We start from the raw sequence: 71590 nt of genomic DNA on the forward strand, positions 1-71590 counted from the left end.
GTTTAGCTCTGACCAAGGTATCCTGAAGGTTCTTATTTTTCCTGAAGGCCGCTATAATCCTAAACCCCTTCAAATGGTTGTTTTGTACTAAAAAATTGTTGAAATTGTTTTTGATAACCTTAACTAATTTAACTGCCGTGGGGGAATACGTGGTGATAAATGGGAGTAAGGGCTCAACCGTTAATGGTTTTGTGTTTGTAAAAGTCTTCAAACCTTTGCGTAAAAAAGAGCGGCAGTACCCCCTGGTGGACAGAGCCGTAAATAGCACCTTGGTGGCTTCTATGAAATAAGCTTCCTTGGTGCATATTCTCTGAAATCTCAAAAGTTGTGACTTAACCAAACCCGCATAAGTGTGTCTAGGGTGGAAACTGGTCTTATAAAGCAGGGCATGTGTGTCAGTTTCTTTAAAGAAGACCCTGATGTCTAGTTTAAGGGACTGGATGAAGTCGTGACCTTTAAAAGTACAAGTGTCAAGGAAATCAACAGAGGAGTGGCTGAAGGTAGACTTGATCTTAATGGATGCGTTATGGTTATTAAGAAAGCTACAGAAAGTATCAAAATCCTCTCTCGAGTGCGGCCAGATGCCCCAAATGTCATCCAAGTATCTATAATAATGAAGGGGTTTTTTCTCACAAGCTGATAGTGCTGAAGTTTCCCACTGGGCCATAAAAATGTTCGCATACGCAGGAGCAAATTTTTTACCCATAGCCGTCCCCTTGGTTTGAAGGAAGAACGTGCCATCAAATTCAAAATCATTTCTGGTTAAGTTTATGTGTAGTAATTTTAGGAGTTCCTTGTCTGGGCGCTTACTGTCAGGATACTCGTGGAAGATGTTTTTTACGGCCTGAATGCCCTCTGGGATATCAATGTTGGTGTAAAGGCTATCCACATCCATTGTGAACAGAAAGGAGTCCACAGGAATACTGAGCTGTCTGATTTTGGCCACGAAATCGTATGTGTCCTTGATATAACTGGCATGCCTAATCGAAAGAGGATTAAGGTAATAATCAATATATTCAGCTGTGAAATACGTTTCACTCCCACAATCTGAAACAATCGGGCGACCAGGGGGTATTTCACCAGGCTTGCTCCACTTGGAGGGATCCTTGTGGATTTTGGGCAACATATAAAACAATCTGGGCCTGGGTTCAGCCCCACCCAAAAGATAGGCCATTTGTTTGTGGTTAATGAATTTTTTAACCACTAGTGACTGAATAATCTCCTGTATCAAGGGAATAGTATCTTTATAGATGGGTTTTTTAAGCCTAGAATAATAGTTGGTGTCGTTCAATTGCCTATAAGCCTCCCACACATATTGAGTCCTGTCCATAACGACAGCAGCGCTACCCTTGTCCGCAGGCTTTATGACTATGTGTTTGTTTTTACGCAACGAGCTAAGGGCTTCAACCTCGAAACTCTCTAAGTTTGGTCTGACCCACCCAATCCGAAGGTCATCATGAAAGTGGCGTAGGTCAGCCTGTATTAGGTGGTTCACCTGGTGAGGCAGTACACCCTCAGGTGGAACCCAGGTGGACTTGGGGGTAAAAGGTGGGCATACAGATTCCTGTTTGTGTTCAAAGTGAACCGCTAATTTAACTCTCCTATGGTAGGCATGGATATCCAGCTGTGTCTGCTCACGTATTCCCCTGTTGTTGCCTACAGACGGGATGAAATTAAGACCCCTGTTTAGTAATAAAAGCTGTGCAGCAGTAATTTCAAAATGTTTACAAAGGATTATAACATTCTTAGACCCCGTTTTCAAAATAGTGTTCACGGGGCTACACACTTTAACCTCTGCACCCAATGATGCAGCATGTGCTTCGCTGTGTCGTAGGACCAGTGAACGTGGTCGCTGTCCGTGGTGAAGTCCCTACTCGGTAGCTCTGGAATAGAGTTGCAGTTATTGGTGATATATTTGTTAAGACGGCAGAGATTGGTCTGTTCCAGATGGGGCAAAGCCTTCGAAAAGTTAATCAGAGGTACATAGACATGGGCCATCGGAAAGGCTAGTTTAGCCATTTTAATGGCCTTCTGTAGCTGTTTGATAGTGGTCTCTTCGACCTTCTGTGCCCTGTTGTTAATGCCAAAGGCTAGAATTACCTTTTCTACCACAGCCGACACAGTTGTTTTGGCCATAATAGCCTCCGCGTGCCGAAAAGTAGCACCCGGGAAGGCATCCACTTGTAGGTCCGCCTCCGTAAAAGGTGGCATTCTGGTCAGAGTAGAATCACCCATAATAACCCACTTGTTTCGTGCTGTAAGGGACCAATCCTTCATTTTCTGGCTGGTGTTGACGTGGCGGGTGGGCCTGCGGGTTGGAGTGGAAGTGGAGGTCTCCAACGCAGGTTTCGTGAAGATGAGTTGACTCTGCGCCGTGGTACGAGTCGGGCCCATGAGTGCTGGGGCCAGGGGCACCTGAAGGTGCTGCAGGGAACCCCCTCGTGGGTCGTCTGTCGCCGCTGCGGTGGGGTCCAAGACCGGTGACATGTGGATCTCCTCAGTGGACAGGTCCAGCAGCAACGGTGGGGGAGTCACAGCAACACCAGCGTCGGCCGAAGGGGTTGACGTCCGAGCCGGGGTCCAGGGGGAGCCGGCAGAGATGAGAGGTGGCTGGGTGGTCGTCCGTGTCTTCTCGGTCCTTTGTGTGCGAGGGGCCAGCGGCGGCGGGTCACAGGTCACCGGGCGAGCAGTGGGTGCCTCAGGAGGGGTCGGGACCTGGAGTGAGGGCAGATGCGAAGAAGGGGGGGAGGAGGAGGGGGGAGAGGGGAGAGGAGAAAAGGCGGGAAAAGGGAGGAGGAGGGGGGGAGGAGAACAAGGGCGGGGAGGGAGAGGGGGAGAGGCTGGGGCCCTCAAGGCAGGAGACTGGTCCGGGCCGGCTGCAGAGCTGTGGGGATGGCCGCTCGAGTCCGAGAACCCCGTGGGTGTGGGGAGCAGCTGGTGTCTGGGCGGTGGGTGGAGTTGGACCTCAACCGTGGCGCTGGGGTTATCTGGGCGGGGGTCTGTGGCGGACGCAGACACGTGTGCCGAGGGTCGCTCTGCTACCACGGAGGCCCTGGTTGGCGTGGAGGGAGGGGCCGTCTCCCGTCGTGGAGTCACCTCAAAACAAAGTTTTTGTGTGAGCATAGCATGTACATCCTGCAATGTCTGTGGGTTGAGTCTTCTACCAAAATGGCGTCTAGCCCAGGAGGAAGCCACCGCAAAGGGCTGTTGCCAATCACCCGCAGGGAGTTGCAACAAAATCTGGATGTCATTGGCCAACGTATCATTATAGTGATCTCTAAGGATCAACATTGTTGTGTGCTCCCAATGTCTCGCATTACCCTCTATTAACGTCATCGTGGCCGGATGCGGGGCCGCCGGTTTAATAGCCAAAGCCAAATTGGCTGTGAGTTTCAAAATGGAGACGGGGGCCTGTTCTGCAGTGACATTAATTAAATGATGAAATACTTTAATTATTCTCAACAAAACACGCACTTTACCCGAAAAGTCTGGGTCCGGAGCAGAGGCAGTAGTACCAGGTGTCGTGTCCTGGGTAGGGAGAGGGGGTCCGTGGACACGGCGACGCCGCCCGGCGACGCCCTGTCTCCGTGCTGTGCGGTGGTAGCGGCGATCGTCGTTGTTGCGGGACCCGTCGTGTCGTGGTGGAGCGTATCTCGCAGTCCCACGACCGTACGGGCGGGGGTACTCGTTCGGGGCAGGCCCCCGTCCGTGAGGACCACGGTCGGAGCGGAGCGCATCCGCATAGCTGCGGCTAACCCACTGTGGTTGATAACCGCGAGGACCCTGGTCACGGTCACGGCGGTGAACCGAAGGATATGGACTAGGGGCCCTGGGGGGTCGATAGTCGCGGGGACCCTGGACGCGGTCCTGTTGGTGAAAAGAAGGAACAGGTCTAAGGCCCCTGGGGTCAGGTTCATTGTAATTCCTACCTCGGTTCCGTCCACGGGTCACCGTAATCCACTGGTCGTCCATCTCATAACGGTCTGTCGCCATTTTGGTTGTTGTGGGTCACTCGTGGTGGTCCATCCAGAAATAAACAAAACCGGAATGAACTAAAAACCCGTAAAAAACGTGTAAAAAATCGGAGTCGTGATGTTTTATCTATAAGAGATTTATTCAAATTAAAGCAGTACGTTTCGGTCTTAAAAGACCTTCCTCAGCTGCTAATAACAAGTAACCTTAAAACGACCGAGCAACGTGTGGCTTACGACAGGTGGAAGAGAGCGGAAGAGACAACGAACGCTTCAACATGGTACTATCCCGACCGGACATGACCCCTGACGCTACTTCCGGTTCCGGGTGAACCAATGAAACGGAAAAAAGGAAAAAAAATTATAAATAAATAAAATTTTCTAATAAATAAAAAATTGTAAATCAAAAATAAGAAACTAAAATACATTAAAGCAATTATATAAAATAATATATATATATATATATATACATATATAAACATAAAGATACAAGGTCAAATCCGTTATTACAAGGGACAGATGTCCAGCTGTTAATTCCACCACCTGAAAGTCGCCAAGGCACATATAACATCACGCTCAAGTAAACATCTGTGTATATATAAATGTGTAACAAAACATGTATCCTCATAATTATGTCAGTAAGACCATATCAGAAGGACTGTAACACGAGAACCATATTGAACATAATGAACATAATTACAACAAGAGAGTCCAAACAAAAAGTACGCCAATCAAAAATGGATGTACAGTGGTGGCCCTGCAAACGATATACCTGAACCCACATTATTGGGTTATTTTAGGTTGTAGGGAGGCGAAGGCGACCAAGAGCCCAACATAAGTGGCACTGGCGGGTTAGGTATGAGAAGCTGAGTGCCAACGCCGAAGGCGGTGGCACTAAATGCACGGGCCTAGATATGAAAGGCAACAAGGTCACCTCCACCCCAAAACCAAGCCAGAGGGCTATAAGGCATCAAATTAATACATCTATAGACACACAGCTCTTTTCCCTTTAAACCATAGAACAGCTGGGGTTTGTTTGGAGTGTTAAAGTCTTAAGGTTAGGAATAAGATTGGGGGGCGGGGTTGAGGTTAGGGTTAGGGCTAGGGTCAGGGTTGGGGTTAGGGTTAGGATAGGGGTTGGGGTCGGGGTTAGGGTTAGGGGTTAAGGTAGGGGTTGGGTTAAGGGCTAGGATCAGGGTTGGGGTTAGGATAGGGGTTGGGGTTGGGGTTAGGATTAGGGGTTAAGGTTAGGGTTAGGATTAGGGGTTAGGGTTAGGGTCGGGGTTAAGGATTAGGGTCAAGGTTAGGGTAAGGGTTAGGGTTAGGGACAACCGGGCCTAGGTATAAGAATCCTCATGATCGCCCTCCCCTCTCATTCAAGCCCAACGGCTGTAAAGTATCGAGTTTAACAATCCATTCCCTCTCAGTTCTTTTCCTCTGGGCGATAGACCACCTAGGGTTTGATTGGAGTATCGTGGCTACGAGGTTGTGCCAGCCATGTTGCAAAAAGTGGTCCACGAGAGGGGTATGAGGCCCCTTAGCCCTGCAGATATTATATCTGTGCTGTGTAAATCTGGTTAACAGCGTGTTACCCGTTTCCCCTACATATTGTACGCCACAGCTCTTGCACCAAATCAGATAAACACAGTTCTTGGATTTAGCGGATACACCCCTCTGTGTAGGGAAAATATTTTTGTTATGTTGGTTCCGCGCCCAGAATTGAGTCTGAAAGAAAACTCCATGTCCCGATGGCCTGGGAATCCTCAGTGGTTGGAGTTTAGCTCTGACCAAGGTATCCTGAAGGTTCTTATTTTTCCTGAAGGCCGCTATAATCCTAAACCCCTTCAAATGGTTGTTTTGTACTAAAAAATTGTTGAAATTGTTTTTGATAACCTTAACTAATTTAACTGCCGTGGGGGAATACGTGGTGATAAATGGGAGTAAGGGCTCAACCGTTAATGGTTTTGTGTTTGTAAAAGTCTTCAAACCTTTGCGTAAAAAAGAGCGGCAGTACCCCCTGGTGGACAGAGCCGTAAATAGCACCTTGGTGGCTTCTATGAAATAAGCTTCCTTGGTGCATATTCTCTGAAATCTCAAAAGTTGTGACTTAACCAAACCCGCATAAGTGTGTCTAGGGTGGAAACTGGTCTTATAAAGCAGGGCATGTGTGTCAGTTTCTTTAAAGAAGACCCTGATGTCTAGTTTAAGGGACTGGATGAAGTCGTGACCTTTAAAAGTACAAGTGTCAAGGAAATCAACAGAGGAGTGGCTGAAGGTAGACTTGATCTTAATGGATGCGTTATGGTTATTAAGAAAGCTACAGAAAGTATCAAAATCCTCTCTCGAGTGCGGCCAGATGCCCCAAATGTCATCCAAGTATCTATAATAATGAAGGGGTTTTTTCTCACAAGCTGATAGTGCTGAAGTTTCCCACTGGGCCATAAAAATGTTCGCATACGCAGGAGCAAATTTTTTACCCATAGCCGTCCCCTTGGTTTGAAGGAAGAACGTGCCATCAAATTCAAAATCATTTCTGGTTAAGTTTATGTGTAGTAATTTTAGGAGTTCCTTGTCTGGGCGCTTACTGTCAGGATACTCGTGGAAGATGTTTTTTACGGCCTGAATGCCCTCTGGGATATCAATGTTGGTGTAAAGGCTATCCACATCCATTGTGAACAGAAAGGAGTCCACAGGAATACTGAGCTGTCTGATTTTGGCCACGAAATCGTATGTGTCCTTGATATAACTGGCATGCCTAATCGAAAGAGGATTAAGGTAATAATCAATATATTCAGCTGTGAAATACGTTTCACTCCCACAATCTGAAACAATCGGGCGACCAGGGGGTATTTCACCAGGCTTGCTCCACTTGGAGGGATCCTTGTGGATTTTGGGCAACATATAAAACAATCTGGGCCTGGGTTCAGCCCCACCCAAAAGATAGGCCATTTGTTTGTGGTTAATGAATTTTTTAACCACTAGTGACTGAATAATCTCCTGTATCAAGGGAATAGTATCTTTATAGATGGGTTTTTTAAGCCTAGAATAATAGTTGGTGTCGTTCAATTGCCTATAAGCCTCCCACACATATTGAGTCCTGTCCATAACGACAGCAGCGCTACCCTTGTCCGCAGGCTTTATGACTATGTGTTTGTTTTTACGCAACGAGCTAAGGGCTTCAACCTCGAAACTCTCTAAGTTTGGTCTGACCCACCCAATCCGAAGGTCATCATGAAAGTGGCGTAGGTCAGCCTGTATTAGGTGGTTCACCTGGTGAGGCAGTACACCCTCAGGTGGAACCCAGGTGGACTTGGGGGTAAAAGGTGGGCATACAGATTCCTGTTTGTGTTCAAAGTGAACCGCTAATTTAACTCTCCTATGGTAGGCATGGATATCCAGCTGTGTCTGCTCACGTATTCCCCTGTTGTTGCCTACAGACGGGATGAAATTAAGACCCCTGTTTAGTAATAAAAGCTGTGCAGCAGTAATTTCAAAATGTTTACAAAGGATTATAACATTCTTAGACCCCGTTTTCAAAATAGTGTTCACGGGGCTACACACTTTAACCTCTGCACCCAATGATGCAGCATGTGCTTCGCTGTGTCGTAGGACCAGTGAACGTGGTCGCTGTCCGTGGTGAAGTCCCTACTCGGTAGCTCTGGAATAGAGTTGCAGTTATTGGTGATATATTTGTTAAGACGGCAGAGATTGGTCTGTTCCAGATGGGGCAAAGCCTTCGAAAAGTTAATCAGAGGTACATAGACATGGGCCATCGGAAAGGCTAGTTTAGCCATTTTAATGGCCTTCTGTAGCTGTTTGATAGTGGTCTCTTCGACCTTCTGTGCCCTGTTGTTAATGCCAAAGGCTAGAATTACCTTTTCTACCACAGCCGACACAGTTGTTTTGGCCATAATAGCCTCCGCGTGCCGAAAAGTAGCACCCGGGAAGGCATCCACTTGTAGGTCCGCCTCCGTAAAAGGTGGCATTCTGGTCAGAGTAGAATCACCCATAATAACCCACTTGTTTCGTGCTGTAAGGGACCAATCCTTCATTTTCTGGCTGGTGTTGACGTGGCGGGTGGGCCTGCGGGTTGGAGTGGAAGTGGAGGTCTCCAACGCAGGTTTCGTGAAGATGAGTTGACTCTGCGCCGTGGTACGAGTCGGGCCCATGAGTGCTGGGGCCAGGGGCACCTGAAGGTGCTGCAGGGAACCCCCTCGTGGGTCGTCTGTCGCCGCTGCGGTGGGGTCCAAGACCGGTGACATGTGGATCTCCTCAGTGGACAGGTCCAGCAGCAACGGTGGGGGAGTCACAGCAACACCAGCGTCGGCCGAAGGGGTTGACGTCCGAGCCGGGGTCCAGGGGGAGCCGGCAGAGATGAGAGGTGGCTGGGTGGTCGTCCGTGTCTTCTCGGTCCTTTGTGTGCGAGGGGCCAGCGGCGGCGGGTCACAGGTCACCGGGCGAGCAGTGGGTGCCTCAGGAGGGGTCGGGACCTGGAGTGAGGGCAGATGCGAAGAAGGGGGGGAGGAGGAGGGGGGAGAGGGGAGAGGAGAAAAGGCGGGAAAAGGGAGGAGGAGGGGGGGAGGAGAACAAGGGCGGGGAGGGAGAGGGGGAGAGGCTGGGGCCCTCAAGGCAGGAGACTGGTCCGGGCCGGCTGCAGAGCTGTGGGGATGGCCGCTCGAGTCCGAGAACCCCGTGGGTGTGGGGAGCAGCTGGTGTCTGGGCGGTGGGTGGAGTTGGACCTCAACCGTGGCGCTGGGGTTATCTGGGCGGGGGTCTGTGGCGGACGCAGACACGTGTGCCGAGGGTCGCTCTGCTACCACGGAGGCCCTGGTTGGCGTGGAGGGAGGGGCCGTCTCCCGTCGTGGAGTCACCTCAAAACAAAGTTTTTGTGTGAGCATAGCATGTACATCCTGCAATGTCTGTGGGTTGAGTCTTCTACCAAAATGGCGTCTAGCCCAGGAGGAAGCCACCGCAAAGGGCTGTTGCCAATCACCCGCAGGGAGTTGCAACAAAATCTGGATGTCATTGGCCAACGTATCATTATAGTGATCTCTAAGGATCAACATTGTTGTGTGCTCCCAATGTCTCGCATTACCCTCTATTAACGTCATCGTGGCCGGATGCGGGGCCGCCGGTTTAATAGCCAAAGCCAAATTGGCTGTGAGTTTCAAAATGGAGACGGGGGCCTGTTCTGCAGTGACATTAATTAAATGATGAAATACTTTAATTATTCTCAACAAAACACGCACTTTACCCGAAAAGTCTGGGTCCGGAGCAGAGGCAGTAGTACCAGGTGTCGTGTCCTGGGTAGGGAGAGGGGGTCCGTGGACACGGCGACGCCGCCCGGCGACGCCCTGTCTCCGTGCTGTGCGGTGGTAGCGGCGATCGTCGTTGTTGCGGGACCCGTCGTGTCGTGGTGGAGCGTATCTCGCAGTCCCACGACCGTACGGGCGGGGGTACTCGTTCGGGGCAGGCCCCCGTCCGTGAGGACCACGGTCGGAGCGGAGCGCATCCGCATAGCTGCGGCTAACCCACTGTGGTTGATAACCGCGAGGACCCTGGTCACGGTCACGGCGGTGAACCGAAGGATATGGACTAGGGGCCCTGGGGGGTCGATAGTCGCGGGGACCCTGGACGCGGTCCTGTTGGTGAAAAGAAGGAACAGGTCTAAGGCCCCTGGGGTCAGGTTCATTGTAATTCCTACCTCGGTTCCGTCCACGGGTCACCGTAATCCACTGGTCGTCCATCTCATAACGGTCTGTCGCCATTTTGGTTGTTGTGGGTCACTCGTGGTGGTCCATCCAGAAATAAACAAAACCGGAATGAACTAAAAACCCGTAAAAAACGTGTAAAAAATCGGAGTCGTGATGTTTTATCTATAAGAGATTTATTCAAATTAAAGCAGTACGTTTCGGTCTTAAAAGACCTTCCTCAGCTGCTAATAACAAGTAACCTTAAAACGACCGAGCAACGTGTGGCTTACGACAGGTGGAAGAGAGCGGAAGAGACAACGAACGCTTCAACATGGTACTATCCCGACCGGACATGACCCCTGACGCTACTTCCGGTTCCGGGTGAACCAATGAAACGGAAAAAAGGAAAAAAAATTATAAATAAATAAAATTTTCTAATAAATAAAAAATTGTAAATCAAAAATAAGAAACTAAAATACATTAAAGCAATTATATAAAATAATATATATATATATATATATACATATATAAACATAAAGATACAAGGTCAAATCCGTTATTACAAGGGACAGATGTCCAGCTGTTAATTCCACCACCTGAAAGTCGCCAAGGCACATATAACATCACGCTCAAGTAAACATCTGTGTATATATAAATGTGTAACAAAACATGTATCCTCATAATTATGTCAGTAAGACCATATCAGAAGGACTGTAACACGAGAACCATATTGAACATAATGAACATAATTACAACAAGAGAGTCCAAACAAAAAGTACGCCAATCAAAAATGGATGTACAGTGGTGGCCCTGCAAACGATATACCTGAACCCACATTATTGGGTTATTTTAGGTTGTAGGGAGGCGAAGGCGACCAAGAGCCCAACATAAGTGGCACTGGCGGGTTAGGTATGAGAAGCTGAGTGCCAACGCCGAAGGCGGTGGCACTAAATGCACGGGCCTAGATATGAAAGGCAACAAGGTCACCTCCACCCCAAAACCAAGCCAGAGGGCTATAAGGCATCAAATTAATACATCTATAGACACACAGCTCTTTTCCCTTTAAACCATAGAACAGCTGGGGTTTGTTTGGAGTGTTAAAGTCTTAAGGTTAGGAATAAGATTGGGGGGCGGGGTTGAGGTTAGGGTTAGGGCTAGGGTCAGGGTTGGGGTTAGGGTTAGGATAGGGGTTGGGGTCGGGGTTAGGGTTAGGGGTTAAGGTAGGGGTTGGGTTAAGGGCTAGGATCAGGGTTGGGGTTAGGATAGGGGTTGGGGTTGGGGTTAGGATTAGGGGTTAAGGTTAGGGTTAGGATTAGGGGTTAGGGTTAGGGTCGGGGTTAAGGATTAGGGTCAAGGTTAGGGTAAGGGTTAGGGTTAGGGACAACCGGGCCTAGGTATAAGAATCCTCATGATCGCCCTCCCCTCTCATTCAAGGGTTAGGGTTAGGGTTAGGGTTAGGGTTAGGGTTAGGGTTAGGTCAAAATTAAAGCTGGCGCCGCCAAAGGCGGCGACAGCGGGTGCACGGGCCATCATCAAACTAAACCCCGAGATCCCCGACCCACCCCCACATTCAATCCAACAGGTTAGGGGTTAGGGTTAGGGTTAGGAGACGTCCGGAGGAGAGCAGAGACGCCACGACGAGGAGCAGTCTGGGCAAACCCAAAGCCGGGTGTCGTGCCGGGAGACCGAGGAGACGTCGGGAGGAGAGCGGAGACGCCACGACGAGGAGCAGTCTGGGCAAACCCAAAGCCGGGTGTCGTGCCGGGAGACCGAGGAGACGTCGGGAGGAGAGCGGAGACGCCACGACGAGGAGCAGTCTGGGCAAACCCAAAGCCGGGTGTCGTGCCGGGAGACCGAGGAGACGTCGGGAGGAGAGCGGAGACGCCACGACGAGGAGCAGTCTGGGCAAACCCAAAGCCGGGTGTCGTGCCGGGAGACCGAGGAGACGTCGGGAGGAGAGCGGAGACGCCACGACGAGGAGCAGTCTGGGCAAACCCAAAGCCGGGTGTCGTGCCGGGAGACCGAGGAGCGGTCCGGACGACTGCGGCGAGGGTCCGGCGCTGAAACCGGGTGGAGGCTCGCGTCTTCATCCTCTTGTGTGCGGTGTTGACGTGACGCGTGGGCCTCCGGGTGGGCGTGTCCGGGGTGACGCCGTCGGCAGGAATCTCGGGCGCGAGTCTGGCGTGGGCCGAGCCAAGGGGGGTGGTGGTGGCGACGGCGGGGGGGGCAGCGGAGACGTCACGATGAGGAGCAGTCTGGGCAAACCCAACGCCGGGTGTCGTGCCGGGAGACCGAGGAGACGTCCGGAGGAGAGCGGAGACGCCACGACGAGGAGCAGTCTGGGCAAACCCAAAGCCGGGTGTCGTGCCGGGAGACCGAGGAGTGGTCCGGACGACTGCGGCGAGGGTCCGGCGCTGAAACCGGGTGGAGGCTCGCGCCTTCATCCTCTGCGCCAGCGGTGCGGCCGGATGGGGTCTCGAACCTGCAGTGGAAGGTCGAGGAGATGGAGGAGGGGGGGAGGGCAGGGTCGGAGGGAAGGGGAGGAGGGGAGGGGAGGTAGGGAGCCTGCGCGTGGGGCAGAAGGGAATAGACAGGGAGGAGGTGCAGAGAGAGACGGAGCGGGCTCGGGACGGGGAGCGCTCGAAACATCCATCGCTGTCCAGGGGTCCGGGGTCTGAATCGACCGGTGGAGACGGGGAGAGAGGCGGCTGGCCGAAGGCAGGCAGGGAGCCGACCATGGAGAGCCCGGAAAAAACCGGGGCGTCAAGCTCCCGTCGGAGCATCGAGCGGACGTCCTCCAGGGTCTCAGGACGGAGGTGGCGCCCGTACTGGCGGGTGGCCCAGGAGGACGCCACCTCAAAGTTCCGATGCCACGACGGGTCCGTGAGTTCGGCGAGAGCACTCACCCTGTTCATGATCGTGGCCTGGTAGTGGTCCCGCAGCACCATGGTCGTGGTGTGTCCCCAGTTCCGTGCGTTGGCGTCTATCCACGCCAGGGCCTCAGCATTGGGAACCGCAGGGCGGATAGACGTCCTCAAGACCTCGGTGAGCCTGGCGATGATCGGGAGGGGCTCAGGACCGGTGGCGTTGGCGAGATGGTGGGACGACTTGATCACCGCAAAGACCAGTCTATTTTTGAGTGAGAAGTCTGGGTCGTCTGATCGCGAAACGTCAGGAACACGAGGCGCAGCGTGTGTGGGTGGCAGGCGCGAAGGCCTAGCACGTGCGTTCGTGGCCTCATGCGGTCCGGGACGTCTGGGGGGACGGGGTCGGGTCCGGGGTCTGGGATCAGGACGGGGAGGCGCCCGGTGTTGGGGCCGTGAAGCGTAGTTAGGGAAGTCTCGGTCATATGAGTTCTGGCGGAAGGCCTCGTGCTCGTCAACTAGGCCTCTGTGGCGTTCATCGCGACGCGTTGAAGGCGCGGGCCGGTAGGTATGAGACATGAGAGGAGGAGGGTAACGGGTTGGCCCGTGAGGGGACCGACCCCTAGCGGGACGTGTATAGTTATCCCACGCCCGTGGAGAAGAGTCACGGGGGGCCCAGTCGCGACCGTAAGGGTCCGCGACTGCCGCGTATGAACGCCTCATGGTAGGTTCTCGTCTAAATGATTGACTAACCAGTGGTGGAATGTTCCGGGGTCTGTTCTGGCGTCGTCCGCGCTGCACCAGTGTCCATTCGTCATAATGGTTCGGGGCAGGCATCCTCCACGGTAAGAATGTAAAAATTAAAATAAAATAAAATAAAATAAATCGATGATGGAAGGTTCAAAGCAAGAAAATGCGAAAAAATGCAAAGTGGTCCGATAAATTCCGTGGTTTATTTTAAACGGATAGATATCGTTGTAGTAGTACGACGTTTCGTCACAATGGGTGACTTCATCAGGTACAGGGTTACAATTCAAACCGTGAAATAGTCCAAGCACTTTTCAAAAAACCGAGCCGCGGTGACAGGAGACAGGTAGACGCACGCAGGGACAGAACAGTAGTGACAACAGGAAACACGAAAAGAAGTACATCCGAGAGCTCCGCGTGACCCTGAGCCAATCAGGGCCCCACACGGGGGCGGGACCGTGGGACGGTGGAATAAACAATTATGTTTTAAATCTCGGACTACTGGTAAGGGGACAGGGGGGTCAATGGGGCGTCATACCAGGCAATATAATTAAATTTTAAAACATCGTAAATAGTATTGCCGCGTCCCAAGACCAAGATGCAGCCCAGGGTGAGGGCACTAGAATGGCCAGCAGAGGACGCCAGATAAGCAAACGATGTACACGGTCGTTCCAATAGGACAAAAACATATACCTCCGAATAAAACGGTAAGTATAAGGGCAATCAGGAAACTATAAACAATAAATACATGTATGAAAAAAATAAAAGAATGGGTGGGAATTAAATAAGTCAAGATGGAGGGGCAGAGGAGGGGTCAGGTGAGTAGACCAGGATCGAATTAGGGAGGGGGGTGACGACCAGGGGAGGGTGGGACGGTTGTGGTTAGGGCCAGGAAGGTGTGGTTATGGTTAGGGCCAGGAAGGTGTGGTTATGGTAAGGGCCAGGAAGGTGTGGTTATGGTTAGGACCAGGAAGGTGTGGTTATGGTAAGGGCCAGGAAGGTGTGGTTATGGTCAGGGCCAGGAAGGTGTGGTTATGGTTAGGGCCAGGAAGGTGTGGTTATGGTTAGGGCCAGGAAGGTGTGGTTATGGTTAGGGCCAGGAAGGTGTGGTTATGGTCAGGGCCAGGAAGGTGTGGTTATGGTCAGGGCCAGGAAGGTGTGGTTATGGTTAGGGCCAGGAAGGTGTGGTTATGGTTAGGGCCAGGAAGGTGTGGTTATGGTTAGGGCCAGGAAGACGAGTGGTTATGGTTAGGGCCAGGAAGGCGAGTGGTTAGGATAAGGGCCAGGAGTGGGAGTGGTTAAGTAAGGGTCAGGGTTGGGGGCGGGGCCATGAGTAAAGGGCGGAGCACACATGAGAAAAAATTAAATAAATAAAAAATCAAAAAACACAGCAACAAGCACAGAGAAAACGCCAACGGCTCGGGGAGGGACACACGGGACCACTTGCATTATACATAATATATATGTGAAGTATATACATGAACCTTGAAATGTATAAGAGTAAAGGTAACAGGGGGCAAACACCAAACAAACACCGCAAGAACAACATCATGATCCAACAGGATGAAGATGGAGTTGAGGGTGGTATAGTCATTTTGTGTGATTGGCAGTCCGGTTGGATTTGCCTGCCCAGGTGTAGGAGGGGCAGGAAGGAGATCCGAGGAGTAGAAAGGAGGCACTGGCTGGTTAGGTCAAAATTAAAGCTGGCGCCGCCAAAGGCGGCGACAGCGGGTGCACGGGCCATCATCAAACTAAACCCCGAGATCCCCGACCCACCCCCACATTCAATCCAACAGGTTAGGGGTTAGGGTTAGGGTTAGGAGACGTCCGGAGGAGAGCAGAGACGCCACGACGAGGAGCAGTCTGGGCAAACCCAAAGCCGGGTGTCGTGCCGGGAGACCGAGGAGACGTCGGGAGGAGAGCGGAGACGCCACGACGAGGAGCAGTCTGGGCAAACCCAAAGCCGGGTGTCGTGCCGGGAGACCGAGGAGACGTCGGGAGGAGAGCGGAGACGCCACGACGAGGAGCAGTCTGGGCAAACCCAAAGCCGGGTGTCGTGCCGGGAGACCGAGGAGACGTCGGGAGGAGAGCGGAGACGCCACGACGAGGAGCAGTCTGGGCAAACCCAAAGCCGGGTGTCGTGCCGGGAGACCGAGGAGACGTCGGGAGGAGAGCGGAGACGCCACGACGAGGAGCAGTCTGGGCAAACCCAAAGCCGGGTGTCGTGCCGGGAGACCGAGGAGCGGTCCGGACGACTGCGGCGAGGGTCCGGCGCTGAAACCGGGTGGAGGCTCGCGTCTTCATCCTCTTGTGTGCGGTGTTGACGTGACGCGTGGGCCTCCGGGTGGGCGTGTCCGGGGTGACGCCGTCGGCAGGAATCTCGGGCGCGAGTCTGGCGTGGGCCGAGCCAAGGGGGGTGGTGGTGGCGACGGCGGGGGGGGCAGCGGAGACGTCACGATGAGGAGCAGTCTGGGCAAACCCAACGCCGGGTGTCGTGCCGGGAGACCGAGGAGACGTCCGGAGGAGAGCGGAGACGCCACGACGAGGAGCAGTCTGGGCAAACCCAAAGCCGGGTGTCGTGCCGGGAGACCGAGGAGTGGTCCGGACGACTGCGGCGAGGGTCCGGCGCTGAAACCGGGTGGAGGCTCGCGCCTTCATCCTCTGCGCCAGCGGTGCGGCCGGATGGGGTCTCGAACCTGCAGTGGAAGGTCGAGGAGATGGAGGAGGGGGGGAGGGCAGGGTCGGAGGGAAGGGGAGGAGGGGAGGGGAGGTAGGGAGCCTGCGCGTGGGGCAGAAGGGAATAGACAGGGAGGAGGTGCAGAGAGAGACGGAGCGGGCTCGGGACGGGGAGCGCTCGAAACATCCATCGCTGTCCAGGGGTCCGGGGTCTGAATCGACCGGTGGAGACGGGGAGAGAGGCGGCTGGCCGAAGGCAGGCAGGGAGCCGACCATGGAGAGCCCGGAAAAAACCGGGGCGTCAAGCTCCCGTCGGAGCATCGAGCGGACGTCCTCCAGGGTCTCAGGACGGAGGTGGCGCCCGTACTGGCGGGTGGCCCAGGAGGACGCCACCTCAAAGTTCCGATGCCACGACGGGTCCGTGAGTTCGGCGAGAGCACTCACCCTGTTCATGATCGTGGCCTGGTAGTGGTCCCGCAGCACCATGGTCGTGGTGTGTCCCCAGTTCCGTGCGTTGGCGTCTATCCACGCCAGGGCCTCAGCATTGGGAACCGCAGGGCGGATAGACGTCCTCAAGACCTCGGTGAGCCTGGCGATGATCGGGAGGGGCTCAGGACCGGTGGCGTTGGCGAGATGGTGGGACGACTTGATCACCGCAAAGACCAGTCTATTTTTGAGTGAGAAGTCTGGGTCGTCTGATCGCGAAACGTCAGGAACACGAGGCGCAGCGTGTGTGGGTGGCAGGCGCGAAGGCCTAGCACGTGCGTTCGTGGCCTCATGCGGTCCGGGACGTCTGGGGGGACGGGGTCGGGTCCGGGGTCTGGGATCAGGACGGGGAGGCGCCCGGTGTTGGGGCCGTGAAGCGTAGTTAGGGAAGTCTCGGTCATATGAGTTCTGGCGGAAGGCCTCGTGCTCGTCAACTAGGCCACTGTGGCGTTCATCGCGACGCGTTGAAGGCGCGGGCCGGTAGGTATGAGACATGAGAGGAGGAGGGTAACGGGTTGGCCCGTGAGGGGACCGACCCCTAGCGGGACGTGTATAGTTATCCCACGCCCGTGGAGAAGAGTCACGGGGGGCCCAGTCGCGACCGTAAGGGTCCGCGACTGCCGCGTATGAACGCCTCATGGTAGGTTCTCGTCTAAATGATTGACTAACCAGTGGTGGAATGTTCCGGGGTCTGTTCTGGCGTCGTCCGCGCTGCACCAGTGTCCATTCGTCATAATGGTTCGGGGCAGGCATCCTCCACGGTAAGAATGTAAAAATTAAAATAAAATAAAATAAAATAAATCGATGATGGAAGGTTCAAAGCAAGAAAATGCGAAAAAATGCAAAGTGGTCCGATAAATTCCGTGGTTTATTTTAAACGGATAGATATCGTTGTAGTAGTACGACGTTTCGTCACAATGGGTGACTTCATCAGGTACAGGGTTACAATTCAAACCGTGAAATAGTCCAAGCACTTTTCAAAAAACCGAGCCGCGGTGACAGGAGACAGGTAGACGCACGCAGGGACAGAACAGTAGTGACAACAGGAAACACGAAAAGAAGTACATCCGAGAGCTCCGCGTGACCCTGAGCCAATCAGGGCCCCACACGGGGGCGGGACCGTGGGACGGTGGAATAAACAATTATGTTTTAAATCTCGGACTACTGGTAAGGGGACAGGGGGGTCAATGGGGCGTCATACCAGGCAATATAATTAAATTTTAAAACATCGTAAATAGTATTGCCGCGTCCCAAGACCAAGATGCAGCCCAGGGTGAGGGCACTAGAATGGCCAGCAGAGGACGCCAGATAAGCAAACGATGTACACGGTCGTTCCAATAGGACAAAAACATATACCTCCGAATAAAACGGTAAGTATAAGGGCAATCAGGAAACTATAAACAATAAATACATGTATGAAAAAAATAAAAGAATGGGTGGGAATTAAATAAGTCAAGATGGAGGGGCAGAGGAGGGGTCAGGTGAGTAGACCAGGATCGAATTAGGGAGGGGGGTGACGACCAGGGGAGGGTGGGACGGTTGTGGTTAGGGCCAGGAAGGTGTGGTTATGGTTAGGGCCAGGAAGGTGTGGTTATGGTAAGGGCCAGGAAGGTGTGGTTATGGTTAGGACCAGGAAGGTGTGGTTATGGTAAGGGCCAGGAAGGTGTGGTTATGGTCAGGGCCAGGAAGGTGTGGTTATGGTTAGGGCCAGGAAGGTGTGGTTATGGTTAGGGCCAGGAAGGTGTGGTTATGGTTAGGGCCAGGAAGGTGTGGTTATGGTCAGGGCCAGGAAGGTGTGGTTATGGTCAGGGCCAGGAAGGTGTGGTTATGGTTAGGGCCAGGAAGGTGTGGTTATGGTTAGGGCCAGGAAGGTGTGGTTATGGTTAGGGCCAGGAAGACGAGTGGTTATGGTTAGGGCCAGGAAGGCGAGTGGTTAGGATAAGGGCCAGGAGTGGGAGTGGTTAAGTAAGGGTCAGGGTTGGGGGCGGGGCCATGAGTAAAGGGCGGAGCACACATGAGAAAAAATTAAATAAATAAAAAATCAAAAAACACAGCAACAAGCACAGAGAAAACGCCAACGGCTCGGGGAGGGACACACGGGACCACTTGCATTATACATAATATATATGTGAAGTATATACATGAACCTTGAAATGTATAAGAGTAAAGGTAACAGGGGGCAAACACCAAACAAACACCGCAAGAACAACATCATGATCCAACAGGATGAAGATGGAGTTGAGGGTGGTATAGTCATTTTGTGTGATTGGCAGTCCGGTTGGATTTGCCTGCCCAGGTGTAGGAGGGGCAGGAAGGAGATCCGAGGAGTAGAAAGGAGGCACTGGCTGGTTAGGTCAAAATTAAAGCTGGCGCCGCCAAAGGCGGCGACAGCGGGTGCACGGGCCATCATCAAACTAAACCCCGAGATCCCCGACCCACCCCCACATTCAATCCAACAGGTTAGGGGTTAGGGTTAGGGTTAGGAGACGTCCGGAGGAGAGCAGAGACGCCACGACGAGGAGCAGTCTGGGCAAACCCAAAGCCGGGTGTCGTGCCGGGAGACCGAGGAGACGTCGGGAGGAGAGCGGAGACGCCACGACGAGGAGCAGTCTGGGCAAACCCAAAGCCGGGTGTCGTGCCGGGAGACCGAGGAGACGTCGGGAGGAGAGCGGAGACGCCACGACGAGGAGCAGTCTGGGCAAACCCAAAGCCGGGTGTCGTGCCGGGAGACCGAGGAGACGTCGGGAGGAGAGCGGAGACGCCACGACGAGGAGCAGTCTGGGCAAACCCAAAGCCGGGTGTCGTGCCGGGAGACCGAGGAGACGTCGGGAGGAGAGCGGAGACGCCACGACGAGGAGCAGTCTGGGCAAACCCAAAGCCGGGTGTCGTGCCGGGAGACCGAGGAGCGGTCCGGACGACTGCGGCGAGGGTCCGGCGCTGAAACCGGGTGGAGGCTCGCGTCTTCATCCTCTTGTGTGCGGTGTTGACGTGACGCGTGGGCCTCCGGGTGGGCGTGTCCGGGGTGACGCCGTCGGCAGGAATCTCGGGCGCGAGTCTGGCGTGGGCCGAGCCAAGGGGGGTGGTGGTGGCGACGGCGGGGGGGGCAGCGGAGACGTCACGATGAGGAGCAGTCTGGGCAAACCCAACGCCGGGTGTCGTGCCGGGAGACCGAGGAGACGTCCGGAGGAGAGCGGAGACGCCACGACGAGGAGCAGTCTGGGCAAACCCAAAGCCGGGTGTCGTGCCGGGAGACCGAGGAGTGGTCCGGACGACTGCGGCGAGGGTCCGGCGCTGAAACCGGGTGGAGGCTCGCGCCTTCATCCTCTGCGCCAGCGGTGCGGCCGGATGGGGTCTCGAACCTGCAGTGGAAGGTCGAGGAGATGGAGGAGGGGGGGAGGGCAGGGTCGGAGGGAAGGGGAGGAGGGGAGGGGAGGTAGGGAGCCTGCGCGTGGGGCAGAAGGGAATAGACAGGGAGGAGGTGCAGAGAGAGACGGAGCGGGCTCGGGACGGGGAGCGCTCGAAACATCCATCGCTGTCCAGGGGTCCGGGGTCTGAATCGACCGGTGGAGACGGGGAGAGAGGCGGCTGGCCGAAGGCAGGCAGGGAGCCGACCATGGAGAGCCCGGAAAAAACCGGGGCGTCAAGCTCCCGTCGGAGCATCGAGCGGACGTCCTCCAGGGTCTCAGGACGGAGGTGGCGCCCGTACTGGCGGGTGGCCCAGGAGGACGCCACCTCAAAGTTCCGATGCCACGACGGGTCCGTGAGTTCGGCGAGAGCACTCACCCTGTTCATGATCGTGGCCTGGTAGTGGTCCCGCAGCACCATGGTCGTGGTGTGTCCCCAGTTCCGTGCGTTGGCGTCTATCCACGCCAGGGCCTCAGCATTGGGAACCGCAGGGCGGATAGACGTCCTCAAGACCTCGGTGAGCCTGGCGATGATCGGGAGGGGCTCAGGACCGGTGGCGTTGGCGAGATGGTGGGACGACTTGATCACCGCAAAGACCAGTCTATTTTTGAGTGAGAAGTCTGGGTCGTCTGATCGCGAAACGTCAGGAACACGAGGCGCAGCGTGTGTGGGTGGCAGGCGCGAAGGCCTAGCACGTGCGTTCGTGGCCTCATGCGGTCCGGGACGTCTGGGGGGACGGGGTCGGGTCCGGGGTCTGGGATCAGGACGGGGAGGCGCCCGGTGTTGGGGCCGTGAAGCGTAGTTAGGGAAGTCTCGGTCATATGAGTTCTGGCGGAAGGCCTCGTGCTCGTCAACTAGGCCTCTGTGGCGTTCATCGCGACGCGTTGAAGGCGCGGGCCGGTAGGTATGAGACATGAGAGGAGGAGGGTAACGGGTTGGCCCGTGAGGGGACCGACCCCTAGCGGGACGTGTATAGTTATCCCACGCCCGTGGAGAAGAGTCACGGGGGGCCCAGTCGCGACCGTAAGGGTCCGCGACTGCCGCGTATGAACGCCTCATGGTAGGTTCTCGTCTAAATGATTGACTAACCAGTGGTGGAATGTTCCGGGGTCTGTTCTGGCGTCGTCCGCGCTGCACCAGTGTCCATTCGTCATAATGGTTCGGGGCAGGCATCCTCCACGGTAAGAATGTAAAAATTAAAATAAAATAAAATAAAATAAATCGATGATGGAAGGTTCAAAGCAAGAAAATGCGAAAAAATGCAAAGTGGTCCGATAAATTCCGTGGTTTATTTTAAACGGATAGATATCGTTGTAGTAGTACGACGTTTCGTCACAATGGGTGACTTCATCAGGTACAGGGTTACAATTCAAACCGTGAAATAGTCCAAGCACTTTTCAAAAAACCGAGCCGCGGTGACAGGAGACAGGTAGACGCACGCAGGGACAGAACAGTAGTGACAACAGGAAACACGAAAAGAAGTACATCCGAGAGCTCCGCGTGACCCTGAGCCAATCAGGGCCCCACACGGGGGCGGGACCGTGGGACGGTGGAATAAACAATTATGTTTTAAATCTCGGACTACTGGTAAGGGGACAGGGGGGTCAATGGGGCGTCATACCAGGCAATATAATTAAATTTTAAAACATCGTAAATAGTATTGCCGCGTCCCAAGACCAAGATGCAGCCCAGGGTGAGGGCACTAGAATGGCCAGCAGAGGACGCCAGATAAGCAAACGATGTACACGGTCGTTCCAATAGGACAAAAACATATACCTCCGAATAAAACGGTAAGTATAAGGGCAATCAGGAAACTATAAACAATAAATACATGTATGAAAAAAATAAAAGAATGGGTGGGAATTAAATAAGTCAAGATGGAGGGGCAGAGGAGGGGTCAGGTGAGTAGACCAGGATCGAATTAGGGAGGGGGGTGACGACCAGGGGAGGGTGGGACGGTTGTGGTTAGGGCCAGGAAGGTGTGGTTATGGTTAGGGCCAGGAAGGTGTGGTTATGGTAAGGGCCAGGAAGGTGTGGTTATGGTTAGGACCAGGAAGGTGTGGTTATGGTAAGGGCCAGGAAGGTGTGGTTATGGTCAGGGCCAGGAAGGTGTGGTTATGGTTAGGGCCAGGAAGGTGTGGTTATGGTTAGGGCCAGGAAGGTGTGGTTATGGTTAGGGCCAGGAAGGTGTGGTTATGGTCAGGGCCAGGAAGGTGTGGTTATGGTCAGGGCCAGGAAGGTGTGGTTATGGTTAGGGCCAGGAAGGTGTGGTTATGGTTAGGGCCAGGAAGGTGTGGTTATGGTTAGGGCCAGGAAGACGAGTGGTTATGGTTAGGGCCAGGAAGGCGAGTGGTTAGGATAAGGGCCAGGAGTGGGAGTGGTTAAGTAAGGGTCAGGGTTGGGGGCGGGGCCATGAGTAAAGGGCGGAGCACACATGAGAAAAAATTAAATAAATAAAAAATCAAAAAACACAGCAACAAGCACAGAGAAAACGCCAACGGCTCGGGGAGGGACACACGGGACCACTTGCATTATACATAATATATATGTGAAGTATATACATGAACCTTGAAATGTATAAGAGTAAAGGTAACAGGGGGCAAACACCAAACAAACACCGCAAGAACAACATCATGATCCAACAGGATGAAGATGGAGTTGAGGGTGGTATAGTCATTTTGTGTGATTGGCAGTCCGGTTGGATTTGCCTGCCCAGGTGTAGGAGGGGCAGGAAGGAGATCCGAGGAGTAGAAAGGAGGCACTGGCTGGTTAGGTCAAAATTAAAGCTGGCGCCGCCAAAGGCGGCGACAGCGGGTGCACGGGCCATCATCAAACTAAACCCCGAGATCCCCGACCCACCCCCACATTCAATCCAACAGGTTAGGGGTTAGGGTTAGGGTTAGGAGACGTCCGGAGGAGAGCAGAGACGCCACGACGAGGAGCAGTCTGGGCAAACCCAAAGCCGGGTGTCGTGCCGGGAGACCGAGGAGACGTCGGGAGGAGAGCGGAGACGCCACGACGAGGAGCAGTCTGGGCAAACCCAAAGCCGGGTGTCGTGCCGGGAGACCGAGGAGACGTCGGGAGGAGAGCGGAGACGCCACGACGAGGAGCAGTCTGGGCAAACCCAAAGCCGGGTGTCGTGCCGGGAGACCGAGGAGACGTCGGGAGGAGAGCGGAGACGCCACGACGAGGAGCAGTCTGGGCAAACCCAAAGCCGGGTGTCGTGCCGGGAGACCGAGGAGACGTCGGGAGGAGAGCGGAGACGCCACGACGAGGAGCAGTCTGGGCAAACCCAAAGCCGGGTGTCGTGCCGGGAGACCGAGGAGCGGTCCGGACGACTGCGGCGAGGGTCCGGCGCTGAAACCGGGTGGAGGCTCGCGTCTTCATCCTCTTGTGTGCGGTGTTGACGTGACGCGTGGGCCTCCGGGTGGGCGTGTCCGGGGTGACGCCGTCGGCAGGAATCTCGGGCGCGAGTCTGGCGTGGGCCGAGCCAAGGGGGGTGGTGGTGGCGACGGCGGGGGGGGCAGCGGAGACGTCACGATGAGGAGCAGTCTGGGCAAACCCAACGCCGGGTGTCGTGCCGGGAGACCGAGGAGACGTCCGGAGGAGAGCGGAGACGCCACGACGAGGAGCAGTCTGGGCAAACCCAAAGCCGGGTGTCGTGCCGGGAGACCGAGGAGTGGTCCGGACGACTGCGGCGAGGGTCCGGCGCTGAAACCGGGTGGAGGCTCGCGCCTTCATCCTCTGCGCCAGCGGTGCGGCCGGATGGGGTCTCGAACCTGCAGTGGAAGGTCGAGGAGATGGAGGAGGGGGGGAGGGCAGGGTCGGAGGGAAGGGGAGGAGGGGAGGGGAGGTAGGGAGCCTGCGCGTGGGGCAGAAGGGAATAGACAGGGAGGAGGTGCAGAGAGAGACGGAGCGGGCTCGGGACGGGGAGCGCTCGAAACATCCATCGCTGTCCAGGGGTCCGGGGTCTGAATCGACCGGTGGAGACGGGGAGAGAGGCGGCTGGCCGAAGGCAGGCAGGGAGCCGACCATGGAGAGCCCGGAAAAAACCGGGGCGTCAAGCTCCCGTCGGAGCATCGAGCGGACGTCCTCCAGGGTCTCAGGACGGAGGTGGCGCCCGTACTGGCGGGTGGCCCAGGAGGACGCCACCTCAAAGTTCCGATGCCACGACGGGTCCGTGAGTTCGGCGAGAGCACTCACCCTGTTCATGATCGTGGCCTGGTAGTGGTCCCGCAGCACCATGGTCGTGGTGTGTCCCCAGTTCCGTGCGTTGGCGTCTATCCACGCCAGGGCCTCAGCATTGGGAACCGCAGGGCGGATAGACGTCCTCAAGACCTCGGTGAGCCTGGCGATGATCGGGAGGGGCTCAGGACCGGTGGCGTTGGCGAGATGGTGGGACGACTTGATCACCGCAAAGACCAGTCTATTTTTGAGTGAGAAGTCTGGGTCGTCTGATCGCGAAACGTCAGGAACACGAGGCGCAGCGTGTGTGGGTGGCAGGCGCGAAGGCCTAGCACGTGCGTTCGTGGCCTCATGCGGTCCGGGACGTCTGGGGGGACGGGGTCGGGTCCGGGGTCTGGGATCAGGACGGGGAGGCGCCCGGTGTTGGGGCCGTGAAGCGTAGTTAGGGAAGTCTCGGTCATATGAGTTCTGGCGGAAGGCCTCGTGCTCGTCAACTAGGCCTCTGTGGCGTTCATCGCGACGCGTTGAAGGCGCGGGCCGGTAGGTATGAGACATGAGAGGAGGAGGGTAACGGGTTGGCCCGTGAGGGGACCGACCCCTAGCGGGACGTGTATAGTTATCCCACGCCCGTGGAGAAGAGTCACGGGGGGCCCAGTCGCGACCGTAAGGGTCCGCGACTGCCGCGTATGAACGCCTCATGGTAGGTTCTCGTCTAAATGATTGACTAACCAGTGGTGGAATGTTCCGGGGTCTGTTCTGGCGTCGTCCGCGCTGCACCAGTGTCCATTCGTCATAATGGTTCGGGGCAGGCATCCTCCACGGTAAGAATGTAAAAATTAAAATAAAATAAAATAAAATAAATCGATGATGGAAGGTTCAAAGCAAGAAAATGCGAAAAAATGCAAAGTGGTCCGATAAATTCCGTGGTTTATTTTAAACGGATAGATATCGTTGTAGTAGTACGACGTTTCGTCACAATGGGTGACTTCATCAGGTACAGGGTTACAATTCAAACCGTGAAATAGTCCAAGCACTTTTCAAAAAACCGAGCCGCGGTGACAGGAGACAGGTAGACGCACGCAGGGACAGAACAGTAGTGACAACAGGAAACACGAAAAGAAGTACATCCGAGAGCTCCGCGTGACCCTGAGCCAATCAGGGCCCCACACGGGGGCGGGACCGTGGGACGGTGGAATAAACAATTATGTTTTAAATCTCGGACTACTGGTAAGGGGACAGGGGGGTCAATGGGGCGTCATACCAGGCAATATAATTAAATTTTAAAACATCGTAAATAGTATTGCCGCGTCCCAAGACCAAGATGCAGCCCAGGGTGAGGGCACTAGAATGGCCAGCAGAGGACGCCAGATAAGCAAACGATGTACACGGTCGTTCCAATAGGACAAAAACATATACCTCCGAATAAAACGGTAAGTATAAGGGCAATCAGGAAACTATAAACAATAAATACATGTATGAAAAAAATAAAAGAATGGGTGGGAATTAAATAAGTCAAGATGGAGGGGCAGAGGAGGGGTCAGGTGAGTAGACCAGGATCGAATTAGGGAGGGGGGTGACGACCAGGGGAGGGTGGGACGGTTGTGGTTAGGGCCAGGAAGGTGTGGTTATGGTTAGGGCCAGGAAGGTGTGGTTATGGTAAGGGCCAGGAAGGTGTGGTTATGGTTAGGACCAGGAAGGTGTGGTTATGGTAAGGGCCAGGAAGGTGTGGTTATGGTCAGGGCCAGGAAGGTGTGGTTATGGTTAGGGCCAGGAAGGTGTGGTTATGGTTAGGGCCAGGAAGGTGTGGTTATGGTTAGGGCCAGGAAGGTGTGGTTATGGTCAGGGCCAGGAAGGTGTGGTTATGGTCAGGGCCAGGAAGGTGTGGTTATGGTTAGGGCCAGGAAGGTGTGGTTATGGTTAGGGCCAGGAAGGTGTGGTTATGGTTAGGGCCAGGAAGACGAGTGGTTATGGTTAGGGCCAGGAAGGCGAGTGGTTAGGATAAGGGCCAGGAGTGGGAGTGGTTAAGTAAGGGTCAGGGTTGGGGGCGGGGCCATGAGTAAAGGGCGGAGCACACATGAGAAAAAATTAAATAAATAAAAAATCAAAAAACACAGCAACAAGCACAGAGAAAACGCCAACGGCTCGGGGAGGGACACACGGGACCACTTGCATTATACATAATATATATGTGAAGTATATACATGAACCTTGAAATGTATAAGAGTAAAGGTAACAGGGGGCAAACACCAAACAAACACCGCAAGAACAACATCATGATCCAACAGGATGAAGATGGAGTTGAGGGTGGTATAGTCATTTTGTGTGATTGGCAGTCCGGTTGGATTTGCCTGCCCAGGTGTAGGAGGGGCAGGAAGGAGATCCGAGGAGTAGAAAGGAGGCACTGGCTGGTTAGGTCAAAATTAAAGCTGGCGCCGCCAAAGGCGGCGACAGCGGGTGCACGGGCCATCATCAAACTAAACCCCGAGATCCCCGACCCACCCCCACATTCAATCCAACAGGTTAGGGGTTAGGGTTAGGGTTAGGAGACGTCCGGAGGAGAGCAGAGACGCCACGACGAGGAGCAGTCTGGGCAAACCCAAAGCCGGGTGTCGTGCCGGGAGACCGAGGAGACGTCGGGAGGAGAGCGGAGACGCCACGACGAGGAGCAGTCTGGGCAAACCCAAAGCCGGGTGTCGTGCCGGGAGACCGAGGAGACGTCGGGAGGAGAGCGGAGACGCCACGACGAGGAGCAGTCTGGGCAAACCCAAAGCCGGGTGTCGTGCCGGGAGACCGAGGAGACGTCGGGAGGAGAGCGGAGACGCCACGACGAGGAGCAGTCTGGGCAAACCCAAAGCCGGGTGTCGTGCCGGGAGACCGAGGAGACGTCGGGAGGAGAGCGGAGACGCCACGACGAGGAGCAGTCTGGGCAAACCCAAAGCCGGGTGTCGTGCCGGGAGACCGAGGAGCGGTCCGGACGACTGCGGCGAGGGTCCGGCGCTGAAACCGGGTGGAGGCTCGCGTCTTCATCCTCTTGTGTGCGGTGTTGACGTGACGCGTGGGCCTCCGGGTGGGCGTGTCCGGGGTGACGCCGTCGGCAGGAATCTCGGGCGCGAGTCTGGCGTGGGCCGAGCCAAGGGGGGTGGTGGTGGCGACGGCGGGGGGGGCAGCGGAGACGTCACGATGAGGAGCAGTCTGGGCAAACCCAACGCCGGGTGTCGTGCCGGGAGACCGAGGAGACGTCCGGAGGAGAGCGGAGACGCCACGACGAGGAGCAGTCTGGGCAAACCCAAAGCCGGGTGTCGTGCCGGGAGACCGAGGAGTGGTCCGGACGACTGCGGCGAGGGTCCGGCGCTGAAACCGGGTGGAGGCTCGCGCCTTCATCCTCTGCGCCAGCGGTGCGGCCGGATGGGGTCTCGAACCTGCAGTGGAAGGTCGAGGAGATGGAGGAGGGGGGGAGGGCAGGGTCGGAGGGAAGGGGAGGAGGGGAGGGGAGGTAGGGAGCCTGCGCGTGGGGCAGAAGGGAATAGACAGGGAGGAGGTGCAGAGAGAGACGGAGCGGGCTCGGGACGGGGAGCGCTCGAAACATCCATCGCTGTCCAGGGGTCCGGGGTCTGAATCGACCGGTGGAGACGGGGAGAGAGGCGGCTGGCCGAAGGCAGGCAGGGAGCCGACCATGGAGAGCCCGGAAAAAACCGGGGCGTCAAGCTCCCGTCGGAGCATCGAGCGGACGTCCTCCAGGGTCTCAGGACGGAGGTGGCGCCCGTACTGGCGGGTGGCCCAGGAGGACGCCACCTCAAAGTTCCGATGCCACGACGGGTCCGTGAGTTCGGCGAGAGCACTCACCCTGTTCATGATCGTGGCCTGGTAGTGGTCCCGCAGCACCATGGTCGTGGTGTGTCCCCAGTTCCGTGCGTTGGCGTCTATCCACGCCAGGGCCTCAGCATTGGGAACCGCAGGGCGGATAGACGTCCTCAAGACCTCGGTGAGCCTGGCGATGATCGGGAGGGGCTCAGGACCGGTGGCGTTGGCGAGATGGTGGGACGACTTGATCACCGCAAAGACCAGTCTATTTTTGAGTGAGAAGTCTGGGTCGTCTGATCGCGAAACGTCAGGAACACGAGGCGCAGCGTGTGTGGGTGGCAGGCGCGAAGGCCTAGCACGTGCGTTCGTGGCCTCATGCGGTCCGGGACGTCTGGGGGGACGGGGTCGGGTCCGGGGTCTGGGATCAGGACGGGGAGGCGCCCGGTGTTGGGGCCGTGAAGCGTAGTTAGGGAAGTCTCGGTCATATGAGTTCTGGCGGAAGGCCTCGTGCTCGTCAACTAGGCCACTGTGGCGTTCATCGCGACGCGTTGAAGGCGCGGGCCGGTAGGTATGAGACATGAGAGGAGGAGGGTAACGGGTTGGCCCGTGAGGGGACCGACCCCTAGCGGGACGTGTATAGTTATCCCACGCCCGTGGAGAAGAGTCACGGGGGGCCCAGTCGCGACCGTAAGGGTCCGCGACTGCCGCGTATGAACGCCTCATGGTAGGTTCTCGTCTAAATGATTGACTAACCAGTGGTGGAATGTTCCGGGGTCTGTTCTGGCGTCGTCCGCGCTGCACCAGTGTCCATTCGTCATAATGGTTCGGGGCAGGCATCCTCCACGGTAAGAATGTAAAAATTAAAATAAAATAAAATAAAATAAATCGATGATGGAAGGTTCAAAGCAAGAAAATGCGAAAAAATGCAAAGTGGTCCGATAAATTCCGTGGTTTATTTTAAACGGATAGATATCGTTGTAGTAGTACGACGTTTCGTCACAATGGGTGACTTCATCAGGTACAGGGTTACAATTCAAACCGTGAAATAGTCCAAGCACTTTTCAAAAAACCGAGCCGCGGTGACAGGAGACAGGTAGACGCACGCAGGGACAGAACAGTAGTGACAACAGGAAACACGAAAAGAAGTACATCCGAGAGCTCCGCGTGACCCTGAGCCAATCAGGGCCCCACACGGGGGCGGGACCGTGGGACGGTGGAATAAACAATTATGTTTTAAATCTCGGACTACTGGTAAGGGGACAGGGGGGTCAATGGGGCGTCATACCAGGCAATATAATTAAATTTTAAAACATCGTAAATAGTATTGCCGCGTCCCAAGACCAAGATGCAGCCCAGGGTGAGGGCACTAGAATGGCCAGCAGAGGACGCCAGATAAGCAAACGATGTACACGGTCGTTCCAATAGGACAAAAACATATACCTCCGAATAAAACGGTAAGTATAAGGGCAATCAGGAAACTATAAACAATAAATACATGTATGAAAAAAATAAAAGAATGGGTGGGAATTAAATAAGTCAAGATGGAGGGGCAGAGGAGGGGTCAGGTGAGTAGACCAGGATCGAATTAGGGAGGGGGGTGACGACCAGGGGAGGGTGGGACGGTTGTGGTTAGGGCCAGGAAGGTGTGGTTATGGTTAGGGCCAGGAAGGTGTGGTTATGGTAAGGGCCAGGAAGGTGTGGTTATGGTTAGGACCAGGAAGGTGTGGTTATGGTAAGGGCCAGGAAGGTGTGGTTATGGTCAGGGCCAGGAAGGTGTGGTTATGGTTAGGGCCAGGAAGGTGTGGTTATGGTTAGGGCCAGGAAGGTGTGGTTATGGTTAGGGCCAGGAAGGTGTGGTTATGGTCAGGGCCAGGAAGGTGTGGTTATGGTCAGGGCCAGGAAGGTGTGGTTATGGTTAGGGCCAGGAAGGTGTGGTTATGGTTAGGGCCAGGAAGGTGTGGTTATGGTTAGGGCCAGGAAGACGAGTGGTTATGGTTAGGGCCAGGAAGGCGAGTGGTTAGGATAAGGGCCAGGAGTGGGAGTGGTTAAGTAAGGGTCAGGGTTGGGGGCGGGGCCATGAGTAAAGGGCGGAGCACACATGAGAAAAAATTAAATAAATAAAAAATCAAAAAACACAGCAACAAGCACAGAGAAAACGCCAACGGCTCGGGGAGGGACACACGGGACCACTTGCATTATACATAATATATATGTGAAGTATATACATGAACCTTGAAATGTATAAGAGTAAAGGTAACAGGGGGCAAACACCAAACAAACACCGCAAGAACAACATCATGATCCAACAGGATGAAGATGGAGTTGAGGGTGGTATAGTCATTTTGTGTGATTGGCAGTCCGGTTGGATTTGCCTGCCCAGGTGTAGGAGGGGCAGGAAGGAGATCCGAGGAGTAGAAAGGAGGCACTGGCTGGTTAGGTCAAAATTAAAGCTGGCGCCGCCAAAGGCGGCGACAGCGGGTGCACGGGCCATCATCAAACTAAACCCCGAGATCCCCGACCCACCCCCACATTCAATCCAACAGGTTAGGGGTTAGGGTTAGGGTTAGGAGACGTCCGGAGGAGAGCAGAGACGCCACGACGAGGAGCAGTCTGGGCAAACCCAAAGCCGGGTGTCGTGCCGGGAGACCGAGGAGACGTCGGGAGGAGAGCGGAGACGCCACGACGAGGAGCAGTCTGGGCAAACCCAAAGCCGGGTGTCGTGCCGGGAGACCGAGGAGACGTCGGGAGGAGAGCGGAGACGCCACGACGAGGAGCAGTCTGGGCAAACCCAAAGCCGGGTGTCGTGCCGGGAGACCGAGGAGACGTCGGGAGGAGAGCGGAGACGCCACGACGAGGAGCAGTCTGGGCAAACCCAAAGCCGGGTGTCGTGCCGGGAGACCGAGGAGACGTCGGGAGGAGAGCGGAGACGCCACGACGAGGAGCAGTCTGGGCAAACCCAAAGCCGGGTGTCGTGCCGGGAGACCGAGGAGCGGTCCGGACGACTGCGGCGAGGGTCCGGCGCTGAAACCGGGTGGAGGCTCGCGTCTTCATCCTCTTGTGTGCGGTGTTGACGTGACGCGTGGGCCTCCGGGTGGGCGTGTCCGGGGTGACGCCGTCGGCAGGAATCTCGGGCGCGAGTCTGGCGTGGGCCGAGCCAAGGGGGGTGGTGGTGGCGACGGCGGGGGGGGCAGCGGAGACGTCACGATGAGGAGCAGTCTGGGCAAACCCAACGCCGGGTGTCGTGCCGGGAGACCGAGGAGACGTCCGGAGGAGAGCGGAGACGCCACGACGAGGAGCAGTCTGGGCAAACCCAAAGCCGGGTGTCGTGCCGGGAGACCGAGGAGTGGTCCGGACGACTGCGGCGAGGGTCCGGCGCTGAAACCGGGTGGAGGCTCGCGCCTTCATCCTCTGCGCCAGCGGTGCGGCCGGATGGGGTCTCGAACCTGCAGTGGAAGGTCGAGGAGATGGAGGAGGGGGGGAGGGCAGGGTCGGAGGGAAGGGGAGGAGGGGAGGGGAGGTAGGGAGCCTGCGCGTGGGGCAGAAGGGAATAGACAGGGAGGAGGTGCAGAGAGAGACGGAGCGGGCTCGGGACGGGGAGCGCTCGAAACATCCATCGCTGTCCAGGGGTCCGGGGTCTGAATCGACCGGTGGAGACGGGGAGAGAGGCGGCTGGCCGAAGGCAGGCAGGGAGCCGACCATGGAGAGCCCGGAAAAAACCGGGGCGTCAAGCTCCCGTCGGAGCATCGAGCGGACGTCCTCCAGGGTCTCAGGACGGAGGTGGCGCCCGTACTGGCGGGTGGCCCAGGAGGACGCCACCTCAAAGTTCCGATGCCACGACGGGTCCGTGAGTTCGGCGAGAGCACTCACCCTGTTCATGATCGTGGCCTGGTAGTGGTCCCGCAGCACCATGGTCGTGGTGTGTCCCCAGTTCCGTGCGTTGGCGTCTATCCACGCCAGGGCCTCAGCATTGGGAACCGCAGGGCGGATAGACGTCCTCAAGACCTCGGTGAGCCTGGCGATGATCGGGAGGGGCTCAGGACCGGTGGCGTTGGCGAGATGGTGGGACGACTTGATCACCGCAAAGACCAGTCTATTTTTGAGTGAGAAGTCTGGGTCGTCTGATCGCGAAACGTCAGGAACACGAGGCGCAGCGTGTGTGGGTGGCAGGCGCGAAGGCCTAGCACGTGCGTTCGTGGCCTCATGCGGTCCGGGACGTCTGGGGGGACGGGGTCGGGTCCGGGGTCTGGGATCAGGACGGGGAGGCGCCCGGTGTTGGGGCCGTGAAGCGTAGTTAGGGAAGTCTCGGTCATATGAGTTCTGGCGGAAGGCCTCGTGCTCGTCAACTAGGCCTCTGTGGCGTTCATCGCGACGCGTTGAAGGCGCGGGCCGGTAGGTATGAGACATGAGAGGAGGAGGGTAACGGGTTGGCCCGTGAGGGGACCGACCCCTAGCGGGACGTGTATAGTTATCCCACGCCCGTGGAGAAGAGTCACGGGGGGCCCAGTCGCGACCGTAAGGGTCCGCGACTGCCGCGTATGAACGCCTCATGGTAGGTTCTCGTCTAAATGATTGACTAACCAGTGGTGGAATGTTCCGGGGTCTGTTCTGGCGTCGTCCGCGCTGCACCAGTGTCCATTCGTCATAATGGTTCGGGGCAGGCATCCTCCACGGTAAGAATGTAAAAATTAAAATAAAATAAAATAAAATAAATCGATGATGGAAGGTTCAAAGCAAGAAAATGCGAAAAAATGCAAAGTGGTCCGATAAATTCCGTGGTTTATTTTAAACGGATAGATATCGTTGTAGTAGTACGACGTTTCGTCACAATGGGTGACTTCATCAGGTACAGGGTTACAATTCAAACCGTGAAATAGTCCAAGCACTTTTCAAAAAACCGAGCCGCGGTGACAGGAGACAGGTAGACGCACGCAGGGACAGAACAGTAGTGACAACAGGAAACACGAAAAGAAGTACATCCGAGAGCTCCGCGTGACCCTGAGCCAATCAGGGCCCCACACGGGGGCGGGACCGTGGGACGGTGGAATAAACAATTATGTTTTAAATCTCGGACTACTGGTAAGGGGACAGGGGGGTCAATGGGGCGTCATACCAGGCAATATAATTAAATTTTAAAACATCGTAAATAGTATTGCCGCGTCCCAAGACCAAGATGCAGCCCAGGGTGAGGGCACTAGAATGGCCAGCAGAGGACGCCAGATAAGCAAACGATGTACACGGTCGTTCCAATAGGACAAAAACATATACCTCCGAATAAAACGGTAAGTATAAGGGCAATCAGGAAACTATAAACAATAAATACATGTATGAAAAAAATAAAAGAATGGGTGGGAATTAAATAAGTCAAGATGGAGGGGCAGAGGAGGGGTCAGGTGAGTAGACCAGGATCGAATTAGGGAGGGGGGTGACGACCAGGGGAGGGTGGGACGGTTGTGGTTAGGGCCAGGAAGGTGTGGTTATGGTTAGGGCCAGGAAGGTGTGGTTATGGTAAGGGCCAGGAAGGTGTGGTTATGGTTAGGACCAGGAAGGTGTGGTTATGGTAAGGGCCAGGAAGGTGTGGTTATGGTCAGGGCCAGGAAGGTGTGGTTATGGTTAGGGCCAGGAAGGTGTGGTTATGGTTAGGGCCAGGAAGGTGTGGTTATGGTTAGGGCCAGGAAGGTGTGGTTATGGTCAGGGCCAGGAAGGTGTGGTTATGGTCAGGGTTAGGGTTAGGGTTAGGGTTAGGGTTAGGGTTAGGGTTAGGGTTAGGGTTAGGGTTAGGGTTAGGGTTAGGAATTGAAAAAAAAGGCAGACGCCGCCGCCGAAGGCGCCGACGTCAAGTGCACAGTCCGTCAACTGCTAACTACCCCGGGCCCCCAAGCCCACCCCCACGTTCAAACCCATGGGCTGTATGGTGTCCAAACGGCGCATCCAAAGGCGCTCCGCCCTGCGTCTCATCGAGACGGACCACCTGGGGTTGGACTCCAACACCGTGGCCGTCAAGGCAGACCAACCGTGCTCGATAAAGTGTTTTACCAGGGGGAGGTGCGTGTTCTTCAGCCTACAAATGTTAAAACGGTGTTGTGTAAACCTGGTCAGGAGATTGTTTTGTGTTTCCCCCACATATTGGGCGTCGCAGGTCTTACACCGGATGAGATAGACACAGTTTTTAGTGAGAGAGTCACACTGTCTCTGCGTGGGGAACACGTCACCGTTGTGTCGGTTACGCACCCAGGGCTGGTATTTATAGAAATCCCCGCGTCTATTGGATCTGGGGCGGGACAGTGGGCGGAGCTTGGCCCTAACCAGGATGTCCTGCAGGTTCTTGTTTTTGCGGTAGGCCGCGATAATGCCATAGTCCCGCAAGAGCCGAGTGCCGTCCAACAGACGGGAGAAATGAACTTTAATGGCCCTGACTAAGCGTACAGACGACGGAGAGTAGGTTGTGACGAAGGGAAGTCGCGAGCCTACGACGACCGGTTTAGTGTCCCCAAAGGTCCTGAAGGCCTTCCGTAGGAAGGACCTAGAGTACCCCCTGGTGGACAACGCGGCGAAAAGCACTTTGGTGGCTTTAATAAAGTCCTCTCGGTTAGTGCATATTCTGTGGAATCTAAGCAATTGCGATTTCAACAGGCCGGCGTACGTGTGCTTCGGATGGAAGCTGGATCGGTGTAGTAGAGCGTGGGTGTCGGTGGTCTTAAAGAAAACTTTAACGTCCAACTTATGTTGGGAGGAGAACGTGGGGCCCTTGAACGTCGTCGTGTCGAGGAAGTCGACCGAAGAAGCGTCAAGACAAGATTTGAGCGTGATGGACGGATTGTGGGCGTTCAACGTGATAAGGAACTGATTAAAATCTCCCTCCGAGTGGGGCCACACCCCCCAGATGTCATCCAAATATCTAAGGTAGTAGAGGGGCTTTTTGGAACAGGAGGCCAGGGCCGCGACCTCCCACTCTGCCATGAAAATGTTTGCGTAGGCCGGCGCGAATTTCTTACCCATGGCCGTGCCCTTGATTTGAAGGAAGAATTGCCCGTCGAATTCAAAATCGTTACGGGTAAGATTAATTTCTAAGAGCTGCAGAAGTTCCTTATCGGGCCTAGTGGCGTCCGGGAACGCGCGAAAAATATTTTTAACAGCCTGTAAGCCCTCGGAGATGTCAATGTTCGTGTAGAGGCTGTCGACGTCCATGGTGAACAAGAGGGAGTCGGCGGGAACGTGCATGTGATTAATTTTATTAACAAAATCGTAGGTGTCCTTAACATAACTGGCGTGTCTGGTCGAGAGCGGATTAAGGTGAAAGTCGATGAACTCTGCCGTGTAGTAGGTTTCGCTGCTGCAGTCCGACACGATCGGCCTACCGGGAGGGATCTCGTGAGGCCTGCTCCAAGACGCGGGGTCCTTATGGATTTTGGGCAGCATATAGAAGAGCCTGGGCCTGGGCGCAGCACCCCCCACGAGATAGTTGCGTTGCTTATGGTCGATAAATTTCTTACCCCACAGCGCCCACACGATATTAACGACGAGGGGGACAGTGTCCGGGTAGATGGGACGTGTTAATTTCGAATAGTAGGTGGGATTATTCAACTGTCTATGTCCCTCCCACAGATATTGTTCTCTGTCCATAAGAACTACAGCGCTGCCCTTATCCGCGGGTTTGATGACGACGGCGTCATTGTTTTTTAACGATAAGAGCGCGGCAAACTCCTCCGCATCGAGGTTATCCCTGACCCGGCCTATGCGGAACTCATCCTGAAAAAACCTAACGTCAGAGTCGACCAAAGTGGAAACCTCCGCAGGGAGACTGCCCTTGGGGGGAACCCACTGCGATCTAGGTGTGAAGGGGGGTCGCGACGAGTCCGGCTGGCCCTCGAAGTAAACCGCCAGTTTGACCCTGCGATGGTATTGCTGTATGTCGGATCGTATTTGATGTCGCATGTTATCAGCGCCGCCTCCCTTGGTGGGAATAAAGGCAAGGCCCCTCTCGAGGACGGAAAATTGCGCCGCAGACAGTGTGAAATTTTTACAGAGGTTAATGACGGATTTGCTCCCCTTTTGCGTATCGTCGTGCGCGGGGGTCACTAATTTAACGACTGTATCCAGTGCTCTAGGAAGAGCTTGGCGGTAGGATGGGACCAGTGGATACCGTCTCTATCGGTGCTAAAACATTTCCTAGAAAGCGCCGGGATAAAGTGGCAATGGGCGGTGATGTAATCATTAAGACGGCGCAGATTATCCTGCTCTCTATGGGGCAAGGACCTGGAGAAGTTAATTTCAGGGACCATGACCCTTGCTAGGGGAAAGCAGAGCTTAGCCATCCTAATGGCGTTCCGGAGCTGCCTAATAGTGCCCTGGTCCGACACGCAAGCCCTGTCGTTGAGGCCGAAGGCGAGAATTACCTTGCGGACATCGGGGGAGACGGCAGTCTTGGCCAAGATGGCCCCGGCGTGTCGAAACGTGGCCCCCGGGAAACTGTCGACCTGAAGGCCAGGCCGCTGGAAGGGAGGGAACCTGGCCAGGTTGGAGTCCCCCAAGATGAGGCACTCCTCCCTAGCACGGAGGCCCCACTCACTCAGCTTCTTTGTGGTGCTGACGTGCCTGGTGGTGCGGCGGGTGGGCGTGTCCGGAATGACGACCCCCGAAGAGCGAAGGCGCAGACAGCGCTGGACAGGGCCCAGGGGTGTGGAGAGAGGAGCGCCGCCCCGGTCGGCGGACGTGGAGGGCTCTCCGGCTGAGGGCGTCGTACCCAAGGGCGCGGGCGCGGGGGGAAGAGGAGTGGCTGCCTTCAGGCCCGTAGTGCGCGTGGAAGGGCACGATCCCCGCTGCCTTCTGGGCGGGTCCGGAGAGGGCCGCGAGCCTGGAGGAGGGAGAGGAAGGACAGGGGAGAGGAGAGAGGAGCCGGAGGGGAGGGGGAGGGGGGGAGGGCTGGAGAGGGGGGAGGAAGGAGGAGGAGGACAGGGAGAAAAAAGAGAGGCAGGAGGGGGAAGCACAGGAGAGAGGCCAGCGTCCGCGTCCCAGCGTGGATCCTCGAGGACCTCAGCAACACGATGAGCGCTGATGGAAGGCCCGGTCGGCGGTGCAGAGGAGGGCGGCTGCGTCGTCGGGCCTTCCGTTGACCCACAGCCGTCCAAACGGCGCCCCAGCAGGGCACGTGCGTCATCCAGGGTCGTCTGGCGTAACCTGGGGCCAAAGTGTCGCCTAGCCCAGGCAGCCGCGATATCAAAGTTCTGGCGCCAGTCGGGCTCCAGCAACCGTGTCAGGAGCTGGATTTTATCCGCAACCGTGTCCCGGTAGTGGTCCCTCAAGATGAGGGCCGTGGTGTGGGCCCAGTTCTTGGCGTTCCCCGCAATGAGGGACAGTGTAGCTGCGTTGGGGGCCGCCGGCTTGATGGTCATGATTAATGTTCTGGTTATTCTGGAGATGGTGACCGGGGGCTCAGGTCCAGTCACATTGTCGAGATGGTGAGAGGCCTTGATAATGCCAAACACTAACCTGTTTTTCAGGCTGAAGTCCGGGTCGGTGGACAGCGGGGCGTCGGGGACACGAGTCCGGACTCCCTCCCGCGGCGGCACTGCAAGTTGGGCCCTCGCGTCGTCATCGGTTCCGGAGCGGGGAATAGGCCCCCGGCCGAGGTCGCGGGCCCCGCGGTCACGGCGGTGACGTCCGGGGCGCCACGGCGGGCGGTACCGTTCCACCGGAACGGGGCGGAAGGTCGGGTCAAAGTCCCGGTCCCAAGGGCCGCCACGGCGGCGCTCGAACCCACGCGACGGCAGGTCGGAACCCGTGGCCCGATAGGGATCATTGCGGCGACGACGGGGTGCCCGAGGCAATGGGCTGCGCGGGACCCGGACGTGGTCGGGTAGACCGCGCCAGGCAACACGCGGCGATAGGTCGCGCGAGGCCCAGGCGCGGCAGTCTGTTCTAGTCACCGACGCATAGGTGCGTCTCATGTGGTGCGGCCGTAAAAGAGGTCGACTCACCGGTGCAAGGGCCTCGACCGGGTCCCGGGATCTCCTGCGACCCCTAACGCGGTGGACAACCGTCCAATGGCCGTCTCCGTGGCGGTCGGACATGGCAACAGGTCGGAAGGAATCACGGTTGATGGTTAAGAAAAAACGGTAACAAATGGTCAAAATAAAGTTTCTTTTATTTTAAAGAAACTATTCGCTACGTTTCGGTAATAAAAATACCTTCATCAGGCGAATAAACAGTGTGTAACATTCCCTTAGAGTTATGCGACCGAGCCGTGGTGTTAATGTCCGAAAAACATGCTGGTTGAAGAGAGCGCGAACCAAGGGGACATGAACCCTCAGTGACCTCAACCTCCTTCCTGTAAACGGGCCAATAAGAAGGCCTCATGTTAACTCGGCTTGAACAACCGTCAACAACAAACAAAATGGCCACCCGGAAGTGCACCAGCCAATCACACGACAGTACGGGTCCATGTGGGTTGTTCCATATATGGAAACGCGATCAAAACAAGAAACCAAATGGCCACCAGGAAGTGCATCAGCCAATCACACGACAGTGCGGGACCATGTGAGTTGTTCCATATATGGAAACGCGATCAAAACCCAAAAGGGTGTACAAAACCCCTAAACACACGGATAATAATACAATAGTAATAAGGAGGAGGGAAACAACATAGATAAAGAAAAAGAAAAAAGAAAAACAAAAGAAAATAAAAGAAATAAATAAAATAAAAAATAAAAAATAATAAATAATAAATAAATAATAAATAAAAAAATAAAAGAAAACAAATTGTTTATATAAATAAAACCCGAAGAAAAACCAACCACAAATAAAAAATATATATAAATAACGATACAAAACAGGGCTGGGAGAGGGAAGGAAGGTTAGGGCTATGGTTCGGGTAAGGGCCAGGGTAGGGTGTGGTTAAGGTTAGGGACCAGGGCAGAGAGTGGTTAAGGTAAGGGCCAGGGCCAGGGCGGGGGTAAGGGTGAGGAGGTTAAGGTTAGGGTTAAGGTTGGGGTTAGGGCCAGGGTAAGGTGTGGTTAAGGTTAGGGCCAGGGTAGGGAGTGGTTAAGGTAAGGGCCAGGGCCAGGGCGGGGGTTAGGGTGAAGGGGTTAAGGTTAGGGTTAAGGTTAGGGTGAATGGGGTTAAGGTTAGGGTTAAGGTTAGGGTTAGGGCCAGGGTAAGGTGTGGTTAAGGTAAGGGCCAGGGCAGGGAGTGGTTAAGGTTAGGGCCAGGGCTAGGGCGGGGGTAAGGGCGGGGCCAGGGTGGGGTGGGGGCGGGGATCCAGGAGGCAAACAACACATGAAAAATTACCTACGGCTCGGTCGGGGACACACATGACCATGAATATGTTACCAACAGTATATATACATAACCATCAAATGTACAAAAGAACGAAAGTGACCTGCAGGACCAACCTGTGCAAAAAACAGACGCAACAGCGTATACAGAGACACAGTGAAAATACACATGGATATAAACCGGAACCAACAACGTATCAAATGTTGACCTGAAGTGGTCCGGAGCACAGGAAGTTGCAGGTCCGTCGTCCCGAGGCACCATCGTGTTAGAGTCCAGGAGGGGAAGCCTCCAGCGAGGGAGGCGAGCAAGGAGACCAGGAGCGTCCACAGCGAGGCACGGGCGGGTTAGGAATTGAAAAAAAAGGCAGACGCCGCCGCCGAAGGCGCCGACGTCAAGTGCACAGTCCGTCAACTGCTAACTACCCCGGGCCCCCAAGCCCACCCCCACGTTCAAACCCATGGGCTGTATGGTGTCCAAACGGCGCATCCAAAGGCGCTCCGCCCTGCGTCTCATCGAGACGGACCACCTGGGGTTGGACTCCAACACCGTGGCCGTCAAGGCAGACCAACCGTGCTCGATAAAGTGTTTTACCAGGGGGAGGTGCGTGTTCTTCAGCCTACAAATGTTAAAACGGTGTTGTGTAAACCTGGTCAGGAGATTGTTTTGTGTTTCCCCCACATATTGGGCGTCGCAGGTCTTACACCGGATGAGATAGACACAGTTTTTAGTGAGAGAGTCACACTGTCTCTGCGTGGGGAACACGTCACCGTTGTGTCGGTTACGCACCCAGGGCTGGTATTTATAGAAATCCCCGCGTCTATTGGATCTGGGGCGGGACAGTGGGCGGAGCTTGGCCCTAACCAGGATGTCCTGCAGGTTCTTGTTTTTGCGGTAGGCCGCGATAATGCCATAGTCCCGCAAGAGCCGAGTGCCGTCCAACAGACGGGAGAAATGAACTTTAATGGCCCTGACTAAGCGTACAGACGACGGAGAGTAGGTTGTGACGAAGGGAAGTCGCGAGCCTACGACGACCGGTTTAGTGTCCCCAAAGGTCCTGAAGGCCTTCCGTAGGAAGGACCTAGAGTACCCCCTGGTGGACAACGCGGCGAAAAGCACTTTGGTGGCTTTAATAAAGTCCTCTCGGTTAGTGCATATTCTGTGGAATCTAAGCAATTGCGATTTCAACAGGCCGGCGTACGTGTGCTTCGGATGGAAGCTGGATCGGTGTAGTAGAGCGTGGGTGTCGGTGGTCTTAAAGAAAACTTTAACGTCCAACTTATGTTGGGAGGAGAACGTGGGGCCCTTGAACGTCGTCGTGTCGAGGAAGTCGACCGAAGAAGCGTCAAGACAAGATTTGAGCGTGATGGACGGATTGTGGGCGTTCAACGTGATAAGGAACTGATTAAAATCTCCCTCCGAGTGGGGCCACACCCCCCAGATGTCATCCAAATATCTAAGGTAGTAGAGGGGCTTTTTGGAACAGGAGGCCAGGGCCGCGACCTCCCACTCTGCCATGAAAATGTTTGCGTAGGCCGGCGCGAATTTCTTACCCATGGCCGTGCCCTTGATTTGAAGGAAGAATTGCCCGTCGAATTCAAAATCGTTACGGGTAAGATTAATTTCTAAGAGCTGCAGAAGTTCCTTATCGGGCCTAGTGGCGTCCGGGAACGCGCGAAAAATATTTTTAACAGCCTGTAAGCCCTCGGAGATGTCAATGTTCGTGTAGAGGCTGTCGACGTCCATGGTGAACAAGAGGGAGTCGGCGGGAACGTGCATGTGATTAATTTTATTAACAAAATCGTAGGTGTCCTTAACATAACTGGCGTGTCTGGTCGAGAGCGGATTAAGGTGAAAGTCGATGAACTCTGCCGTGTAGTAGGTTTCGCTGCTGCAGTCCGACACGATCGGCCTACCGGGAGGGATCTCGTGAGGCCTGCTCCAAGACGCGGGGTCCTTATGGATTTTGGGCAGCATATAGAAGAGCCTGGGCCTGGGCGCAGCACCCCCCACGAGATAGTTGCGTTGCTTATGGTCGATAAATTTCTTACCCCACAGCGCCCACACGATATTAACGACGAGGGGGACAGTGTCCGGGTAGATGGGACGTGTTAATTTCGAATAGTAGGTGGGATTATTCAACTGTCTATGTCCCTCCCACAGATATTGTTCTCTGTCCATAAGAACTACAGCGCTGCCCTTATCCGCGGGTTTGATGACGACGGCGTCATTGTTTTTTAACGATAAGAGCGCGGCAAACTCCTCCGCATCGAGGTTATCCCTGACCCGGCCTATGCGGAACTCATCCTGAAAAAACCTAACGTCAGAGTCGACCAAAGTGGAAACCTCCGCAGGGAGACTGCCCTTGGGGGGAACCCACTGCGATCTAGGTGTGAAGGGGGGTCGCGACGAGTCCGGCTGGCCCTCGAAGTAAACCGCCAGTTTGACCCTGCGATGGTATTGCTGTATGTCGGATCGTATTTGATGTCGCATGTTATCAGCGCCGCCTCCCTTGGTGGGAATAAAGGCAAGGCCCCTCTCGAGGACGGAAAATTGCGCCGCAGACAGTGTGAAATTTTTACAGAGGTTAATGACGGATTTGCTCCCCTTTTGCGTATCGTCGTGCGCGGGGGTCACTAATTTAACGACTGTATCCAGTGCTCTAGGAAGAGCTTGGCGGTAGGATGGGACCAGTGGATACCGTCTCTATCGGTGCTAAAACATTTCCTAGAAAGCGCCGGGATAAAGTGGCAATGGGCGGTGATGTAATCATTAAGACGGCGCAGATTATCCTGCTCTCTATGGGGCAAGGACCTGGAGAAGTTAATTTCAGGGACCATGACCCTTGCTAGGGGAAAGCAGAGCTTAGCCATCCTAATGGCGTTCCGGAGCTGCCTAATAGTGCCCTGGTCCGACACGCAAGCCCTGTCGTTGAGGCCGAAGGCGAGAATTACCTTGCGGACATCGGGGGAGACGGCAGTCTTGGCCAAGATGGCCCCGGCGTGTCGAAACGTGGCCCCCGGGAAACTGTCGACCTGAAGGCCAGGCCGCTGGAAGGGAGGGAACCTGGCCAGGTTGGAGTCCCCCAAGATGAGGCACTCCTCCCTAGCACGGAGGCCCCACTCACTCAGCTTCTTTGTGGTGCTGACGTGCCTGGTGGTGCGGCGGGTGGGCGTGTCCGGAATGACGACCCCCGAAGAGCGAAGGCGCAGACAGCGCTGGACAGGGCCCAGGGGTGTGGAGAGAGGAGCGCCGCCCCGGTCGGCGGACGTGGAGGGCTCTCCGGCTGAGGGCGTCGTACCCAAGGGCGCGGGCGCGGGGGGAAGAGGAGTGGCTGCCTTCAGGCCCGTAGTGCGCGTGGAAGGGCACGATCCCCGCTGCCTTCTGGGCGGGTCCGGAGAGGGCCGCGAGCCTGGAGGAGGGAGAGGAAGGACAGGGGAGAGGAGAGAGGAGCCGGAGGGGAGGGGGAGGGGGGGAGGGCTGGAGAGGGGGGAGGAAGGAGGAGGAGGACAGGGAGAAAAAAGAGAGGCAGGAGGGGGAAGCACAGGAGAGAGGCCAGCGTCCGCGTCCCAGCGTGGATCCTCGAGGACCTCAGCAACACGATGAGCGCTGATGGAAGGCCCGGTCGGCGGTGCAGAGGAGGGCGGCTGCGTCGTCGGGCCTTCCGTTGACCCACAGCCGTCCAAACGGCGCCCCAGCAGGGCACGTGCGTCATCCAGGGTCGTCTGGCGTAACCTGGGGCCAAAGTGTCGCCTAGCCCAGGCAGCCGCGATATCAAAGTTCTGGCGCCAGTCGGGCTCCAGCAACCGTGTCAGGAGCTGGATTTTATCCGCAACCGTGTCCCGGTAGTGGTCCCTCAAGATGAGGGCCGTGGTGTGGGCCCAGTTCTTGGCGTTCCCCGCAATGAGGGACAGTGTAGCTGCGTTGGGGGCCGCCGGCTTGATGGTCATGATTAATGTTCTGGTTATTCTGGAGATGGTGACCGGGGGCTCAGGTCCAGTCACATTGTCGAGATGGTGAGAGGCCTTGATAATGCCAAACACTAACCTGTTTTTCAGGCTGAAGTCCGGGTCGGTGGACAGCGGGGCGTCGGGGACACGAGTCCGGACTCCCTCCCGCGGCGGCACTGCAAGTTGGGCCCTCGCGTCGTCATCGGTTCCGGAGCGGGGAATAGGCCCCCGGCCGAGGTCGCGGGCCCCGCGGTCACGGCGGTGACGTCCGGGGCGCCACGGCGGGCGGTACCGTTCCACCGGAACGGGGCGGAAGGTCGGGTCAAAGTCCCGGTCCCAAGGGCCGCCACGGCGGCGCTCGAACCCACGCGACGGCAGGTCGGAACCCGTGGCCCGATAGGGATCATTGCGGCGACGACGGGGTGCCCGAGGCAATGGGCTGCGCGGGACCCGGACGTGGTCGGGTAGACCGCGCCAGGCAACACGCGGCGATAGGTCGCGCGAGGCCCAGGCGCGGCAGTCTGTTCTAGTCACCGACGCATAGGTGCGTCTCATGTGGTGCGGCCGTAAAAGAGGTCGACTCACCGGTGCAAGGGCCTCGACCGGGTCCCGGGATCTCCTGCGACCCCTAACGCGGTGGACAACCGTCCAATGGCCGTCTCCGTGGCGGTCGGACATGGCAACAGGTCGGAAGGAATCACGGTTGATGGTTAAGAAAAAACGGTAACAAATGGTCAAAATAAAGTTTCTTTTATTTTAAAGAAACTATTCGCTACGTTTCGGTAATAAAAATACCTTCATCAGGCGAATAAACAGTGTGTAACATTCCCTTAGAGTTATGCGACCGAGCCGTGGTGTTAATGTCCGAAAAACATGCTGGTTGAAGAGAGCGCGAACCAAGGGGACATGAACCCTCAGTGACCTCAACCTCCTTCCTGTAAACGGGCCAATAAGAAGGCCTCATGTTAACTCGGCTTGAACAACCGTCAACAACAAACAAAATGGCCACCCGGAAGTGCACCAGCCAATCACACGACAGTACGGGTCCATGTGGGTTGTTCCATATATGGAAACGCGATCAAAACAAGAAACCAAATGGCCACCAGGAAGTGCATCAGCCAATCACACGACAGTGCGGGACCATGTGAGTTGTTCCATATATGGAAACGCGATCAAAACCCAAAAGGGTGTACAAAACCCCTAAACACACGGATAATAATACAATAGTAATAAGGAGGAGGGAAACAACATAGATAAAGAAAAAGAAAAAAGAAAAACAAAAGAAAATAAAAGAAATAAATAAAATAAAAAATAAAAAATAATAAATAATAAATAAATAATAAATAAAAAAATAAAAGAAAACAAATTGTTTATATAAATAAAACCCGAAGAAAAACCAACCACAAATAAAAAATATATATAAATAACGATACAAAACAGGGCTGGGAGAGGGAAGGAAGGTTAGGGCTATGGTTCGGGTAAGGGCCAGGGTAGGGTGTGGTTAAGGTTAGGGACCAGGGCAGAGAGTGGTTAAGGTAAGGGCCAGGGCCAGGGCGGGGGTAAGGGTGAGGAGGTTAAGGTTAGGGTTAAGGTTGGGGTTAGGGCCAGGGTAAGGTGTGGTTAAGGTTAGGGCCAGGGTAGGGAGTGGTTAAGGTAAGGGCCAGGGCCAGGGCGGGGGTTAGGGTGAAGGGGTTAAGGTTAGGGTTAAGGTTAGGGTGAATGGGGTTAAGGTTAGGGTTAAGGTTAGGGTTAGGGCCAGGGTAAGGTGTGGTTAAGGTAAGGGCCAGGGCAGGGAGTGGTTAAGGTTAGGGCCAGGGCTAGGGCGGGGGTAAGGGCGGGGCCAGGGTGGGGTGGGGGCGGGGATCCAGGAGGCAAACAACACATGAAAAATTACCTACGGCTCGGTCGGGGACACACATGACCATGAATATGTTACCAACAGTATATATACATAACCATCAAATGTACAAAAGAACGAAAGTGACCTGCAGGACCAACCTGTGCAAAAAACAGACGCAACAGCGTATACAGAGACACAGTGAAAATACACATGGATATAAACCGGAACCAACAACGTATCAAATGTTGACCTGAAGTGGTCCGGAGCACAGGAAGTTGCAGGTCCGTCGTCCCGAGGCACCATCGTGTTAGAGTCCAGGAGGGGAAGCCTCCAGCGAGGGAGGCGAGCAAGGAGACCAGGAGCGTCCACAGCGAGGCACGGGCGGGTTAGGAATTGAAAAAAAAGGCAGACGCCGCCGCCGAAGGCGCCGACGTCAAGTGCACAGTCCGTCAACTGCTAACTACCCCGGGCCCCCAAGCCCACCCCCACGTTCAAACCCATGGGCTGTATGGTGTCCAAACGGCGCATCCAAAGGCGCTCCGCCCTGCGTCTCATCGAGACGGACCACCTGGGGTTGGACTCCAACACCGTGGCCGTCAAGGCAGACCAACCGTGCTCGATAAAGTGTTTTACCAGGGGGAGGTGCGTGTTCTTCAGCCTACAAATGTTAAAACGGTGTTGTGTAAACCTGGTCAGGAGATTGTTTTGTGTTTCCCCCACATATTGGGCGTCGCAGGTCTTACACCGGATGAGATAGACACAGTTTTTAGTGAGAGAGTCACACTGTCTCTGCGTGGGGAACACGTCACCGTTGTGTCGGTTACGCACCCAGGGCTGGTATTTATAGAAATCCCCGCGTCTATTGGATCTGGGGCGGGACAGTGGGCGGAGCTTGGCCCTAACCAGGATGTCCTGCAGGTTCTTGTTTTTGCGGTAGGCCGCGATAATGCCATAGTCCCGCAAGAGCCGAGTGCCGTCCAACAGACGGGAGAAATGAACTTTAATGGCCCTGACTAAGCGTACAGACGACGGAGAGTAGGTTGTGACGAAGGGAAGTCGCGAGCCTACGACGACCGGTTTAGTGTCCCCAAAGGTCCTGAAGGCCTTCCGTAGGAAGGACCTAGAGTACCCCCTGGTGGACAACGCGGCGAAAAGCACTTTGGTGGCTTTAATAAAGTCCTCTCGGTTAGTGCATATTCTGTGGAATCTAAGCAATTGCGATTTCAACAGGCCGGCGTACGTGTGCTTCGGATGGAAGCTGGATCGGTGTAGTAGAGCGTGGGTGTCGGTGGTCTTAAAGAAAACTTTAACGTCCAACTTATGTTGGGAGGAGAACGTGGGGCCCTTGAACGTCGTCGTGTCGAGGAAGTCGACCGAAGAAGCGTCAAGACAAGATTTGAGCGTGATGGACGGATTGTGGGCGTTCAACGTGATAAGGAACTGATTAAAATCTCCCTCCGAGTGGGGCCACACCCCCCAGATGTCATCCAAATATCTAAGGTAGTAGAGGGGCTTTTTGGAACAGGAGGCCAGGGCCGCGACCTCCCACTCTGCCATGAAAATGTTTGCGTAGGCCGGCGCGAATTTCTTACCCATGGCCGTGCCCTTGATTTGAAGGAAGAATTGCCCGTCGAATTCAAAATCGTTACGGGTAAGATTAATTTCTAAGAGCTGCAGAAGTTCCTTATAGGGCCTAGTGGCGTCCGGGAACGCGCGAAAAATATTTTTAACAGCCTGTAAGCCCTCGGAGATGTCAATGTTCGTGTAGAGGCTGTCGACGTCCATGGTGAACAAGAGGGAGTCGGCGGGAACGTGCATGTGATTAATTTTATTAACAAAATCGTAGGTGTCCTTAACATAACTGGCGTGTCTGGTCGAGAGCGGATTAAGGTGAAAGTCGATGAACTCTGCCGTGTAGTAGGTTTCGCTGCTGCAGTCCGACACGATCGGCCTACCGGGAGGGATCTCGTGAGGCCTGCTCCAAGACGCGGGGTCCTTATGGATTTTGGGCAGCATATAGAAGAGCCTGGGCCTGGGCGCAGCACCCCCCACGAGATAGTTGCGTTGCTTATGGTCGATAAATTTCTTACCCCACAGCGCCCACACGATATTAACGACGAGGGGGACAGTGTCCGGGTAGATGGGACGTGTTAATTTCGAATAGTAGGTGGGATTATTCAACTGTCTATGTCCCTCCCACAGATATTGTTCTCTGTCCATAAGAACTACAGCGCTGCCCTTATCCGCGGGTTTGATGACGACGGCGTCATTGTTTTTTAACGATAAGAGCGCGGCAAACTCCTCCGCATCGAGGTTATCCCTGACCCGGCCTATGCGGAACTCATCCTGAAAAAACCTAACGTCAGAGTCGACCAAAGTGGAAACCTCCGCAGGGAGACTGCCCTTGGGGGGAACCCACTGCGATCTAGGTGTGAAGGGGGGTCGCGACGAGTCCGGCTGGCCCTCGAAGTAAACCGCCAGTTTGACCCTGCGATGGTATTGCTGTATGTCGGATCGTATTTGATGTCGCATGTTATCAGCGCCGCCTCCCTTGGTGGGAATAAAGGCAAGGCCCCTCTCGAGGACGGAAAATTGCGCCGCAGACAGTGTGAAATTTTTACAGAGGTTAATGACGGATTTGCTCCCCTTTTGCGTATCGTCGTGCGCGGGGGTCACTAATTTAACGACTGTATCCAGTGCTCTAGGAAGAGCTTGGCGGTAGGATGGGACCAGTGGATACCGTCTCTATCGGTGCTAAAACATTTCCTAGAAAGCGCCGGGATAAAGTGGCAATGGGCGGTGATGTAATCATTAAGACGGCGCAGATTATCCTGCTCTCTATGGGGCAAGGACCTGGAGAAGTTAATTTCAGGGACCATGACCCTTGCTAGGGGAAAGCAGAGCTTAGCCATCCTAATGGCGTTCCGGAGCTGCCTAATAGTGCCCTGGTCCGACACGCAAGCCCTGTCGTTGAGGCCGAAGGCGAGAATTACCTTGCGGACATCGGGGGAGACGGCAGTCTTGGCCAAGATGGCCCCGGCGTGTCGAAACGTGGCCCCCGGGAAACTGTCGACCTGAAGGCCAGGCCGCTGGAAGGGAGGGAACCTGGCCAGGTTGGAGTCCCCCAAGATGAGGCACTCCTCCCTAGCACGGAGGCCCCACTCACTCAGCTTCTTTGTGGTGCTGACGTGCCTGGTGGTGCGGCGGGTGGGCGTGTCCGGAATGACGACCCCCGAAGAGCGAAGGCGCAGACAGCGCTGGACAGGGCCCAGGGGTGTGGAGAGAGGAGCGCCGCCCCGGTCGGCGGACGTGGAGGGCTCTCCGGCTGAGGGCGTCGTACCCAAGGGCGCGGGCGCGGGGGGAAGAGGAGTGGCTGCCTTCAGGCCCGTAGTGCGCGTGGAAGGGCACGATCCCCGCTGCCTTCTGGGCGGGTCCGGAGAGGGCCGCGAGCCTGGAGGAGGGAGAGGAAGGACAGGGGAGAGGAGAGAGGAGCCGGAGGGGAGGGGGAGGGGGGGAGGGCTGGAGAGGGGGGAGGAAGGAGGAGGAGGACAGGGAGAAAAAAGAGAGGCAGGAGGGGGAAGCACAGGAGAGAGGCCAGCGTCCGCGTCCCAGCGTGGATCCTCGAGGACCTCAGCAACACGATGAGCGCTGATGGAAGGCCCGGTCGGCGGTGCAGAGGAGGGCGGCTGCGTCGTCGGGCCTTCCGTTGACCCACAGCCGTCCAAACGGCGCCCCAGCAGGGCACGTGCGTCATCCAGGGTCGTCTGGCGTAACCTGGGGCCAAAGTGTCGCCTAGCCCAGGCAGCCGCGATATCAAAGTTCTGGCGCCAGTCGGGCTCCAGCAACCGTGTCAGGAGCTGGATTTTATCCGCAACCGTGTCCCGGTAGTGGTCCCTCAAGATGAGGGCCGTGGTGTGGGCCCAGTTCTTGGCGTTCCCCGCAATGAGGGACAGTGTAGCTGCGTTGGGGGCCGCCGGCTTGATGGTCATGATTAATGTTCTGGTTATTCTGGAGATGGTGACCGGGGGCTCAGGTCCAGTCACATTGTCGAGATGGTGAGAGGCCTTGATAATGCCAAACACTAACCTGTTTTTCAGGCTGAAGTCCGGGTCGGTGGACAGCGGGGCGTCGGGGACACGAGTCCGGACTCCCTCCCGCGGCGGCACTGCAAGTTGGGCCCTCGCGTCGTCATCGGTTCCGGAGCGGGGAATAGGCCCCCGGCCGAGGTCGCGGGCCCCGCGGTCACGGCGGTGACGTCCGGGGCGCCACGGCGGGCGGTACCGTTCCACCGGAACGGGGCGGAAGGTCGGGTCAAAGTCCCGGTCCCAAGGGCCGCCACGGCGGCGCTCGAACCCACGCGACGGCAGGTCGGAACCCGTGGCCCGATAGGGATCATTGCGGCGACGACGGGGTGCCCGAGGCAATGGGCTGCGCGGGACCCGGACGTGGTCGGGTAGACCGCGCCAGGCAACACGCGGCGATAGGTCGCGCGAGGCCCAGGCGCGGCAGTCTGTTCTAGTCACCGACGCATAGGTGCGTCTCATGTGGTGCGGCCGTAAAAGAGGTCGACTCACCGGTGCAAGGGCCTCGACCGGGTCCCGGGATCTCCTGCGACCCCTAACGCGGTGGACAACCGTCCAATGGCCGTCTCCGTGGCGGTCGGACATGGCAACAGGTCGGAAGGAATCACGGTTGATGGTTAAGAAAAAACGGTAACAAATGGTCAAAATAAAGTTTCTTTTATTTTAAAGAAACTATTCGCTACGTTTCGGTAATAAAAATACCTTCATCAGGCGAATAAACAGTGTGTAACATTCCCTTAGAGTTATGCGACCGAGCCGTGGTGTTAATGTCCGAAAAACATGCTGGTTGAAGAGAGCGCGAACCAAGGGGACATGAACCCTCAGTGACCTCAACCTCCTTCCTGTAAACGGGCCAATAAGAAGGCCTCATGTTAACTCGGCTTGAACAACCGTCAACAACAAACAAAATGGCCACCCGGAAGTGCACCAGCCAATCACACGACAGTACGGGTCCATGTGGGTTGTTCCATATATGGAAACGCGATCAAAACAAGAAACCAAATGGCCACCAGGAAGTGCATCAGCCAATCACACGACAGTGCGGGACCATGTGAGTTGTTCCATATATGGAAACGCGATCAAAACCCAAAAGGGTGTACAAAACCCCTAAACACACGGATAATAATACAATAGTAATAAGGAGGAGGGAAACAACATAGATAAAGAAAAAGAAAAAAGAAAAACAAAAGAAAATAAAAGAAATAAATAAAATAAAAAATAAAAAATAATAAATAATAAATAAATAATAAATAAAAAAATAAAAGAAAACAAATTGTTTATATAAATAAAACCCGAAGAAAAACCAACCACAAATAAAAAATATATATAAATAACGATACAAAACAGGGCTGGGAGAGGGAAGGAAGGTTAGGGCTATGGTTCGGGTAAGGGCCAGGGTAGGGTGTGGTTAAGGTTAGGGACCAGGGCAGAGAGTGGTTAAGGTAAGGGCCAGGGCCAGGGCGGGGGTAAGGGTGAGGAGGTTAAGGTTAGGGTTAAGGTTGGGGTTAGGGCCAGGGTAAGGTGTGGTTAAGGTTAGGGCCAGGGTAGGGAGTGGTTAAGGTAAGGGCCAGGGCCAGGGCGGGGGTTAGGGTGAAGGGGTTAAGGTTAGGGTTAAGGTTAGGGTGAATGGGGTTAAGGTTAGGGTTAAGGTTAGGGTTAGGGCCAGGGTAAGGTGTGGTTAAGGTAAGGGCCAGGGCAGGGAGTGGTTAAGGTTAGGGCCAGGGCTAGGGCGGGGGTAAGGGCGGGGCCAGGGTGGGGTGGGGGCGGGGATCCAGGAGGCAAACAACACATGAAAAATTACCTACGGCTCGGTCGGGGACACACATGACCATGAATATGTTACCAACAGTATATATACATAACCATCAAATGTACAAAAGAACGAAAGTGACCTGCAGGACCAACCTGTGCAAAAAACAGACGCAACAGCGTATACAGAGACACAGTGAAAATACACATGGATATAAACCGGAACCAACAACGTATCAAATGTTGACCTGAAGTGGTCCGGAGCACAGGAAGTTGCAGGTCCGTCGTCCCGAGGCACCATCGTGTTAGAGTCCAGGAGGGGAAGCCTCCAGCGAGGGAGGCGAGCAAGGAGACCAGGAGCGTCCACAGCGAGGCACGGGCGGGTTAGGAATTGAAAAAAAAGGCAGACGCCGCCGCCGAAGGCGCCGACGTCAAGTGCACAGTCCGTCAACTGCTAACTACCCCGGGCCCCCAAGCCCACCCCCACGTTCAAACCCATGGGCTGTATGGTGTCCAAACGGCGCATCCAAAGGCGCTCCGCCCTGCGTCTCATCGAGACGGACCACCTGGGGTTGGACTCCAACACCGTGGCCGTCAAGGCAGACCAACCGTGCTCGATAAAGTGTTTTACCAGGGGGAGGTGCGTGTTCTTCAGCCTACAAATGTTAAAACGGTGTTGTGTAAACCTGGTCAGGAGATTGTTTTGTGTTTCCCCCACATATTGGGCGTCGCAGGTCTTACACCGGATGAGATAGACACAGTTTTTAGTGAGAGAGTCACACTGTCTCTGCGTGGGGAACACGTCACCGTTGTGTCGGTTACGCACCCAGGGCTGGTATTTATAGAAATCCCCGCGTCTATTGGATCTGGGGCGGGACAGTGGGCGGAGCTTGGCCCTAACCAGGATGTCCTGCAGGTTCTTGTTTTTGCGGTAGGCCGCGATAATGCCATAGTCCCGCAAGAGCCGAGTGCCGTCCAACAGACGGGAGAAATGAACTTTAATGGCCCTGACTAAGCGTACAGACGACGGAGAGTAGGTTGTGACGAAGGGAAGTCGCGAGCCTACGACGACCGGTTTAGTGTCCCCAAAGGTCCTGAAGGCCTTCCGTAGGAAGGACCTAGAGTACCCCCTGGTGGACAACGCGGCGAAAAGCACTTTGGTGGCTTTAATAAAGTCCTCTCGGTTAGTGCATATTCTGTGGAATCTAAGCAATTGCGATTTCAACAGGCCGGCGTACGTGTGCTTCGGATGGAAGCTGGATCGGTGTAGTAGAGCGTGGGTGTCGGTGGTCTTAAAGAAAACTTTAACGTCCAACTTATGTTGGGAGGAGAACGTGGGGCCCTTGAACGTCGTCGTGTCGAGGAAGTCGACCGAAGAAGCGTCAAGACAAGATTTGAGCGTGATGGACGGATTGTGGGCGTTCAACGTGATAAGGAACTGATTAAAATCTCCCTCCGAGTGGGGCCACACCCCCCAGATGTCATCCAAATATCTAAGGTAGTAGAGGGGCTTTTTGGAACAGGAGGCCAGGGCCGCGACCTCCCACTCTGCCATGAAAATGTTTGCGTAGGCCGGCGCGAATTTCTTACCCATGGCCGTGCCCTTGATTTGAAGGAAGAATTGCCCGTCGAATTCAAAATCGTTACGGGTAAGATTAATTTCTAAGAGCTGCAGAAGTTCCTTATCGGGCCTAGTGGCGTCCGGGAACGCGCGAAAAATATTTTTAACAGCCTGTAAGCCCTCGGAGATGTCAATGTTCGTGTAGAGGCTGTCGACGTCCATGGTGAACAAGAGGGAGTCGGCGGGAACGTGCATGTGATTAATTTTATTAACAAAATCGTAGGTGTCCTTAACATAACTGGCGTGTCTGGTCGAGAGCGGATTAAGGTGAAAGTCGATGAACTCTGCCGTGTAGTAGGTTTCGCTGCTGCAGTCCGACACGATCGGCCTACCGGGAGGGATCTCGTGAGGCCTGCTCCAAGACGCGGGGTCCTTATGGATTTTGGGCAGCATATAGAAGAGCCTGGGCCTGGGCGCAGCACCCCCCACGAGATAGTTGCGTTGCTTATGGTCGATAAATTTCTTACCCCACAGCGCCCACACGATATTAACGACGAGGGGGACAGTGTCCGGGTAGATGGGACGTGTTAATTTCGAATAGTAGGTGGGATTATTCAACTGTCTATGTCCCTCCCACAGATATTGTTCTCTGTCCATAAGAACTACAGCGCTGCCCTTATCCGCGGGTTTGATGACGACGGCGTCATTGTTTTTTAACGATAAGAGCGCGGCAAACTCCTCCGCATCGAGGTTATCCCTGACCCGGCCTATGCGGAACTCATCCTGAAAAAACCTAACGTCAGAGTCGACCAAAGTGGAAACCTCCGCAGGGAGACTGCCCTTGGGGGGAACCCACTGCGATCTAGGTGTGAAGGGGGGTCGCGACGAGTCCGGCTGGCCCTCGAAGTAAACCGCCAGTTTGACCCTGCGATGGTATTGCTGTATGTCGGATCGTATTTGATGTCGCATGTTATCAGCGCCGCCTCCCTTGGTGGGAATAAAGGCAAGGCCCCTCTCGAGGACGGAAAATTGCGCCGCAGACAGTGTGAAATTTTTACAGAGGTTAATGACGGATTTGCTCCCCTTTTGCGTATCGTCGTGCGCGGGGGTCACTAATTTAACGACTGTATCCAGTGCTCTAGGAAGAGCTTGGCGGTAGGATGGGACCAGTGGATACCGTCTCTATCGGTGCTAAAACATTTCCTAGAAAGCGCCGGGATAAAGTGGCAATGGGCGGTGATGTAATCATTAAGACGGCGCAGATTATCCTGCTCTCTATGGGGCAAGGACCTGGAGAAGTTAATTTCAGGGACCATGACCCTTGCTAGGGGAAAGCAGAGCTTAGCCATCCTAATGGCGTTCCGGAGCTGCCTAATAGTGCCCTGGTCCGACACGCAAGCCCTGTCGTTGAGGCCGAAGGCGAGAATTACCTTGCGGACATCGGGGGAGACGGCAGTCTTGGCCAAGATGGCCCCGGCGTGTCGAAACGTGGCCCCCGGGAAACTGTCGACCTGAAGGCCAGGCCGCTGGAAGGGAGGGAACCTGGCCAGGTTGGAGTCCCCCAAGATGAGGCACTCCTCCCTAGCACGGAGGCCCCACTCACTCAGCTTCTTTGTGGTGCTGACGTGCCTGGTGGTGCGGCGGGTGGGCGTGTCCGGAATGACGACCCCCGAAGAGCGAAGGCGCAGACAGCGCTGGACAGGGCCCAGGGGTGTGGAGAGAGGAGCGCCGCCCCGGTCGGCGGACGTGGAGGGCTCTCCGGCTGAGGGCGTCGTACCCAAGGGCGCGGGCGCGGGGGGAAGAGGAGTGGCTGCCTTCAGGCCCGTAGTGCGCGTGGAAGGGCACGATCCCCGCTGCCTTCTGGGCGGGTCCGGAGAGGGCCGCGAGCCTGGAGGAGGGAGAGGAAGGACAGGGGAGAGGAGAGAGGAGCCGGAGGGGAGGGGGAGGGGGGGAGGGCTGGAGAGGGGGGAGGAAGGAGGAGGAGGACAGGGAGAAAAAAGAGAGGCAGGAGGGGGAAGCACAGGAGAGAGGCCAGCGTCCGCGTCCCAGCGTGGATCCTCGAGGACCTCAGCAACACGATGAGCGCTGATGGAAGGCCCGGTCGGCGGTGCAGAGGAGGGCGGCTGCGTCGTCGGGCCTTCCGTTGACCCACAGCCGTCCAAACGGCGCCCCAGCAGGGCACGTGCGTCATCCAGGGTCGTCTGGCGTAACCTGGGGCCAAAGTGTCGCCTAGCCCAGGCAGCCGCGATATCAAAGTTCTGGCGCCAGTCGGGCTCCAGCAACCGTGTCAGGAGCTGGATTTTATCCGCAACCGTGTCCCGGTAGTGGTCCCTCAAGATGAGGGCCGTGGTGTGGGCCCAGTTCTTGGCGTTCCCCGCAATGAGGGACAGTGTAGCTGCGTTGGGGGCCGCCGGCTTGATGGTCATGATTAATGTTCTGGTTATTCTGGAGATGGTGACCGGGGGCTCAGGTCCAGTCACATTGTCGAGATGGTGAGAGGCCTTGATAATGCCAAACACTAACCTGTTTTTCAGGCTGAAGTCCGGGTCGGTGGACAGCGGGGCGTCGGGGACACGAGTCCGGACTCCCTCCCGCGGCGGCACTGCAAGTTGGGCCCTCGCGTCGTCATCGGTTCCGGAGCGGGGAATAGGCCCCCGGCCGAGGTCGCGGGCCCCGCGGTCACGGCGGTGACGTCCGGGGCGCCACGGCGGGCGGTACCGTTCCACCGGAACGGGGCGGAAGGTCGGGTCAAAGTCCCGGTCCCAAGGGCCGCCACGGCGGCGCTCGAACCCACGCGACGGCAGGTCGGAACCCGTGGCCCGATAGGGATCATTGCGGCGACGACGGGGTGCCCGAGGCAATGGGCTGCGCGGGACCCGGACGTGGTCGGGTAGACCGCGCCAGGCAACACGCGGCGATAGGTCGCGCGAGGCCCAGGCGCGGCAGTCTGTTCTAGTCACCGACGCATAGGTGCGTCTCATGTGGTGCGGCCGTAAAAGAGGTCGACTCACCGGTGCAAGGGCCTCGACCGGGTCCCGGGATCTCCTGCGACCCCTAACGCGGTGGACAACCGTCCAATGGCCGTCTCCGTGGCGGTCGGACATGGCAACAGGTCGGAAGGAATCACGGTTGATGGTTAAGAAAAAACGGTAACAAATGGTCAAAATAAAGTTTCTTTTATTTTAAAGAAACTATTCGCTACGTTTCGGTAATAAAAATACCTTCATCAGGCGAATAAACAGTGTGTAACATTCCCTTAGAGTTATGCGACCGAGCCGTGGTGTTAATGTCCGAAAAACATGCTGGTTGAAGAGAGCGCGAACCAAGGGGACATGAACCCTCAGTGACCTCAACCTCCTTCCTGTAAACGGGCCAATAAGAAGGCCTCATGTTAACTCGGCTTGAACAACCGTCAACAACAAACAAAATGGCCACCCGGAAGTGCACCAGCCAATCACACGACAGTACGGGTCCATGTGGGTTGTTCCATATATGGAAACGCGATCAAAACAAGAAACCAAATGGCCACCAGGAAGTGCATCAGCCAATCACACGACAGTGCGGGACCATGTGAGTTGTTCCATATATGGAAACGCGATCAAAACCCAAAAGGGTGTACAAAACCCCTAAACACACGGATAATAATACAATAGTAATAAGGAGGAGGGAAACAACATAGATAAAGAAAAAGAAAAAAGAAAAACAAAAGAAAATAAAAGAAATAAATAAAATAAAAAATAAAAAATAATAAATAATAAATAAATAATAAATAAAAAAATAAAAGAAAACAAATTGTTTATATAAATAAAACCCGAAGAAAAACCAACCACAAATAAAAAATATATATAAATAACGATACAAAACAGGGCTGGGAGAGGGAAGGAAGGTTAGGGCTATGGTTCGGGTAAGGGCCAGGGTAGGGTGTGGTTAAGGTTAGGGACCAGGGCAGAGAGTGGTTAAGGTAAGGGCCAGGGCCAGGGCGGGGGTAAGGGTGAGGAGGTTAAGGTTAGGGTTAAGGTTGGGGTTAGGGCCAGGGTAAGGTGTGGTTAAGGTTAGGGCCAGGGTAGGGAGTGGTTAAGGTAAGGGTTAGGGTTAGGGTTAGGGTTAGGGTTAGGGTTAGGGTTAGGGGTTAGGGTTAGGGTTAGGGTTAGGGTTAGGGTTAGGGTTAGGGTTAGGGTTAGGGTTAGGGTTAGGGTTAGAGGGTTAGGGTTAGGGTTAGGGTTAGGGTTAGGGTTAGGGTTAGGGTTAGGGTTAGGGTTAGGGTTAGGGTTAGGGTTAGGGTTAGGTTTGAGAAGTTGAGTACCGACGCCGAAGGCGGCGGCACTAAATGCACGGGCCTAGGTCTGAAGGGAAGCAAGGCCACCCCCATCCCAAGCACAAGACACACTCAAGAGACCCAAGGGCCGTAAGGGATCACCTTGGGTTATGCGACCCAAAACAATGTTTTGTTCCCATAAGTGGCAGACCAGAAGGGGTTCGGTGGAAGCGTCGTAGGCCAGAGGTTAGGGCAGGGGGAGGAGGGGTTAAGGTCAGGGCAGGGGGAGGAGGGGTTAAGGTCAGGGCAGGGGGAGGAGGGGTTAAGGTTAGGGCAGGGAGAGGAGGGGTTAAGGTCAGGGCAGGGGGAGGAGGGGTTAAGGTCAGGGCAGGGGGAGGAGGGGTTAAGGTCAGGGCAGGGGGAGGAGGGGTTAAGGTCAGGGCAGGGGGAGGAGGGGTTAAGGTCAGGGCAGGGGGAGGAGGGGTTAAGGTCAGGGCAGGGGGAGGAGGGGTTAAGGTCAGGGCTAGGGTCAGGGTTGGGGTTAGGGTTAGGATAGGGGTTGGGGTCAGGGTTGGGGTTAGGTGAAGTGTCCGGTGGACGATTCCTCCTCGCGCTAGAGCGCCCACCTCTTTCTCCTGTCAAGAGCAGCAATGCTCCTGGTGGATACCCTAGTAGGTAGGCTTGGTGTGGTAGCTGCAATCGGAGCAAAACTCAGCAGACTCTGGACCGGTCCCCGTTGGTCGGTGAGTGTTGTGACGATCCTCCCACCCAGGCTCGTGGGCGTGAAGGTCGCACACGTCGAGGAGACCGCCAACGGACCCCCCCCACCCACCTCCGATGTGGAAGGAGAAGGATGAGGAGGATCTGCGGGCCGGTCAACAGTCGGTCGGGGGGTCCGTCCCAACCTCTTTATCTTAGGTGGGTCCAGGAAGGGCTCCGAGCCTAGGAAGGGGGGGAACAAATTGGGAGGAGAAGGAGAGGTAAAAGTGGGAAGGAGAAGGGGGAGGACAGGAGAACGGTCTGCTTCCGCGCCCTGCTGTGACTCAGCGGACCCGCCCTCTACTGGCCCAGCATCGGTGGATGGCCCAACTGGTGATAATGGAGACGGGGGGGAGGAGGAGGGGGGAGAGGAGAGAGGAGAAAAGGCGGGAGAAAGGAGAATGAGGGGGGGAGGAGAACAAGGGCGGGGAGGGGGAGGGGGAGGTGGAGCAGCTGGGGCCCTCAAGGCAGGAGACCGGTCCGGGCCGGCCGCAGAGCTGTGGGGATGGCCGCCCAGGTCCGAAACACCCGTGGGTGTGGGGAGCAGCTGGTGTCTGGGCGGTGGGTGGAATTGGACCTCAACCATGGCGCTGGGGTTATCTGGGCGGGGGTCTGTGGTGGGCGCAGGCACGTGTCGCTGTGCTATCACGGAGGCCCCGGTTGCCGTGGAGGGAGGGGCCGTCTCCCGTCGTGGAGTCACCTCAGAACAAAGTTCTTGTGAGAGCATAGCATGTACATCCTGCAATGTCTTATGGTTAAGTCTCCTGCCAAAATGGCGCCTGGCCCAGGAGGAGGCCACATCAAAGGGCTGTTGCCAGTCACCCAACGGGAGCTGTGATAGGATCTCAACGTCGTTGGCCAATGTGTCCCTATAGTGATCCTTAAGGATCAACATGGTGGTGTATTGCCAGTGTCTCGCATTGCCCTCTATAAGAGACAGCGTGGCAGGATGGGGGGCCGCCGGTTTAATGGCCGCCGACAGGTTGGCCGTGAGTTTTAAAATGGAGGCCGGGGCCTGCTCTGCGGTAACGTTCATCAGGTGGTGATAGACTTTAATGACCCTCAGAAAAACGCGAACCTTACCCGGAAAACCAGGGTCCTGAGCAGAGGCAGAGGCAGGAGGTGCTGTGTCCTGGGCGTGGGGAGGGGGTTCCCGAACTAGGGGGCGCCGACCGGCATACCCCGCCGCGTGGTGAGGCCTCCGCGTCACGCGGCGGTGACGGCGATCGTCACCTCCGCGAGGCTCGTCTCGGCGCGGTGAAGCGTGCCTCCAGGCCGCACGGTAGTCCGGGCGCGGGTACTCGTTAAAGGCCGGAGCACGTAAGCGAGGCTCGCGGTCGGAGCGGAGCACGTCTGCATAGCTACGGCCTTCCCTCTGCTGATAGGCGTTAAAGCCCTGGTCGTGGTACCTCGGATCACTGGGGGGTCGATAGCCGCGGGGACTCTGGAAGCGGTCGCGGTGGTGGAAAGAGGGACCCGGCCTCAGGCCCCTAGGGTCCGGGTTATTGTTGTTCGTACCTCGATGACGTCCCCGGGTAACCGTGATCCAATGGTCGTCCATGCCGTGGAAGTGTGCAGCCATTTTGATTAACGTGGGTTCACGTTGTGGTCCATACGGAAAGCGAGAATTAACAAAAAGACCATAAAACTATACACAAAAAACACCGTATAAGGGAAGAGGAGTCGTGATGATAATCCGTAAAAGGTTTATTGCGATTAAAGCAGAACGTTTCGGTCTAAGAAGACCTTCCTCAGCTGCTAAAACTGTGACTAGAGAACGACCTTGCACCATGCGGCTTATTCGAAGTGGCAAAACACGGAAGAGACATGACCCCAGAAACCACTTCCGGTTCACCCGGAGTAGAAAGAACGGAAAAAAAAGGAATAGAAAATTTATAAATTAAATAACAATGAAGGAAGTATACATATAAACGGAAAAGCAAAAAATTAATAAATGAAAATACACATACCCATAAATACATATATATACCCATATAGGAGGAGGGGGCAATATACACCGTGAGAGAACCTGACCGGAGACAGTAGTCCCGCCCGGACATGACCACACAAACTACTTCCGGTTCCGGGTGAACACCCGGAGTAGAAACACGGAAAAAAAACCGAAAAACCCCAAAATAGAAAATTAATCAATTAAAATACGATAAAGGAAGTATACATATACCCATAAATACATATATATGCCCATATAGGAGGAGGGGTCAATATACACAGTGAGAAAACCCGACCGGAGACAGTAGTCCCGCCCGGACATGACCCCACAAACTACTTCCGGTTCCGGGTGAACCCCCGGAGTAGAAAAACGGAAAAAAACCCGGAAAAACAAAAAATAGAAAATTAATAAATTAAAATACAATAAAGGAAGTATACATATAACCATATATACATATACATATATACACAGATACATATACACACACACACACACATACACAAATATACATATATATATATACACATACACACACATATATATACATACATACATACATACACATACACACATACACACACATATACATACATATATATACATATATACACATACATACACATATATACACACACACACAAACCCACGCACATATGTATACAAAATAAACAATAAACCCGTACAAAACGAAATCCATCCTTACAAGGGGACACCTGTCCCGCTGTGAACTCCACCACACGAAGGTCGTCCAGGCACATGAAACATCACGCTCCAATGAAAATATATATAATATCTACATATATACATGTGTCATGTGTAACAAAATATTGCAATAGAGTCCAACCCAACAGTACGTCAGTCCACAGTGAATATACCGCGGAGGCCCTCAAGCCGGTAAACCCGAATGGGTGTTCATCAGCTATTGCACGTTACAGAGGGGCGAGGGCGACCAAGGCCCCAACAGAAGTGGCACTGGCGGGTTAGGTTTGAGAAGTTGAGTACCGACGCCGAAGGCGGCGGCACTAAATGCACGGGCCTAGGTCTGAAGGGAAGCAAGGCCACCCCCATCCCAAGCACAAGACACACTCAAGAGACCCAAGGGCCGTAAGGGATCACCTTGGGTTATGCGACCCAAAACAATGTTTTGTTCCCATAAGTGGCAGACCAGAAGGGGTTCGGTGGAAGCGTCGTAGGCCAGAGGTTAGGGCAGGGGGAGGAGGGGTTAAGGTCAGGGCAGGGGGAGGAGGGGTTAAGGTCAGGGCAGGGGGAGGAGGGGTTAAGGTTAGGGCAGGGAGAGGAGGGGTTAAGGTCAGGGCAGGGGGAGGAGGGGTTAAGGTCAGGGCAGGGGGAGGAGGGGTTAAGGTCAGGGCAGGGGGAGGAGGGGTTAAGGTCAGGGCAGGGGGAGGAGGGGTTAAGGTCAGGGCAGGGGGAGGAGGGGTTAAGGTCAGGGCAGGGGGAGGAGGGGTTAAGGTCAGGGCTAGGGTCAGGGTTGGGGTTAGGGTTAGGATAGGGGTTGGGGTCAGGGTTGGGGTTAGGTGAAGTGTCCGGTGGACGATTCCTCCTCGCGCTAGAGCGCCCACCTCTTTCTCCTGTCAAGAGCAGCAATGCTCCTGGTGGATACCCTAGTAGGTAGGCTTGGTGTGGTAGCTGCAATCGGAGCAAAACTCAGCAGACTCTGGACCGGTCCCCGTTGGTCGGTGAGTGTTGTGACGATCCTCCCACCCAGGCTCGTGGGCGTGAAGGTCGCACACGTCGAGGAGACCGCCAACGGACCCCCCCCACCCACCTCCGATGTGGAAGGAGAAGGATGAGGAGGATCTGCGGGCCGGTCAACAGTCGGTCGGGGGGTCCGTCCCAACCTCTTTATCTTAGGTGGGTCCAGGAAGGGCTCCGAGCCTAGGAAGGGGGGGAACAAATTGGGAGGAGAAGGAGAGGTAAAAGTGGGAAGGAGAAGGGGGAGGACAGGAGAACGGTCTGCTTCCGCGCCCTGCTGTGACTCAGCGGACCCGCCCTCTACTGGCCCAGCATCGGTGGATGGCCCAACTGGTGATAATGGAGACGGGGGGGAGGAGGAGGGGGGAGAGGAGAGAGGAGAAAAGGCGGGAGAAAGGAGAATGAGGGGGGGAGGAGAACAAGGGCGGGGAGGGGGAGGGGGAGGTGGAGCAGCTGGGGCCCTCAAGGCAGGAGACCGGTCCGGGCCGGCCGCAGAGCTGTGGGGATGGCCGCCCAGGTCCGAAACACCCGTGGGTGTGGGGAGCAGCTGGTGTCTGGGCGGTGGGTGGAATTGGACCTCAACCATGGCGCTGGGGTTATCTGGGCGGGGGTCTGTGGTGGGCGCAGGCACGTGTCGCTGTGCTATCACGGAGGCCCCGGTTGCCGTGGAGGGAGGGGCCGTCTCCCGTCGTGGAGTCACCTCAGAACAAAGTTCTTGTGAGAGCATAGCATGTACATCCTGCAATGTCTTATGGTTAAGTCTCCTGCCAAAATGGCGCCTGGCCCAGGAGGAGGCCACATCAAAGGGCTGTTGCCAGTCACCCAACGGGAGCTGTGATAGGATCTCAACGTCGTTGGCCAATGTGTCCCTATAGTGATCCTTAAGGATCAACATGGTGGTGTATTGCCAGTGTCTCGCATTGCCCTCTATAAGAGACAGCGTGGCAGGATGGGGGGCCGCCGGTTTAATGGCCGCCGACAGGTTGGCCGTGAGTTTTAAAATGGAGGCCGGGGCCTGCTCTGCGGTAACGTTCATCAGGTGGTGATAGACTTTAATGACCCTCAGAAAAACGCGAACCTTACCCGGAAAACCAGGGTCCTGAGCAGAGGCAGAGGCAGGAGGTGCTGTGTCCTGGGCGTGGGGAGGGGGTTCCCGAACTAGGGGGCGCCGACCGGCATACCCCGCCGCGTGGTGAGGCCTCCGCGTCACGCGGCGGTGACGGCGATCGTCACCTCCGCGAGGCTCGTCTCGGCGCGGTGAAGCGTGCCTCCAGGCCGCACGGTAGTCCGGGCGCGGGTACTCGTTAAAGGCCGGAGCACGTAAGCGAGGCTCGCGGTCGGAGCGGAGCACGTCTGCATAGCTACGGCCTTCCCTCTGCTGATAGGCGTTAAAGCCCTGGTCGTGGTACCTCGGATCACTGGGGGGTCGATAGCCGCGGGGACTCTGGAAGCGGTCGCGGTGGTGGAAAGAGGGACCCGGCCTCAGGCCCCTAGGGTCCGGGTTATTGTTGTTCGTACCTCGATGACGTCCCCGGGTAACCGTGATCCAATGGTCGTCCATGCCGTGGAAGTGTGCAGCCATTTTGATTAACGTGGGTTCACGTTGTGGTCCATACGGAAAGCGAGAATTAACAAAAAGACCATAAAACTATACACAAAAAACACCGTATAAGGGAAGAGGAGTCGTGATGATAATCCGTAAAAGGTTTATTGCGATTAAAGCAGAACGTTTCGGTCTAAGAAGACCTTCCTCAGCTGCTAAAACTGTGACTAGAGAACGACCTTGCACCATGCGGCTTATTCGAAGTGGCAAAACACGGAAGAGACATGACCCCAGAAACCACTTCCGGTTCACCCGGAGTAGAAAGAACGGAAAAAAAAGGAATAGAAAATTTATAAATTAAATAACAATGAAGGAAGTATACATATAAACGGAAAAGCAAAAAATTAATAAATGAAAATACACATACCCATAAATACATATATATACCCATATAGGAGGAGGGGGCAATATACACCGTGAGAGAACCTGACCGGAGACAGTAGTCCCGCCCGGACATGACCACACAAACTACTTCCGGTTCCGGGTGAACACCCGGAGTAGAAACACGGAAAAAAAACCGAAAAACCCCAAAATAGAAAATTAATCAATTAAAATACGATAAAGGAAGTATACATATACCCATAAATACATATATATGCCCATATAGGAGGAGGGGTCAATATACACAGTGAGAAAACCCGACCGGAGACAGTAGTCCCGCCCGGACATGACCCCACAAACTACTTCCGGTTCCGGGTGAACCCCCGGAGTAGAAAAACGGAAAAAAACCCGGAAAAACAAAAAATAGAAAATTAATAAATTAAAATACAATAAAGGAAGTATACATATAACCATATATACATATACATATATACACAGATACATATACACACACACACACACATACACAAATATACATATATATATATACACATACACACACATATATATACATACATACATACATACACATACACACATACACACACATATACATACATATATATACATATATACACATACATACACATATATACACACACACACAAACCCACGCACATATGTATACAAAATAAACAATAAACCCGTACAAAACGAAATCCATCCTTACAAGGGGACACCTGTCCCGCTGTGAACTCCACCACACGAAGGTCGTCCAGGCACATGAAACATCACGCTCCAATGAAAATATATATAATATCTACATATATACATGTGTCATGTGTAACAAAATATTGCAATAGAGTCCAACCCAACAGTACGTCAGTCCACAGTGAATATACCGCGGAGGCCCTCAAGCCGGTAAACCCGAATGGGTGTTCATCAGCTATTGCACGTTACAGAGGGGCGAGGGCGACCAAGGCCCCAACAGAAGTGGCACTGGCGGGTTAGGTTTGAGAAGTTGAGTACCGACGCCGAAGGCGGCGGCACTAAATGCACGGGCCTAGGTCTGAAGGGAAGCAAGGCCACCCCCATCCCAAGCACAAGACACACTCAAGAGACCCAAGGGCCGTAAGGGATCACCTTGGGTTATGCGACCCAAAACAATGTTTTGTTCCCATAAGTGGCAGACCAGAAGGGGTTCGGTGGAAGCGTCGTAGGCCAGAGGTTAGGGCAGGGGGAGGAGGGGTTAAGGTCAGGGCAGGGGGAGGAGGGGTTAAGGTCAGGGCAGGGGGAGGAGGGGTTAAGGTTAGGGCAGGGAGAGGAGGGGTTAAGGTCAGGGCAGGGGGAGGAGGGGTTAAGGTCAGGGCAGGGGGAGGAGGGGTTAAGGTCAGGGCAGGGGGAGGAGGGGTTAAGGTCAGGGCAGGGGGAGGAGGGGTTAAGGTCAGGGCAGGGGGAGGAGGGGTTAAGGTCAGGGCAGGGGGAGGAGGGGTTAAGGTCAGGGCTAGGGTCAGGGTTGGGGTTAGGGTTAGGATAGGGGTTGGGGTCAGGGTTGGGGTTAGGTGAAGTGTCCGGTGGACGATTCCTCCTCGCGCTAGAGCGCCCACCTCTTTCTCCTGTCAAGAGCAGCAATGCTCCTGGTGGATACCCTAGTAGGTAGGCTTGGTGTGGTAGCTGCAATCGGAGCAAAACTCAGCAGACTCTGGACCGGTCCCCGTTGGTCGGTGAGTGTTGTGACGATCCTCCCACCCAGGCTCGTGGGCGTGAAGGTCGCACACGTCGAGGAGACCGCCAACGGACCCCCCCCACCCACCTCCGATGTGGAAGGAGAAGGATGAGGAGGATCTGCGGGCCGGTCAACAGTCGGTCGGGGGGTCCGTCCCAACCTCTTTATCTTAGGTGGGTCCAGGAAGGGCTCCGAGCCTAGGAAGGGGGGGAACAAATTGGGAGGAGAAGGAGAGGTAAAAGTGGGAAGGAGAAGGGGGAGGACAGGAGAACGGTCTGCTTCCGCGCCCTGCTGTGACTCAGCGGACCCGCCCTCTACTGGCCCAGCATCGGTGGATGGCCCAACTGGTGATAATGGAGACGGGGGGGAGGAGGAGGGGGGAGAGGAGAGAGGAGAAAAGGCGGGAGAAAGGAGAATGAGGGGGGGAGGAGAACAAGGGCGGGGAGGGGGAGGGGGAGGTGGAGCAGCTGGGGCCCTCAAGGCAGGAGACCGGTCCGGGCCGGCCGCAGAGCTGTGGGGATGGCCGCCCAGGTCCGAAACACCCGTGGGTGTGGGGAGCAGCTGGTGTCTGGGCGGTGGGTGGAATTGGACCTCAACCATGGCGCTGGGGTTATCTGGGCGGGGGTCTGTGGTGGGCGCAGGCACGTGTCGCTGTGCTATCACGGAGGCCCCGGTTGCCGTGGAGGGAGGGGCCGTCTCCCGTCGTGGAGTCACCTCAGAACAAAGTTCTTGTGAGAGCATAGCATGTACATCCTGCAATGTCTTATGGTTAAGTCTCCTGCCAAAATGGCGCCTGGCCCAGGAGGAGGCCACATCAAAGGGCTGTTGCCAGTCACCCAACGGGAGCTGTGATAGGATCTCAACGTCGTTGGCCAATGTGTCCCTATAGTGATCCTTAAGGATCAACATGGTGGTGTATTGCCAGTGTCTCGCATTGCCCTCTATAAGAGACAGCGTGGCAGGATGGGGGGCCGCCGGTTTAATGGCCGCCGACAGGTTGGCCGTGAGTTTTAAAATGGAGGCCGGGGCCTGCTCTGCGGTAACGTTCATCAGGTGGTGATAGACTTTAATGACCCTCAGAAAAACGCGAACCTTACCCGGAAAACCAGGGTCCTGAGCAGAGGCAGAGGCAGGAGGTGCTGTGTCCTGGGCGTGGGGAGGGGGTTCCCGAACTAGGGGGCGCCGACCGGCATACCCCGCCGCGTGGTGAGGCCTCCGCGTCACGCGGCGGTGACGGCGATCGTCACCTCCGCGAGGCTCGTCTCGGCGCGGTGAAGCGTGCCTCCAGGCCGCACGGTAGTCCGGGCGCGGGTACTCGTTAAAGGCCGGAGCACGTAAGCGAGGCTCGCGGTCGGAGCGGAGCACGTCTGCATAGCTACGGCCTTCCCTCTGCTGATAGGCGTTAAAGCCCTGGTCGTGGTACCTCGGATCACTGGGGGGTCGATAGCCGCGGGGACTCTGGAAGCGGTCGCGGTGGTGGAAAGAGGGACCCGGCCTCAGGCCCCTAGGGTCCGGGTTATTGTTGTTCGTACCTCGATGACGTCCCCGGGTAACCGTGATCCAATGGTCGTCCATGCCGTGGAAGTGTGCAGCCATTTTGATTAACGTGGGTTCACGTTGTGGTCCATACGGAAAGCGAGAATTAACAAAAAGACCATAAAACTATACACAAAAAACACCGTATAAGGGAAGAGGAGTCGTGATGATAATCCGTAAAAGGTTTATTGCGATTAAAGCAGAACGTTTCGGTCTAAGAAGACCTTCCTCAGCTGCTAAAACTGTGACTAGAGAACGACCTTGCACCATGCGGCTTATTCGAAGTGGCAAAACACGGAAGAGACATGACCCCAGAAACCACTTCCGGTTCACCCGGAGTAGAAAGAACGGAAAAAAAAGGAATAGAAAATTTATAAATTAAATAACAATGAAGGAAGTATACATATAAACGGAAAAGCAAAAAATTAATAAATGAAAATACACATACCCATAAATACATATATATACCCATATAGGAGGAGGGGGCAATATACACCGTGAGAGAACCTGACCGGAGACAGTAGTCCCGCCCGGACATGACCACACAAACTACTTCCGGTTCCGGGTGAACACCCGGAGTAGAAACACGGAAAAAAAACCGAAAAACCCCAAAATAGAAAATTAATCAATTAAAATACGATAAAGGAAGTATACATATACCCATAAATACATATATATGCCCATATAGGAGGAGGGGTCAATATACACAGTGAGAAAACCCGACCGGAGACAGTAGTCCCGCCCGGACATGACCCCACAAACTACTTCCGGTTCCGGGTGAACCCCCGGAGTAGAAAAACGGAAAAAAACCCGGAAAAACAAAAAATAGAAAATTAATAAATTAAAATACAATAAAGGAAGTATACATATAACCATATATACATATACATATATACACAGATACATATACACACACACACACACATACACAAATATACATATATATATATACACATACACACACATATATATACATACATACATACATACACATACACACATACACACACATATACATACATATATATACATATATACACATACATACACATATATACACACACACACAAACCCACGCACATATGTATACAAAATAAACAATAAACCCGTACAAAACGAAATCCATCCTTACAAGGGGACACCTGTCCCGCTGTGAACTCCACCACACGAAGGTCGTCCAGGCACATGAAACATCACGCTCCAATGAAAATATATATAATATCTACATATATACATGTGTCATGTGTAACAAAATATTGCAATAGAGTCCAACCCAACAGTACGTCAGTCCACAGTGAATATACCGCGGAGGCCCTCAAGCCGGTAAACCCGAATGGGTGTTCATCAGCTATTGCACGTTACAGAGGGGCGAGGGCGACCAAGGCCCCAACAGAAGTGGCACTGGCGGGTTAGGTTTGAGAAGTTGAGTACCGACGCCGAAGGCGGCGGCACTAAATGCACGGGCCTAGGTCTGAAGGGAAGCAAGGCCACCCCCATCCCAAGCACAAGACACACTCAAGAGACCCAAGGGCCGTAAGGGATCACCTTGGGTTATGCGACCCAAAACAATGTTTTGTTCCCATAAGTGGCAGACCAGAAGGGGTTCGGTGGAAGCGTCGTAGGCCAGAGGTTAGGGCAGGGGGAGGAGGGGTTAAGGTCAGGGCAGGGGGAGGAGGGGTTAAGGTCAGGGCAGGGGGAGGAGGGGTTAAGGTTAGGGCAGGGAGAGGAGGGGTTAAGGTCAGGGCAGGGGGAGGAGGGGTTAAGGTCAGGGCAGGGGGAGGAGGGGTTAAGGTCAGGGCAGGGGGAGGAGGGGTTAAGGTCAGGGCAGGGGGAGGAGGGGTTAAGGTCAGGGCAGGGGGAGGAGGGGTTAAGGTCAGGGCAGGGGGAGGAGGGGTTAAGGTCAGGGCTAGGGTCAGGGTTGGGGTTAGGGTTAGGATAGGGGTTGGGGTCAGGGTTGGGGTTAGGTGAAGTGTCCGGTGGACGATTCCTCCTCGCGCTAGAGCGCCCACCTCTTTCTCCTGTCAAGAGCAGCAATGCTCCTGGTGGATACCCTAGTAGGTAGGCTTGGTGTGGTAGCTGCAATCGGAGCAAAACTCAGCAGACTCTGGACCGGTCCCCGTTGGTCGGTGAGTGTTGTGACGATCCTCCCACCCAGGCTCGTGGGCGTGAAGGTCGCACACGTCGAGGAGACCGCCAACGGACCCCCCCCACCCACCTCCGATGTGGAAGGAGAAGGATGAGGAGGATCTGCGGGCCGGTCAACAGTCGGTCGGGGGGTCCGTCCCAACCTCTTTATCTTAGGTGGGTCCAGGAAGGGCTCCGAGCCTAGGAAGGGGGGGAACAAATTGGGAGGAGAAGGAGAGGTAAAAGTGGGAAGGAGAAGGGGGAGGACAGGAGAACGGTCTGCTTCCGCGCCCTGCTGTGACTCAGCGGACCCGCCCTCTACTGGCCCAGCATCGGTGGATGGCCCAACTGGTGATAATGGAGACGGGGGGGAGGAGGAGGGGGGAGAGGAGAGAGGAGAAAAGGCGGGAGAAAGGAGAATGAGGGGGGGAGGAGAACAAGGGCGGGGAGGGGGAGGGGGAGGTGGAGCAGCTGGGGCCCTCAAGGCAGGAGACCGGTCCGGGCCGGCCGCAGAGCTGTGGGGATGGCCGCCCAGGTCCGAAACACCCGTGGGTGTGGGGAGCAGCTGGTGTCTGGGCGGTGGGTGGAATTGGACCTCAACCATGGCGCTGGGGTTATCTGGGCGGGGGTCTGTGGTGGGCGCAGGCACGTGTCGCTGTGCTATCACGGAGGCCCCGGTTGCCGTGGAGGGAGGGGCCGTCTCCCGTCGTGGAGTCACCTCAGAACAAAGTTCTTGTGAGAGCATAGCATGTACATCCTGCAATGTCTTATGGTTAAGTCTCCTGCCAAAATGGCGCCTGGCCCAGGAGGAGGCCACATCAAAGGGCTGTTGCCAGTCACCCAACGGGAGCTGTGATAGGATCTCAACGTCGTTGGCCAATGTGTCCCTATAGTGATCCTTAAGGATCAACATGGTGGTGTATTGCCAGTGTCTCGCATTGCCCTCTATAAGAGACAGCGTGGCAGGATGGGGGGCCGCCGGTTTAATGGCCGCCGACAGGTTGGCCGTGAGTTTTAAAATGGAGGCCGGGGCCTGCTCTGCGGTAACGTTCATCAGGTGGTGATAGACTTTAATGACCCTCAGAAAAACGCGAACCTTACCCGGAAAACCAGGGTCCTGAGCAGAGGCAGAGGCAGGAGGTGCTGTGTCCTGGGCGTGGGGAGGGGGTTCCCGAACTAGGGGGCGCCGACCGGCATACCCCGCCGCGTGGTGAGGCCTCCGCGTCACGCGGCGGTGACGGCGATCGTCACCTCCGCGAGGCTCGTCTCGGCGCGGTGAAGCGTGCCTCCAGGCCGCACGGTAGTCCGGGCGCGGGTACTCGTTAAAGGCCGGAGCACGTAAGCGAGGCTCGCGGTCGGAGCGGAGCACGTCTGCATAGCTACGGCCTTCCCTCTGCTGATAGGCGTTAAAGCCCTGGTCGTGGTACCTCGGATCACTGGGGGGTCGATAGCCGCGGGGACTCTGGAAGCGGTCGCGGTGGTGGAAAGAGGGACCCGGCCTCAGGCCCCTAGGGTCCGGGTTATTGTTGTTCGTACCTCGATGACGTCCCCGGGTAACCGTGATCCAATGGTCGTCCATGCCGTGGAAGTGTGCAGCCATTTTGATTAACGTGGGTTCACGTTGTGGTCCATACGGAAAGCGAGAATTAACAAAAAGACCATAAAACTATACACAAAAAACACCGTATAAGGGAAGAGGAGTCGTGATGATAATCCGTAAAAGGTTTATTGCGATTAAAGCAGAACGTTTCGGTCTAAGAAGACCTTCCTCAGCTGCTAAAACTGTGACTAGAGAACGACCTTGCACCATGCGGCTTATTCGAAGTGGCAAAACACGGAAGAGACATGACCCCAGAAACCACTTCCGGTTCACCCGGAGTAGAAAGAACGGAAAAAAAAGGAATAGAAAATTTATAAATTAAATAACAATGAAGGAAGTATACATATAAACGGAAAAGCAAAAAATTAATAAATGAAAATACACATACCCATAAATACATATATATACCCATATAGGAGGAGGGGGCAATATACACCGTGAGAGAACCTGACCGGAGACAGTAGTCCCGCCCGGACATGACCACACAAACTACTTCCGGTTCCGGGTGAACACCCGGAGTAGAAACACGGAAAAAAAACCGAAAAACCCCAAAATAGAAAATTAATCAATTAAAATACGATAAAGGAAGTATACATATACCCATAAATACATATATATGCCCATATAGGAGGAGGGGTCAATATACACAGTGAGAAAACCCGACCGGAGACAGTAGTCCCGCCCGGACATGACCCCACAAACTACTTCCGGTTCCGGGTGAACCCCCGGAGTAGAAAAACGGAAAAAAACCCGGAAAAACAAAAAATAGAAAATTAATAAATTAAAATACAATAAAGGAAGTATACATATAACCATATATACATATACATATATACACAGATACATATACACACACACACACACATACACAAATATACATATATATATATACACATACACACACATATATATACATACATACATACATACACATACACACATACACACACATATACATACATATATATACATATATACACATACATACACATATATACACACACACACAAACCCACGCACATATGTATACAAAATAAACAATAAACCCGTACAAAACGAAATCCATCCTTACAAGGGGACACCTGTCCCGCTGTGAACTCCACCACACGAAGGTCGTCCAGGCACATGAAACATCACGCTCCAATGAAAATATATATAATATCTACATATATACATGTGTCATGTGTAACAAAATATTGCAATAGAGTCCAACCCAACAGTACGTCAGTCCACAGTGAATATACCGCGGAGGCCCTCAAGCCGGTAAACCCGAATGGGTGTTCATCAGCTATTGCACGTTACAGAGGGGCGAGGGCGACCAAGGCCCCAACAGAAGTGGCACTGGCGGGTTAGGTTTGAGAAGTTGAGTACCGACGCCGAAGGCGGCGGCACTAAATGCACGGGCCTAGGTCTGAAGGGAAGCAAGGCCACCCCCATCCCAAGCACAAGACACACTCAAGAGACCCAAGGGCCGTAAGGGATCACCTTGGGTTATGCGACCCAAAACAATGTTTTGTTCCCATAAGTGGCAGACCAGAAGGGGTTCGGTGGAAGCGTCGTAGGCCAGAGGTTAGGGCAGGGGGAGGAGGGGTTAAGGTCAGGGCAGGGGGAGGAGGGGTTAAGGTCAGGGCAGGGGGAGGAGGGGTTAAGGTTAGGGCAGGGAGAGGAGGGGTTAAGGTCAGGGCAGGGGGAGGAGGGGTTAAGGTCAGGGCAGGGGGAGGAGG

This window comes from Pollachius pollachius (assembly GCF_949987615.1).
Source record: "Pollachius pollachius genome assembly, chromosome: 13".
NCBI classification, from domain to species: domain Eukaryota; kingdom Metazoa; phylum Chordata; class Actinopteri; order Gadiformes; family Gadidae; genus Pollachius; species Pollachius pollachius.